Source organism: Argiope bruennichi, chromosome 1 (assembly GCF_947563725.1).
Source record: "Argiope bruennichi chromosome 1, qqArgBrue1.1, whole genome shotgun sequence".
NCBI classification, from domain to species: Eukaryota; Metazoa; Arthropoda; class Arachnida; order Araneae; family Araneidae; genus Argiope; species Argiope bruennichi.
The window spans coordinates 89,989,032-90,041,723 of record NC_079151.1 but is presented as its reverse complement, the minus strand read 5'-3'; the positions used below and the strand labels follow the sequence as shown (position 1 = coordinate 90,041,723).

The 52,692-nt window shown below is 28.1% G+C and overlaps 1 protein-coding gene across 1 annotated transcript; it reads left to right on the top strand.

Moving 5' to 3' along the window:
* Window positions 1-2,412: 2,412 nt before the first annotated feature.
* Window positions 2,413-47,123, top strand: LOC129967011 (serine proteinase stubble-like). The gene is made up of 8 exons (XM_056081645.1): window positions 2,413-2,595; window positions 33,323-33,477; window positions 35,141-35,311; window positions 38,115-38,191; window positions 39,992-40,092; window positions 41,799-42,067; window positions 43,415-43,572; window positions 45,048-47,123. Coding segments are annotated over exons 1-8 (1,092 nt in total). The 5' UTR covers window positions 2,413-2,593; the 3' UTR covers window positions 45,207-47,123.
* The last annotated feature ends 5,569 nt before the right edge of the window (window positions 47,124-52,692 follow it).

The window sequence follows — 52,692 nt, the reverse complement described above, 5'->3', positions numbered from 1 at the left end:
CCTTAGAATGCAATTACTGAATTCTTTATATCAAATAAAGTCTTTCATAGAACAATGCATCCCGCTACTTTTACATATTCTTAAAAAGCAAAGAATTCAATAAATTTTTTAAATGGCTAAAACCTTGAGATTATATATTAGTCATCAAGGACTTTAACAAGCAAGTGGGGGTGGTCTCCCTGAAACTTTCTCGCATATTCTCCAATTAAGTTCTTAATCCCCCCCTACATAAAATTGTGAACCTTGAGTAAGACTGGGAATGCCTTGTATGACATTGACGAAAGATAGTTCGAAATATAAATTTTTGATTTGAATCTAACCTTTTTACTGAATTTATCGCGTGAATATAAATTTTGAAACCCTTTCTCAAAACCAATTAGAACGAAAATTTGATACAAAACTAGAATTGTATTACTATACCGAATTTCATTGGTCTAAGTCATTGAGTTTACATACATCTGAGAGGACAAACCAATAGAAGTCCACTTTTTGACAAATTTGGTTAGAAATTTCAAACAAGAGTTACGAAATATACAACTTTTGCATGAATCTAGCACACTTACTAAATATCTGAGAATATGAATTTTGGACTCCTTTTTGCGAATCGACACCAAAATTTGATACATAATCTCATTGCAATCATAAGATAACATATTAAATTTAGTTGATTTAAGTTTTATGTTTATGAATTATTGTCTTTACATGTATGTTTAAATACAGACCGAGGATGGTCGACCGTTTTGACAGATTTGGTTCAAATTTGAAAAAAGCTTATATTTTGGATATTAAACCTATGTACCAATTTTTATTTATATAGCTCTCTACATTTTGTAATCGAATTTACTTTTACACAAATAGCCAGACTGATGTATTTTTCAGAATTGATTTTGTTCAAAACTTAATGCAAAATTAAAAATTTCATTTTTAGTTCATATACAAAATGTTGTCCGTCTGCTCAAAATGTGTATGAGTTAACGCGTTCACAAACCGAGAGAAATGATGACAAAAATGTGTTTTTCGAATTCATAGAGGTCTAACATGTGGAGATTCATCAAAATCTCGCGTTTGGATTTTTTTTTTCACATTTACAGTACAATATACGAGAAAATAAAAATAAAAAAAAATATTGCGATAAACTGTGGGGAAGATTAACGTGTGCATATTCTCAATGATTGTGTCTATTCTCTTTACAAACGCTTCCGATACTGCTGGGCATTCACAACACTGCATACGTAAATGCGCCATTCAGTGTATGTTGACAGTGAATTATCTTTACCCATCTATTATTTACCGCGTGAAATTAAAAGGAGTTGTATAGACACTTGAGAAAATTACGTTTTTGATAGGCATGTAAGAAGTTCAAATTTTTCAGTAACATTAAATTCTTTTTTCTGTAGCTTCTAATTCTTTTTGCTGTTAGCATTTCTAATAGTACTTGCCATGGGCAAACTCGCTGATGAAGTCAGCGATTTTAAGCCAAGGGAGAGTCTCTTATTTTTAGTAGCGCCAACTAGTTCCAAGAGTACGTCTTAGCTACTCAGGCATCACATTCGCTTGCACAACCCCTTTTTAGAGGGGGGCACATTCACACATCTCACAGATCGAACAGATGAAGAACCGGAACTCGAACCCAGACGCCCAGATCACTGGAAAGATGGGCTACTCCTATGCCAGGACGCCGGCTCTTATTCTTTTAAATAAAATAAATGATATCCTTTTTGACACTTTACAATAACTGTTTCAACAAACCTCTGTCAAAAAAGAATTTTTGCATTTCATCAAATGAAATTTTTATTATTTATTTCATCTGAAGTTTTCTTCAGTGTTTTCTGAAGTTTTCTACATACAATTTTAAACAAAATAAAATATATTAGATTTAATGTCATCGAGAAAAAAAGATTTGAAAATCCATATAATCTATAGTTTATTCACGTCAATTTATAATCAGTATGAAAATAGGCAAGCTATATCAAATTCAGAATCAATTAGTATGTTTTATATCGGCATAAATTTGCTATGTATCATCTCTCTTGTTTTCTCTTCATATATTTATCAAATACAGAGCGCATTAAATTTGCCATCCCAACTTACAAATTTCCATCTTGAATTTTTTATAGCTATATGCGATTCATCGCCATCGATAGTGAAAATAAGATCTCATTTTCTAGCGAATATCGTCCGCGTTAACAAGCCTCCCCCAATAGCCGTCTGAAGAACCAGCTAAAGGTAATGAGCACTTTGTTGACCCGTCTTGGCGATGAAAGTCCCAGATACACACTGCAAAGGAGAGGGGGGAGATACCACCCTAATCAGGAACAACCCACCTTTTCGTTCTACCTGACGTCACAGAGATGAAACACATCTTCTTAACCTACATCTGGGAGGCTCTTCCGCAGGTGGCCGCGTTTCAGTTCTTAAGTAGTTGAAGACGGATCCAGCCGTGCGTGTGTGCTTCTGTGTGCGCATTTCCAATGATCTTGTGAATGTATTCGTGAGGCTCATGGATTATCTTGACGACATCCAGCGGAGGCGAGGTGGGAATCGAGTCGAAAGTTGATGGACGCCGATACCTTTGGATACTTTCTTCAGGAGCATGTAAGTAGAAATTTTGTAGTCCATTGTTTTTTGAAATGTAATTCCAATGTTGAAAAAATAAGGTAAAATGAATGACAATAAGTATGCAGCAGATTTATAACAAACTCTTTTGAGCTGTAAGATCTTAGCAATTGATCGTAACTGACTTTTATTTAGCAAGACCTGAAGTTCTGAAATTAACTGTTTCGAAAAAAAAGACCTTAAATTTTAGACTTTATCTCTTTTTACAACAGCCAAATCTTAAATTTTGAAATCATATTACTCCTTTTATAGCAAGATTTTAAATTTTGACGGTAGCTCTGACTTTACCGCAACAAGACCTTAAATTTTGACAACAGCTATCATTTTACCGCAACAAGATCTTAAATTTTGACAACAGCTGTGTCTTTACCGCAACCAGATCTTAAGTTTCGGCAATAGCTATGTTTTTACCGAAACAAGATTTTCAATTTTGACTGTAGCTATGATTTTGCAGCAACAAGAACCTAAAATTTTAAAGTAAATTATAAAATATTTTTCATGTGGCAAGATTTTAAATTTTTAATGTAATCAATTGCTAATTTGATTGTTCTTAACTACAATTAATAGTTACATTTCATAGTAAATTCCGTTACTTGAAGAATTGTGTTTAGTACTTTCCTTTATCGAAATCCTTTGTTAGACTATAAATATCGGATGTTAATTTTTAAGCTACAAGATAAAATTTATTTCAATTTTTATGTGCGTATGTATTTCATATTTATACATTTTCACAATGGATGTAAGTGCAATTTAAATAAATATAATCCCCTTGATCCTTAACAGTTCTTCAGATAAATAAGCAATCGATCATAGGAAGTATTTGCCAACATTTTGAATACTACTTTTCAATTATATGTGAAAAAAAAAATAAATGATTCAATGTACAACGCTTTCTTAAAATTAGTATAATCTTTCCTAAAAGCTTTTCGTAATTGTTATTTCAAACGTTGTTTTTACCATTCTTTGCTGTGAGAAAGTGAATTTGTGATTTAGAAAACATTCTTCATTTAATTTTAATGCACTTTCACTTCTTGTTAGAATATTTCTTGTCAAAATTTCTTGATAGTATATATGTATATATATATCTTAATAATGGCAAATTCTATATTTAATAATAGATTTTAAAAGTTTTGCATTTATCATAAATATAAATATGTTACTAACAAGAACTGGCATATGCTATGTATTTCCACCAATTCTTTTAGTGTATGTACTAAGGTATGCCAATAAATAACAAACAATTTTTTTACACGAAAATAAAATATGCAGTGCATTATAGTATAAAAAAGAAATAAAAATATCACTAATTTAATACTTTTTGCATAATTGCATTCATGTTAAGGCACTTACCCCAACATTGGATCAATTCGAAAATTCCGACATCATAGAACGCCGTCGGCCCTTAAGAGGTCGTCGTCAGAATCAAACTTTTGACTAAGGAGGAACTTCTTCATGGAACTTAATAGATGTAAATCTGAAAGTGCCAAATCCTGCACTTTGTATGATTATTTCTCCAAAACTTCCCAACCGAGTCCTTGCAGTTTTGCACACGAAGACCAGTATTTTCAAACTCATTCAGCTCAAATTCAAATACTTCAATATGGATGACAGTTATGCCGAATAGTGATAAACTAATGATACCTTCATTTCGGTTTTGTATTTTATGCATTGCATTTTTTATTATTGTGTTCAACATTACGTGCGTAACTCTCTCATGTAATTATTAATTTATATAATTTTCTTGATATCTAAATCCATTAATAATCTAATAGCAATCTTTTTTTAAGGCTTTGAATAATGTAGTGAAATAGCGTAAAAAAATGGTGCAAAATTCTTCATAGAGAAAAGAAATTTTCAAGCAATAATTTATGCGCACAATAACAACATATATAATTTCCACTCCATTGTATGAGAAAGGAAGGCACTGTAGAAAGAGTAGTACCAATTTTTGTTCTGCGCAAGAGCAGTAACTAATGACATTCGTTCCGCTTTTTATTTGAGAAGAAACGAAGGATATATTTCCTTCCTCATTAATTTATTTTCATTTTTTGAATTTGATTTATACCATTAAAGCCTGTTTTTTTTTCAATGATTAGAAAAGCTTTTGTATAAAGATATAAATTTCAACTCTAATGAAATATATCCATTAAGGAAGCAAATTTCCTTTAAACTTCCTTTGCAAAAGCTTTTAAGCTATAAATTTCACCTCAAATGAATTATATATCCAATACAAGAGCAAATTTTCTTTGCTAAAGCTTTTGTATAAATATATAAATTTCAACTCTAATGAAATATATCCATTAAGGAAGCAAATTTCCTTTAATCTTCCTTTGCAAAAGCTTTTTAGCTATAAATTTCAACTCTAATGCAATATATTCAATACAGGGGCAAATTTTCTTTGCTAAAGCTTTTCTATAAAACTATAAATGTCAACTCTAATGAAATATATCCAGTAAAATAACAAATTTCCTTTGAAATTAAGCTTCTAATACAGAATTTTTTATAAGATTTTTATATATCCTTTTATTGCTTGATTTATTTGAGCTTGCCTACAAGCAACGGTTGATTTCATTTGAGCCACCTTAAAATAAAAGTCCAATGTCTTTTATTCAAGGAGTCCTTGTTTGACATCTAAATTAGTCTCCTAATGGTTCCTGTGCCATTTGACTTAAAGACTAGGTCAAGGTCAAGGTTAGAGATGGGGGTAACGGGGCAGCAAGCTGGGTACAAAATTACGATGGGGCCCAATGAGGTGTTTGGCAAGGTCTATTAAAATTCCGAAGACGTCCAAACTGAAACATTGAGTTCAGTCGTGTGAAATATATTTTGTATTAAAAGTGAGCTAATATTTATGCTACTAATGTTAAAATTGCGATTTAAAATAAATATGACTTCTACATTTTTATGAAGAATTTTAGCTATACAAACACTTTTTACTATATATATTTTAGTTGAAATAAATATGGCCTTTTGATTTTTATACTAAATTTTAATAATATTTTTAATCAAATGCATATGAATTAATTCTGCTAATGTAACTGTTTGTAATTATTGGATGTTCGATACGCATTTAAGAATTAATTTATTATTGTAAATAGCAGTTCAAAATAATGAAATATGATAATCGGCCAAAATCAGCAGTTCAAACCATCCTCAATTTTGCCTGTTTAAAAGGTATTTAAATATAGATTTAACTATAGAAATATCTAAGCAACATTGTTAAATTATAATCTCAAAATATTTGGGAAATTGTATTTTGTAAGGTTAAAAAATTTTGCGAATATATTAAATTTTTTCTATATTTTCTAACTTTAGATAAATTAGTTGTAAATAAGCTCTGCTATAGTAAATATACTTTGGCATTTATGTAAAACAGGTAATTATAAAATAAACATATTAAAAATTAAATGCCTTTTACAAAGGTTATGGAAATCATTTTCAAAGGAAATAGTTTCCACAAAAAATATAACTATAAATTAAATGACCTAAAAATGAAACTTGTTTTACAGAAGAGATGTTGATTACATTTGCAAAGTAAATAAAATTTTGTTGAAATTTTTCACTTCTGTTTTTCGTCTTTCGCCATTTGCAAACTCATTTGATCTTTCTGAAAACAAATTTCCTTTGCCCCTTATCATAAAAACAGAAGTTTCAAAATAAAGTTCAAGTTCAATATTTCGGTGCTAAACAGCATCCATACGGATTGTAAAACTCACCATGCAGCTTATTCAGAAGAACCCATTTCCGTAAACTTTTTGAGCTGAAAATAATTGAAGTCTAAAAATGTTTGTGACAAGCTTAACATTTTTTTTCCAATTTCCAATTAGTATGTCTGAATGTAATTTTCTCTCTTAAAATATATCTTCTTTCCCAGAATAGACTGAGATACCACATGAGGTCAAATCGTAACCGTTAGGAAACAAGAATTCAAAATTCTCAGCCAGAAGCAAAATATATTTAAATAAATTCTAATAGTAATTTTATGTCATGTAGTTGTGTTAACTGAATGTCATCTTTTGTTAACAGTTTCGTTCTACCAAAAACTTTTAATTTTTCAAAATATTAGAAATTATAATTTTTCAAGAAAATGCTGCTTTTATGAATTGTTCTTAATAATTCTCCCCTTATCAACTTAATGGAGATGATTTATTCATTTCAATCAATTTTGATGAGTTACATTTTATCAAATTGAATAAAAATATTATTTTATGTTTTCTTGACTAATAAAGAATATTTTGATTTATTAACTATGCACGACAAATGGCGAAGTCTGTATAGCTGTTGAGGCTGATTGTTATGCCAAGACTTTATATTATATCTCTAACAGTGGAGGTATGTGAGTGGGTTGGAGACAGATGATGACACGCCTAAGAATCATGAGTTTTCATATGAAATAAAAACTATCGAAATCGGTGAAGTAATTGGAGCTGGGGAACCGGTGCTTTTTTGTGAAACATATGGCAAACGTATCATAATGTTATGCAATAATGTTTTTTTTAATCACAAGAGCTTATTTCCTTCAAAATTAAAATGTAAATGCAGTTGCGCATGTAGCGACTCCATTAATTTACTAATATAATCATGATGTTGCGAAATATAAAAAAAAGTGAGCTTATATTTATCAAATAATCCCCCCAGGAGGGATGCACAATGTATGGCGATGAGAAGTGTTCTATTCAAAGGTTTGGTGCCTTCACTTCAAAGCTGGGTCATTCCTTTTATAAGAAGATCTGCATCGTGGTCGGTAATGATAATTAATATTGAACCTTCATTCCTTGCCTCGTACTATAGCTCTCACTGCCATTCAAAAAAATCCAAAGTATGGTTGTAACTTAGAAATTGTTATAAAGCTGTTTAAAAATATTTAATACATCTTAATTCTCCACTGTACTGCATATAGTAAACTCATGATCTCTCCTCCTTTTCATCTCCATTTTCAAGTTATTATAAGAGGGAGTTATTACTTTTTAAAAGAAAGAGCATAAAATGTATAAGAGCTATTGATAGAAATATTAATTAATGGAATGAAATAGACAATGCCTTTTATATCATTATTCATCAATCAATAATTTACCAAGTAACCTTCAATGAAACATTTCTAGGATTTCTTAGAATTTCTAATACTTCAGTTAAAATAACGGCATTATTCCTTTTCTGTAGCATAATTGCATAACCCCATGTTTTTTTTCTTTATGTAAAATTGTATTCTACTATAAATGATTATCACTATTAGAAGTTCAAAACATTTTTCGGCATTTCAATCCAGTTAAATTAATTTTAAATAACAGATTTCAGTTGCATTAAAGCAATTTCCTATGCTTCTTTGCAGCTTTATGTTTGCTGTAACAGCAATAAATATCATTCATGCCAACACATGACTAAACGGTATTCATTTTATATATATATATATATATATATATATATATATATATATATATATATATATATATATATATATATATATATATATATATATATATATATATATATATATATATATATATATATATATATATATATATATATATATATAACATTTCATGTGCTATTGCCCGCTGGATTCGAAAAGAAGGAATCATTTATCTGGATTACCAGACATTGCGTTGATTGATTTTTTTTTTTTTTTTTTTTTTTTTTTGGATTCCTTAACGAAATTCTGAAAGGATTTTTTAAATGATTTTGTACTAAAAACTTATGTGTCATTTGAATGATTTCAAACGATGAAAGTAATTAATTCATTGGTACTCAATAATTTGAAATCCGTAAGGTTTAAAGCTCATCAAAATCACTAGTTTTTCTCGGCTCTTTTATTAGAATGCAAAGAAATAAGAGAAAAAAAATTCTTCATTTTATACATAAAATATTTAGGACTAAAACGCGTGCTTCTCTCAATGTTAAAATTACATTTGGATATAATCAATCTGGACACGTGTAAAAAACTACCGTGATACAGTATATCATCATAGTTACCCATTATCTATTTATTTAAAATAATTATCAATTCAATGAATCAATTTCCAAGTCCCAAATAATTGTCCGATTTCGCCAATTTTTATTCGATATGAAAATCTATGACCGTTAGATATATCAACAAGGATTAGCTACCATCCTAGATTACGACAGAAATCGAACTATATAGCTATTCATTCTATAGTAAATTTTATCCATGTGGGGAAACTTGATTATCCCCAGAATCAATCACAATACCGATTTCGAAACTCTTCATTTCATATAAATGTTCATGATCTTTAGATATCCCATCAATGGTTTCCTACAATTACCAACTTCTATATACGAGAGGAATTGCAAAAGCATTATTTTATTGTATATTTTCTATTAAGAAAAGGCTTAACAGAGTCATGTCACTATGCCACTTTCATATATCTTTGCCACTTACCCATTACTAGTTTCAAGAGATATTGCAAGCTGAAACACTTACGAGACTCCAGCTTCAATAACCACAGCGATTTCGCTATGTATGTATTTCGCTGTAAAAAAAAAACGAAAATTATATTAAACGTTATATTAAAACGAAAATTAGTTTTCGTTTTAATATAACGTAATGAAAATAGTTTCATCTTCAAGGATCATTAATTACATATCGGAGTTTGCTATTTTTGTCTCCAGTTACATATGAAAGCTGGTATAATTTTAATTAAAATCGGCAATTAATGCATGAATGCATTAATTGCTTTTTCTAGTATAAATCTTAATATGCAACAATATAGCGACGAATAATGAATTTCTATAATATTTATGCGCATTTTTACTTAAGGTTATAAAAATTTGAATCATGCTGCGTTACACTTAAATTTATTTTGGTTGATAACGTATTGTAGTCATTCTAATCAACTTCATAAAAATTAAAATCAACTTAAATTATTTTTATTTTTTTGCCATCAAACAAATACATTTCTTAGATAATAATAAGATAATCTTTAGAATACCCTTTCAAAAGTAATAAAATAGAGTCATAATTTTTGAGAAACGAATTCCAGTGCAAATGTTGAAAATAAAAGGATACATTTCCAACTAAATTTCTTAAAAACAATTTATAGGCAAATTTTTTTATTTTATGTAAGCCACTGTGTAAAACTTGGATTGAATTCTTTGAATAATTTTATTCTTTAAAATCATTCATTTTCAACTGTCAGTGGCAAGTAAGGTGTAGAATCCTCGCGCTTCGGAAAATGAGCCGAAATAAGATGATAAGCAAAAAGAATGGCGAGATCTAAATTTTTCTTGCAGACGATCTTTTTTTATATAACTTTCGATTAGAAAGGTTTCTATTATGTTAACGCAACGTGAAGTGAGAGAATTCAATCATTTCAATTTTTAAGTGAATAATTTGTTTATCTTCTTATTTCTTCGATTTTAAGTGAAAATAAAATATGGCTGATTTAATTCCTATTCCATAGCTATTTATTAAATTGATTTTCTTTATTATCAGTTGGAAATTAAATAATTAATTATGCTCATTTTGACACTTTTTTTTTCTTTAGTCTGTATTTGGCAGTTCTTTAAATGCATAGGTTTTACCTTCATTTATGAATCCATTTCCCATTCCTTATACCAACATTCTCTCAGTTAAGCCCGCTGGTGTGATGCGGAAGTTTGTAGAGGGGGTGCTAGTTCAGATATTAACCTCGTCATCTGACCATGGTTCAGAATTACTGGATCCATCCCAAAATTGCCTTAATGTTGTTTTAAAAAGCAGCGTTAATATAACTAAACTGAACTCAGTTAATACTATAATTTAATACAATACAGTTTTATTTCATAAGTAACTTTTAATTTTCCAAGAGTTTATAAATAAAAAAAATATTAAAATAATTTATATTCATCATATTTTACACTAAACAAACAATACTAAAAAATCGGGGCCGCGGTGGCCTGGTGGTAAGGTCTCTGCTTCGGAACCGAAGGGTTTCAGGTTCGAGACCCGATTCCACCGAAGAACCCCCTTGTAAGGGGGTCTGTTGCACGTTAAATCCGTCCAGACCAAACGTCCTCCCGCTGGTGTGGTGTGGAGAGGGGGGGGATGTCGTCCTCGTCATCTGACAGCGGTTCAAAATCACGAGGTCCTTCCCAAAATAGCCCTAGTGTTGTCCTAAACGGGACGTTAATATAACTAAAAAATCTGGAATTACTCAGATTACAATAAATCAGAGCATAGCTCGGTGATCGTTGTACTCTTTCAAAATATCAAAAATAGATCGATTATGTGGGTTATAAACATAAACTAATGATTTTTTTAATAAAATCAATATTTAGAATTTTGAAATAGTGGTTTGCTTGAATTTTAAATTCGTTGAAAGATCAGCCCAGGTTACCAAATACGGTATAAAAACTTAACCCAAACTAAAGGCTTGAATGTCCCTAAAAAAATTTATTTGATGGCGTTATTCACTCCTTCACTGTTTGTTTTTTAATTTTTGAAAAAAACACATGGTTAACAAGACATTAATTTAAAATAAAAGGAATATAATACTTGATTAATGATGATTTATCTCATATGGTGAAATGATTTATTTCCTTTTTTATGTTTAAAAATCATCTTTACCTTATCAATTGATTGCTTTTTCTTAATCTCTTCTTAATTTAATTTGATATCTCTTCTTAATTTAATGCATAATGCAAGATTGAATGCATTATCAAATTAAATTTGAAGAATGCGTGCGTGTGTGTGTGTGTGTGTAAAACATTCTTTGAAGAAACAAGCTAACATTGAAGAAGCTAATTGCATTGACAAGCTAACATTAACTTTAACATAACTTTTTGAAATTTTAAACAAAATTTTAATTTACTAAAAATTTAGAGAAATTGTGGTGGCTTTCCGAAATAATTCACTAAACTGTTATTGTAAAAAACTGAAAAAATTAACTTTTACCGCACTTTAAAATTTAAGAAAATTCTCATTTTAATAATTCCAAATATTCGCTGAATTTAAGCATTTTTAATAAATAATTCATGTATATTTTTCTTCGATATGTTTCAGTATTAAAATAAAATTCAAATCATTTTCATTATTCCATCAAATAGTTAATTCTGCCTACAGTTGGAACTTTAATATACCGACTTCGGAACATAATTTATCTATAATAATTTGCATTAATTATCACTTTTTATTTTCTTTTTATTCTTTTTAATTCCTATTCTTATGAAAATTATCATTTATGGCATATGTGTGCTTTGATTTTGAATGCTTTTATGTATCAATTTTCAGAATATATTCTAAAATAAAATTTTATTTTTTGAATATTTTAATATTTTTGGAATTTAATTTATATTTGCCATTCCATGTCCATGAATGATATCACCATGACTTATTACAAGAAAATGTTTCTAAATTTTTTAAAATTAAAATTTTTCTTTCATTAGATTTTATATTTAATTTTTTTTAATGTAGAAATATCCTTTTTTTTTTTTTTTTTTGCATAGCTGTTTTAACTCTTAAATTAAGTCCGTTTTCATTTACGTAATGTACTTACGTTATTACATAATCACATACTTATGATCATTCACTGGCAAATTTCTAAAATAAATTAGATTGTGTTTATGAAAACTTCTTTTTGTGTAAAGAGACGTTGCTATAATCACTGTTGCTTAGCAACAAGCAAAAAAAAATGTGCCAGTTTTATAAAACTGTTAGTTATAAATGAATTTTATTTCTCTATTTGCTCTATTTGCCTTCTATTTTTGAGACGCTTCATTAACTAAATAAAAGTAAAATAGAATGTCCGAAATAAAATGAATTTTAAAAATAATTGCGAGACATATTAAGTTTTTTTACGTCTTTTTTATCTGTATCTTCTGACCCTTCATCATTTTCACAAAATTGCACAGTTTTCTTTTTCTTTTTTTTTTTCCTTTCTTTTTGTATGTAGCATCATTAACACAGAAAGCTACACTTTTTAAAATCATTAAACAAAATCTTAAAATTGGAATCCTTCTGAACTTCTACGGCTTGCATTATGGAATTTTGAAAAAGCCGCTTAAATTATTCCATTTTTCCAATTTCGAGATTAGCAGCTTTCAACAATTATGCCATCATCTGTTGAGTCCTAAATCGAAACTCGGCCATTTTTTGGAATTATTTAAAAATGAAAGAATAAATCCTAAAACATCTTTTTTTTTTCTTTTTTACTAAACATATTATGCTCTGAATATTTTGCCAAGGAATAATTTACTACTTTTCCTTCATTACGAGAAAGAGGTTAAAAATAATAGCAGTTAAGCGCTTAATACTTTTTGTGTGTGTTTGTATATTGTATGTGCATTCTCTCATCGAAGCAACTTTTTTAACTTCTTTTTATTGATGGTACCAAAACCTCCATCATACATCTTTATTTAATTATGGCATATTTATGTAAATGAATTTTTTTTAACACAGAAACAATTTGATTTATTTAATTTGAATTTATTATTGTATTAAATATGTAAAATCAGTCATTTGAAATCGGGTTAACTAAAATCTAGGTTAGAAAATTTACTAATAGTATTACACTGCGTGTCTTTCTGCAGTTGTATTTTACATATTTTCATATTTTTTTTTCTTCAAAAATTCTATTCTTTTTTTTTTATATTAATAAGTTTCATTGCTAAAATTGGTTTTAAATGCTTGTGCAATATTTTCTACATTTCTCTGAACAATATTTATAGGAAAATATTATTAGAAAGTTGATAATATTTTTCAGAATGAATTTGAAATATCACTTATAATTAACCCTGCATAATCTTTCTCTTATGTTATTATTCAATGTGTCCATTTTAATCACAGCCAAAATCTTTTTTATAAACCATTGTATTGTAAATAGGTGTATACTTGCATTTGAAAAATATGCTAATGCTCTAGAGAGTTAAATTTTATATTGATTTGAATCAATAAACGTACTGCTAAAAAATTTACGGTATTCAATTTTTTCTGATATCCTAGTAGCTATATTAAGTAAATTGTTCCTGAAAAAAATAATATTAAAAGAAATAGTTCGATACTTCTATGATTCAAACTGGTCATATTATACAGTTTTGAAAAATCATTGTTTAAACCGATTTTAAATTATTTAAACGATCGCTTCTAGTTAGATCCGCTACTCATTTCACTCTGATTCCTCGAGACGTCATTGGATCGGTTTAAGAAATTAAAATTTAAAGCTTTATAACTAGGTTAATTTTAATTGCAGAAGAGTAGATTTTTTTGTCTTAAAATATTATTGCTAGAAAAATATTTTTATTAAATATGACAAATATAAACGAGAACTACATGAAAGCTTTACAAGAGTTTAAAGGTAGATTTACAGAGTTCAATAACTACTATATAATTTTGTACTTCATTTAGAGTATGTTTTCCTATTGAAAATATCTGCCTAACTGTAAAAATTTAGAAATTTGCTATTGAGGTACGATTAACATATCATGTCAACTTCAAAGATTTGTATGATTTTTATATCAAATTATAGCATCTATGAAGAACTTCAATTTTATCTCCTTGGGATTTAAACATTTAATAATTCGACACAATGTATAAATTAAATTTTGAGAGTTTGTAGAAAAATTAAAATATTCTATTGAAAGCAGTATTTTATATTAAAATCATTATCTTTTATTTGATTGAAAAGGCTAAGATGATATCAATAAAATTTACTTTTTCTTCAATTTAGTGGAATTATAATTTTGTTTATATAGCATCTATGCAGGACATAATTTTTTATTAAATTAACATAATTAATAATAATCCAACACAATGTATGAATTAAATTTTGAGAGTTAATAGAAAAATTAAGATATTCCATTGAAAGAAGTATCTTATCCTCAAAACGTTATATTTTATGCGATTGGAAATGGCAAGATTCTATAAATAAAATTAACTTTTTCTTCAATATAGTGGCATTGTGAAGTTATGGATATAGCATCTATGAAGGAATTAATTTTTTACTTAATTAACGTAATTAATAAAAATGAATTAATTAATGTATTGAATTCAATATGAATGAATTGTATGAATGAATTCAAATGAATGAATTGTATGAATGAATTCAATTCAATGAATTGTATGAATGAATTCAATTGAATGAATTGTATGAATGAATTCAATTGAATGAATTGTATGAATGGATTCAATTGAATGAGTTGTATGAATGAATTCAATTGAATGAATTGTATGAATGAATTCAATTGAATGAATTGTATGATTGAATTCAATTGAATGAATTGTATGATTGAAATGAATTCAAAAATGAATTGTATGAATTCAATTTTGAAATCTAATAGAAAAATTATTGTGAACACGGTATTTATATCTCAAAACATTATCTTTTATTTGATTGAAAACGCCAAGATGCTAACAATGAAATTGACTTTTTCTTCAATATAGTCACATTATGAAATTATTTATATAGAAACATAAAAGCAATCATTATTAATCATCATTAGAAACATAATAGCAATCATTAAAGCAATTAATTATTTAAATGATTAATACTATTAATGTTTAAATTTAGCAATTAAATATTTAAATTTAAATGAAATTTTTTTGTGTGTCGTATACATTTTTCTCAAAAAAATAATAGTTTATAATATTGTTTTAAGAACAGTGCAACATCTATTTGGGTGGTATTAAAATTGCAGCTAAGCCACGCATCACTAACCAAGTCCGGCCGAAACACAATTTTTAGTTCTTGTGTTGTATCCTTATCATTTTTATTTACATACATTATGAAACCGCTTGTCTTAATCTTAACATGCTCCATTTCATAATGCAAAGACATCCGCTTGCAAATAGATTAATTTCCTGTCAGCAGATCGCGGGCAAAGGACACGTTATTATCCTAGAAACGCACTCAGTGGAATTTTATTTCATAAATGATTGGTTTCATATATAAAGTAAATCAACGGAAATTATGAATTTCATTTGAAGTTGCATGAAATGAATATTTAACGTAAAAAATAAAAGAAGGTATAAGCATTGCCGTTGACATAAATACTCAGTCAGTTAGACCTGCAGCTATTTGTGAGATTACGTACTTACAATTTGATTTAATGTATTTAAATGTCTTTTCAAAATTTAGCTTTATTTAATATTTGCATTAGATTCCAAAAGTTTGCTTCTTAAGGAAATAAGGGAAGGCCGCGATGGCCAGGTGGTAAAGCGTCGGCTTCGAAACCGGAAGGTTCCGGGTTTGAGACCCGATTTCACCGAAGAACAGTCGTGTAAGCGGGTGTGGTGCACGTTAAACGTCCTCCCGCTGGTGTGGCGTGGCGTGGAGAGTGGAGGCTGCCAGCTCAGGTGTCGTCCTCGTCATCTGACCGTGGTTGAAAATTACGAGGTCCATCCCAAAATAGCCCTCGTGTTGCTTTAAAACGGGACGTTAATAATAATAATTAAGGAAATAAGGACGCTTAGTATCATCAAAAGCCTTATTTACGAATTTTAGTTTCATAAATTAGGTGATATTTCAATGATTCTAGAAAAAAGTTATATAGGTTTGAAAAGATAAAAACTCTAAACAACAATAGTCCAGATTTTTGAATTTTTTATATATTTTTTTATAAATTTGGGTTTGTTTGATTAATTCTTTTAATTACATAAATAAAATTTCTACATTACCTTACTTATTAAAATTATGCATCTATTAAACCTCTTTTTATTTATTTCTGTATATTTAAGTTACTATTTGTAATGATAAATATTAGTCTTTCTGACTTTAAATAAAATTGTCAGTTTAGTTTCTCATTTTTTTTCTTAAAATTATTTATTTTAAGTTTAATTTTAATTACTTCTTAAAAATGTATATATTATTATTTATCTGTTATGACTTGGGATTGTGTTTCTTTTATGTTTGAACATAAAATTATCTAAGTAAAACACTTGGTGTTTTTAAAAACCGGAATAACAAAATGAACGTCATAAAACAGATTAAAGCCCTAACAATTATATTTTACTAAATATTAATATTATCTTTATATTCTATAATTATGAGAATTTTTACATTTTTCAAATCAGTTTTAGCAATAATTAATAATATTCTTAATCGTAATTGCGTTTCATGGCCTAGTGATCTTAGGCGGCTGCTTAGTCGAAAATGTTCCAGTGGAACTGTATATTTTTATGTTCTTTTATATTTTATGGCAATAAAACTTTTCATGATTTGTATTTTAAACATATCAAAATGAAAATAAATTCATTGTAATTATCGAAATTTTATTCACATAATTTGCTAATTTTTGAAAAAATTTTATTCTTATTTTTTAAAAGTACAGAATTTATCTCCATGTTAAGCTTAAGAGTTGTGGAATGAGCTTGCAGATTATCTCATTAAAAATGTTTTTTATTAAAAATCAAATAAGTTAAGGATGAAATTTTTTTGTACTGTTGTACTGTGAAATATCATGCTCTTTCTACATATTCTAAATTTTATGACAGATATAACTCCTATTTATAAAAACTCCCCTAAATGTATAACTCAAAATACACTGTCGAGAAAGTCGAGCTTTGTTATTAGATTCTGTCTAATAAAAAAAAAAATACTTGGAGTCTTATAACGATCTTCTTAAACAAATATGGATAAAATTATTTGAAAATTGAATATTTTAATCGATACGCTCTTTTTTAAATAATGTATATCAGCAAATCAGATTATACTTCATTTTTTTTTTAATTTTCATTGATTTCACTAAAAGATTTGACAGAAAAATTTCTTCCGAAAGTGGTTTACAATTTTTAATCAGTAAAAAAACTGTACCAGAAGTCAAAAGCAATTTTTATTGTATTTTCACAATGTTCGGCAACGTTGTTAACGAACGCAAATGTTTTCAACGTTGCCGTTAAACTTACCGACAATTAACGATACCGAAAATGCAAACATTTTACATCGTTATGCGTTTTCGGCATCGTTAGTTTTTTAAATGATTAAAAAAAAATATTTGTTTCTGGTTTTTCTTTTGTTATTTTCTCTAACAGTTATTTGATAAGTTAACCCTTTCTAGGGCCGTGGGAAGTATGCTTCCCACCAAATTTAACAATATTTGTATGAAATTATGTAGGTTGGCATAAGTTCTGACAAATTTTTTTAGAAAGACAGAAACTTAGATGCTTCAGTTTTTTATCTCACACAAATTGATGTGTCTTTATTTGTTACTTAATTATTAATTAACCAAATTAATTAATTCATCAAATTAAATTTATCTAATAAGTTAAGCCTAAAAATATTCTAAGTTAAGCCTAAAAATATTCTAAAGTTAAGCCTAAAACATTTTTTTTCAGGCCTAAAAACATTTTAATATAATATGACTGGAAAAAAATGGCCCTTTAAAGGGTTAAAGCACATGCGGAGTCATTGTTTTCCAATGCATTAATGCTTTATAAATGGATGTTGGTATGAAATAACAGGAAGGCAGTCTATTAAATTAATAATCGTTTAATCCTATGGCATCCCTTTTATACGGACTTCGGACCAAGATCATTAAAATCAATGTATAAAATCCCAGTCAATGTTTGAAATTTATGCCATTTTTGTACATTAAAAAAAAAGCATTTCCAAAGTAACATCATCATTGGTCAGAGGGTTTTTTTTCCATATCTTGGCTTAGAAATGTTTACCAATAAACTCTCATTATTATACAAATTAGCCAATTTTGAATTCCAATGCTGAATGAATTTCATTTATAATCCTTATATATTTTAAGAACATGTCCCCATTCAGCAAATAGAGGTATTGGGTTATTTAATCATTTTCAATTTAAAATTAAAGCTCAAATTTTAGATGAAAAGGACAGATAGACAGCATTAGCAAGTGTATAACATAATGAATAAAACTGGCTTGTAGTAATGACAACAAGGCATCTGAAATACTTCAAACTGTATATTTATCTAAATTTCAGATGTGAAAATCGTTTGCCGAGTGGAAAATTAAGGCTAAGGTATATATAAAAGAATCTGTTTAAAGTTTTCTCTCGAAATAATCAAAATATTCTAGCTGCCGAAGTAAATCCCTATAAAATAATTGTAAGTTAATTCATTTTAAATTGAGGAGTATAATAATTCAATAATCATGAATGAAGAGTAATAATCAGAGTTGTCAGTAGAATGAGGAGTAATGAGGAGTCTTCAATAATCATGAATGAAGAGTCATAATCAGTAGAATGAGGAGTAATGAGGAGTCTTCAATAATCATGAATGAAGAGTCATAATCAGTAGAATGAGGAGTAATGAGGAGTCTTCAATAATCATGAATGAAGAGTCATAATCAGTAGAATGAGGAGTAATGAGGAGTCTTCAATAATCATGAATGAAGAGTCATAATCAGTAGAATGAGGAGTAATGAGGAGTCTTCAATAATCATGAATGAAGAGTCATAATCAGTAGAATGAGGAGAAATGAGGAGTCTTCAATAATCATGAATGAAGAGTAATAATCAGTAGAATGAGGAGTAATGAGGAGTCTTCAATAATCATGAATGAGGAATCAAATTGAGGAGTATAATAATTCAATAATCATGAATATAATAATTCAATAATCATGAAATTCCAAGTCAAATCTTTGAATGATCTGTAAATTATTTACTTAAAGTATCCGACTAGGTTAAAAACAAGAATTTGGGTGAAATTTCGTATTTTTATTTATTTGTTTGTTTATTTTGTATTTATTTATTTATTTGTTGTTTCAAAAAATAGGTATGTTTTTGTTCCAAGTGATATCTTTATTTTCGCCTCTAAGTCAATTAGAAGCCAAGTTATAACAAACTACTTGACATGTAAGTGATGCTTACATATAAGCATTTATAAACTTCAAATGCATTTTCAGAAGAACGAGTTTTTTTCATAATTTTACTGTACAAATACTGTTATATCTCAAAAAATAATCAAAATATCTTAATGAAATTGTAACTATTTCTCGTTATGTTACGTAGAATGTAATGAACAATGGATTTGCTGTTGAATTCTCGGGAAGTGGATTTGTGATTGTTTAATATAAATATTGTTGAAAAATTCTAAAATTTCATAAATACATGCAAAAATTTTATTTTCGAATATAATTCTTAAATAATAGTTAGTTGCAATCTAAGATAAGCTACATATGTAATGTTACAAAGAAAAATGAAAAACTGTAACAATTTTTTATTTATAACAATCCTAATTTTTGTAAACAAATACTAAAATTTAAGCCAAAATAGGCTTTTTCTCCAAAATCAACATGTATACTTAAATGATTTCACTTTTATTCAACATTTTATCCTTATAGTAATAAAAAAACATGATATAAACATTAAAATATTTGGGTTTATTTATTTATTTTGAAAACTCTCTTCCAAACCTAGTTGGATATCTTAAGGTATTCCATAATATACTCTGTTCTTAATAACTATAGAATGCATTGTAACAATAATAGTTTATACAGTTGTTTTCTTTGCCTAATATACAGCGCAATTTTTTGCAGAAAAATAATAAATTATGCAATGTAAAAGGCAATGTTATTCTAATTCAGTTTGATATTTCATAAATATATTTATTTTCGATTCTAAATCATTTTAAAAGGCAAAAAAGAAACATCATCACATTGTTTATAATGCACTCCGAACCATTTTAGAAAACAATCCTCTTACCAATTCTATAAGCTTCTTAAAACTGAATACATATCATAGACGCATATTTGGATTTACTCTGCGACAAAATTTCAAACTAAATAAGAAAGAAAGAAAAAAAGCTGGATATCCTCCGATGTCTGTTACACATCGTTCTGCACTTAATCTTGAAACCCCATTGGGCGGAACTCTGACTCTGTAAAACGCGCTGGAGTGTGTCGTCGGCGTGTTTAGGATGAGCATTGAGGCCACTGGGTTTCTGGTGAAAAAAAGACACCCGAATCATTTCATAACTATCGATTCGAACTCTTTCGAAAACAAGCTAAGAATAAACGGGACATTCGATGTCAGTGTTTTCGTTTCGCTACGCCATATGTAACCAGAAGTGGAACTAAATAGAACGGTATTTTTTATATTGTTTTCTAAAGATTTACTCACTTCTGTTCAAAGTTTAACAAAGATTTTTTTTAAACTAATCGTTTGGTTTTTAGGTCTTCAATTAAATTAAATAAAACGTTCTCAAATAGCAAAAAATTCTAATTTCTTCTGTTTAAAGCTGAAACATAATGTTTTGAATTTTCAGTCCCAAATAAATAAAGACTTCTGTTCAAAGTTTAGCAAAGATTTTTTTTTTTAATTAATCGTTTGGTTTTCAGGTCTTCAATGAAATTAAATAGAACGTTCTAAAAAATGCTAATTTCTTCTGTTTAAAGCTGAAACATAATGTTTTGAATTTTCAGTCCCAAATAAATAAAGCTTCTTTTTTTTTTTTGTTGTTTTGTTGTTCTTAAAACAAAGAAACAAATGGATTTTTCCTCAATTAAAAAGTTTTTAAATTGAGCAAAAACCTTACATTTTGGCTCGGTTTTTGCTGTAATTGATAGAATGATTTTTATTTAATTAATAACATAGCTAGAATTTTTAATTCAATATATTGTTTGAATTTATATTTATTTAATTTGAATCAATGGTGTATCGCGTTGCAAATTTTCTTCATACTTATAAAGATTTTAACAAAAACATTTATATCATAACGATATAAGAAATGTTTAATATCGTTATGATGTAGGAAATATTTTTATTAAAATCTATATAAATAATAATTAAAAAGAATGTATCGTTGTTTACATAGGGATGTCATATTACATTGTATTCTATGAATGCTTTATTAAATCAATAAAACAACTCACAATTATAAATCTTATAATTTTTGCTCGTGCAATCAAAATTAGATTTTACTCACTCATTATAGTTTCTCTTCATTGATAAAAAATAGACTTTACTTCCATTATTACGTATACTTTTTACAGCAGTAGCTGATTAATTTTAAAATATTCGAAGGATGCTTTTATTTTGGCTAAAAAATGAGCTAAATGAAATAATTCTATACTTATAGATTTTAATAAATTGTGCATCAAGTTGAGATCTAATTTGCGGAATGAACTTTTTAAAAGCATTTATGGAATAAACTTTTAAGCATCAAATACAAAGTCTGCAATTTGTAAGTCAAGTACGAAAATCTACATTTTTATTTCATAAATCCAAATAAGCATAAATAAAATATGTCTATTTGAACAGAAGATCACCATAATTTATAATGGAAGTTGGAAGGCAACTTTTCACATTACACTAACATGAAGGCATTCGATCCAAACTACAGATCTGCGATACATCAATCTCATAAGTGGTTCATCCGTCTATTATAATACATTATCCATTGTGACCAACTATTTCATTGTGATCACCAAAGAGCTTTTAGATTTGAAGTAGCTAATTAAGTATTATTTATAAGAAAATGGTAATGAACGAAAGGTATGGATGATGACTGTTATGGACAATTTTCTTTTATATAAAATATAATTGTTACTTTAGATTTGATGATTTTTATTCGATGAGAAAGATCTTGAATAGAGATAATATCTAGGTAATGTCCTGGTTTATTTCCAATATTTTTTGACGTATCAATATTTGAGATGATTTCTATTCACTAAAAATTTTGTTTTAAATTAATTATTCTTAATAAAATTTACTCATGAAGTAATTTTGATACATTTTGTTATTTTAACGACACAGGATGATATGCATTTTAAGACTTTGCTTTAATTGTCAAGAAAACTAGATTTATAGCTTATATTATATTATATTATAGATAGCTAGATTATATTATAGATGATTTATAAGTAAAAAATATAGCAAAAAAATGTGAACATTTAATAAAAGTTATAACTTTTTTCATTTAAAAATAATTAAAATTAGACAAAATTTCCTCAACGTCTATTAATACTTTTGATACAAATACTAAATAGGTCACTACGTGATTGCAATAATATTATTCAAATAATTACTTGCTACATTATTACTTTTAATACAAACAATAAACATTATTATCAGTGACAGATTTCTGACTTAGGAGAGTAGGTCTATGGCCTCTTAAAAACTTTTTTTTAATTTACTAAAAAAGCAAATTTACAAAAATACAAATTCTATTAGTAACGAAATATTAATATTATTTTATCAAATATCAATCATCAGGTTACGATATATTTCTTTGCATTCAATTTGTTATAATATCATTTATAAAAACCGAACTTATGTTTCAATGAAATATTATACAAGTGTAGTTGCCGTAAAGTCTTGAATATAATAAATAAATTAAAATGAATCACTTTCATGCAATTGATATAGTAAAAAAGTATATAATTTTTACTGAATTACAGTGAATCGATTTATATTTAAATGAAAATAGAAATATCAATTTTTACATATTTTTGCTGTTGAAATCAAATCAATTGTAGATCTCAGAAATATCATCAATATTGCTTGTAACAAGGCATAAATAATCAAAACGAATAACATGCTTAATAATATTTTTACATTTTTTGATTATTCAACAAACTATTACATATTTTAATGAAATTTGATATATTATACAAGTGTAGTTGTCGCAAAGTCTTTATTTAGAAATATATAACCAAGAAAGTTATTCTGTTCTATAATCATGACAAATTTTAATGAAATTTGATATAGATACAGAAGCATATTATCAAAAAATTTATACCATATAAAGAAATGGTGAACTTAATCTTCTTAGATGCCAAATAAGCAAATTTATAAAAAATACAAATTTTATAAAATATATAAAACATTTAAATTAATACTAATTATAAAATAAAACATAAAATATAAGATATTAATATTAGTTATAAAATATTAATATTTTATCAAATATCATTGATAAAGTTTCCCATAAATTTCTTTGCATTCAATTTGTTATTATAGTCTTTATAGAGATCGAATTTTTCTTTCAATTATATTTTGAACAAACGTGGCTTCAATAAAGTGTTGAATAATAATTAATAAATATAGTTAATGAAATTCATTTTCGCAGTTAATACAATTAACATAATTAATTATCATGCGGATTATTAAAAATGTACTTGAATATTATTTGACCAGTTTATTAAAAGAAAAACCTCATAATATGTACTATCAAGAATTTTAAAATGTCTAAATCTGCCACTGATAATTGCAATTATATCATCCGAATAATAAAATAAAATATTTGTTTCAACTATTTCTTAATCTTAAATTATACTTAAAAAGGGTTGCTTAGTTCGAAAAATCTGCTCAATCTTTACAGTTTTCAGGAATTTTCATCTTTTGTGGTGAAAACTATACTGATCAAGTGATATAAAATTTCAGTGTTAAATGGCAAACACTAATATTATATCACTCATGTTTTCTGTTTTACCACAGAAATATTTTTCAGTATAGATGTTATTGCTCCTACAGAGTGTTGTTTATATCACAAATCAGAAGCCGAGTGAAAAAAAAATGGGGGTAAAAGACAGTTCTGGTTTCTTTTTCAAGTTCTCCCCAGCAGCATTCAAGTGACGGTTTGAACCCGAGTGCTCCGAATTCTTGCAGGAACTGCTATCATGACACTACGAGTTGTTTCGACACAACGAATGGCTTAGAGAGCCCACGGGCACAAAGCTCGCATCTTTTTCTTTTCACTCCTTCGGGCAGAACTAAACGCTTGGGTTGCATACTTTGTATAACTCTTTGAAGAGAGCATACTTCTTTCTTTTTCTTTTCTTCCTTTTTTTCTTTCCTTGTGGCGTGGTGACCTAGAAAAAAGTTTCCGATTCACTCAGGAGAAGAGGAAAGCTATTAGAGAAGCATCCATGCTGCCATTGTTTATCAGTGCTAGACACTTAATTATGATGATTCGGGTTGTGAGTTTTCATTTGTACTCTCCATCATAAGCAGCATGCATTAAGGTGCATCAGGTAATGCATCATACAGAAATGTTTTCGGTTTAGCGGACATGGGACAGTTTGACAGCTGAGCTTATTAAAAATTCTAAATGTGTCGGCAATTCGGGTGCGACGCTTCGTTGAAACAACAATTATTTTGGAAAAATATTTTAAAACCTCTTTGTTTATTTGAGAAATGAGATCAATGATTTAAACTTTGGAAATGTAAGTATTTGTTAGATCAGAAATATAAAATGTTCCAAAAATTGTATACAGATTATGTAAACAAATGATACTGCTTTGAAAATATAACTTTTTTTTAAGAAATTTTTAAAATCCCTGCCTTTGTTTGAAAAATGAGGCCGATTATATCCTAACAAATGCTATAAAATAAGAATTTGTTAGGAAAGATAAAATGATGCGAAAAATGTGTACAGACTTTTAAAAAAATTGTTACAAAAACAAATGGCGCTTCTTTGGAAATTAATCTTTTTTCCCGAAATATTTCCAAATATTTGTGGGTTTTTTTTTCTTTTGAGAAAGGAGATGATTTTTTCCACATATTCAAAACAAATATTTCTTAGAACAGAACAATAAAGTGTCCCACTAAATGTATACATATTTAAAAAGAGTAACTATTACATAAAGAAATGACTCTTCCACAAAATAACTTTATAGAGAAATATTTTCAAATCTCTGCTTTCCATATAATAGAAAAATAGATTGTTTGTTTGTTTGTTTCTTATGGCACTTGCCTGTGACAAGCCCGCTGTTACGAAGACAGCGATTTAAGCCTGAGGGGGACGTCTCTTATTTTTTATAGCAGCGCCAACTAGGGCCAAGAGTACGACTTTGCTACTCACGCATCACTCATTCGCTTGCACAACCCCTTTTTACAGGAGGGCACATTCACACATCTCACAGATAGAACAACAGAAGAACAACCATGCCCAAACCGGGACTCGAACCCGGGACGCCCAGATCACGGGGAAGACGCGCTACCCCTATGCCAGGACGCCGGCAGAAAAATAGATTATAATAGTATATAAAATAGATTATAACAGTATATATTTCCATATAATAGTATATAGATTTTAAAAAATAATAGTTAGAAATTGTAATGATAATATTACAATTTTTTTTTTATTTATGTGTTTATTTGAAAAATGAGATCCATTGTTTCCACTCATGCAGAAGAAATATTTGTTAGGGAAGAAGAACTAATTGTACCTGAAAAATTGTACCAGACTTCAAAAAAATGACTATTGCTATTAATCAACTATCGTATTATATTGAAATTTTTTCTAGCCTCTGTGTTTTAAAAATGAGATTGGTGGGTCCCAAAAAACCAAAACAACTATTAATGAGTGCAGAAATATATTGTATTTCATAAAATGTTAACAGTCTGTTATGCTCAAAATGCGATATCTATGTATTGTTTATGTTTCAAAAATGCGATATCTATGTACGCAAAATAAGCATATGTTTGTGTAGAAATACAAAGTGTCCCAAAACTGCATGCACAATTAAAAAAAATAAATGTGACATAAATGATGCTTCATTCAAAAATCTTTCTGGGCGAATTTTTTTTTAAATCTTTATGTTTGTTTCAACAATGATATCGATTGTTTCTATTTAAGTAAAACAAATATTTATTAAATAGAACTATAAATTGTTCCAATAAATATATACAGATTTTTTTTAAAATGTAACTCTTCCGAAACAAATGGCGCTTCCTTAAAACGTCTTTTTTGGGAGGAAATATTTTCATATATGCTTGAAACATGAAATCAACTATTTCCATATAAACGTATTATGAAAAATTAATCTATTATGAAAAATTTATAGGTTTTTATAGACATTATTTTAAACCATTATTTACTTTTTATGGACATTTATTTTTTGTAGACATTATTTGATGAATTATTTTAGTTTAGTTTAGTTATATTATTGTCCCATTTTAAAGCAACACTAGGGCTATTTTGGAAGAGACCTCGTAATTTCGAACCACAGTCAGATGACGAGGACGACACCGGAGCTGGCACCCTCCCCCCCCCCCTTCCTCTTCAAACTTCCACCCCACGCCAGCGGGGGACATGAATTTATTGTTAAACGGGTGCGCATAATATGAAAAGGACACATCTAAGTAAAGTCAAGAGCTGCTAAGTTACATTTATATTTGTTTGATGTAAATTAATCTAAATCTTCATATTTAAAAGACATATCTGTTTCGACTTATTTTGCTCCGAAAATGTGAAAGATCTTTTCCGTTAGTGACGAATATCACAAATCGGACAATAACAATATATTCTATAACGTAGAATATGGTAAAAATGTAGATATCGGGAATCTAATACAAAATTTAACAGCATTGCAAAACTTTGCTCTTAAAATATTTACAAATATTTTTTTTAAGTATTTTATCCACGAATAGCGAACATAGAGTTCGATCTAAGTTTGAAAATGAAGTTTACAACACGAAATTTTCAAAATTCTGCATAGAATTAATTGAAATTGATTTCGACTACAAGCTGAGGCATAGTTTGTAATATTTAACTACGAGTATTATTAACTTTCCAGACAAAAATTTGTTTAAGCTGAAAAGTTGTTTAATTTTTTTGTTTGATTAAATTATTTTTAATTTATTTTGTATCTTCATGAAATCAATGAACCAAAAAAATATAAACTTTTCTTTTGAGTTCTTATTTTATAGATTAACGTTTATTTGCATCTAACATAATTTAATTTAATGGAAAATCTAAACAAAGAAAGCCCTAAACACATATCATGTTCAAGAAAATGTTAATTATATTTTAAAGAAAACATTATTAAATGGGAAGTAAACTCAGATTTATATTACAAGATTTAAAAATATAAGAATGTGGAATCATTTTGACTTTAGAAATTTATAATTTACCATGTGTGTAATCATTGGTATTTGATATTATCTATCAATTTATAAAAATAATTTCCATGATTGTCTCTGAGCATAGTGAATTGATATGTATTGAAAGAAAAGTTGCATATTTTTTGTAGCAGAAACGAAAATTTGGACATTTGTTTTCGAAAATTTGGACATTTAGTTTCCAATAAACTAAAACATGATTTTATGAAATTTGGTGTGAATGTAGAAATATGTTAAAAAGAAAGTTTTACTCTGTAACAGCTTTCATAGCCCTAGAGGCTTTTCTAAACACAGAATGCGTGATAGATGGATAAATGAGGCATGCAAAATTTACCCTGGTGAATATATCTGGGACGCTTTTGAAAAGGAAATTTGCAATTCGTTGTCTGTATTAGAGAATCAATTACCAACTATAAAACGCATTGCCGCTGGAGTGGTACTGACTAAGTCCCAGAAGGACATCATATCAAGTGCACCAAAAAGAAAAACAATATATTTTTATTTTAAAATAGGTCTAGAATAATGTAACTATATTAAACCAACATAAAAATAAACACCTCTAAACTATTTTCACACGGGAATTACAAAAACTTATATGATTGTGATAAGAAAACGATATACGAGAAATATCAGCTATATACATTCCTTCATTAATCCTTTCCTTCTATAAAAATGTCAAGCTTTTAATGGGTTTTAATTAATTACCCTTTTCTTAATCTGAATTGTGCTCATTGTTAGCTTCTGCCATCACTCTCATGAAATCATCTCCTCAAAGTACCCCCTCAGGCAGAATTTTGTGTGGCTTCTTCTTGAATAGATACAGTGTAGCAGCTGAGGTCAGCTGCAATGAAATAAACGCACATTTCTAGCTGCAATGACCGCTAATTATGATTATCCGAAAAGCTCTGAATAGCTTGCGTGCTGTGAGGGTTTATGACACATGGTTCTCATCTCCTCCCAGCTAAAAACTGAAAACAAAATAATCCCTTTTTTTCTCTCTCTCTCTAATAAAATACGGCCCATTTTATTTCGGAGAAAGCGATTTTTTCCCCTTTTCTTTTTTCTCATTTAGTGAAAGGCCATATATGATTTTAAATTAAATAAGATAATCATTTGATTTATTAATCTAAAGACAGTAATTAGCGGCTTTGGCAGTTCTCGGGAGGGGGGAGGGTATACATTTTTTGCCTCTTCTTTCAATAACTGATCAATTTAGTTTATATTTTAACAAATTATTATATATAACAATATATATAACATATATTATTATAATTTTATATTATAACAATTATTCAGCGTATTAATCGTTCAATTAGTATCTTAAACTGAAAATAAAGAGCTAATTAAAGTAAATTATCATGTTAATTTCGTTTACTTATCTTCCCGTTTTAAAGCAACATTAGGGCTCATTTAGGAAGGATCTCATAATTTTGAACCGGTTCAGATGACTAGGATGACACCTGAGCTGGTATTCTCCCTTTCCAAGCTTCCACGCCACGCTAATGGGAGAACATTTGTCTCAGACGGATTTAGCGTGCATCAAAGCGTAATGTTACCTCTTACTGCCTATGAAGAATCTTATTCCACCCAATAGAAAGAAATAGAAAACCCATAATGTGACCTTACAGTTTTAAGATTTTATTAAGAAAGCAAATGAATAGAAGCATCGGAGGTATTTATTTCGAAATAAGATATAAATACTATTCCATTTTATAATAACTTCTTTACTTATTTAATGCACTTTTATATGGGCAACCATTACTTATAGGAAACACATTTTTAAACAAAGCTAGATTAATTTATTATATTCTCTGTGGCAATGACATTCCGGCACTTTTTTTTTTTTTTTTTGGATACGTAGTATATAGGAAAAAAGTATTGTAATCGCCAGAAAATTCGGACATGATATTTTGACGAGTCTCCTTGTTTCAGACCTACCTGAGTCCGAAAAAAAAATTGAAATTATGTTTGTCTCTCTATGAATACAATGAAAACGCTTTCGGCTAAAGGAATATCATATTTGGCATATGGTTTTAATGCTAAATTAATTGATACCTATCAAATTTTGGATGAAATTCATCTACAAGAAGTCTGATTGTGCAATTACAAATGAATATGATAACTGTTGTTCGGTAAATATCATAATCTAAATCTGTTAATAGACATTTAGCAGACGATTCCTTTTCAGACATTTTATAACCGCTACTACTTTTATTTTGTTAAAATATTATTAAAAAGTAAAAGCAAACGATTTTTTCTTTGATAAACATACTTTGTTAATATTATTTCGTTTATTTTTTGTATAATAGCTGATGATCAATTGTAATCCTTCTGGAATCTGGCAATGTTTGTAAGATGCGCTGTTAAGTTGAAAGAATAAACAATCCGATGGAATTCTAAATTGCTTGGAGTATTATTTAAGTTTTAAGAATTTAAGATACTCTGCAAGCTATAAGTTGAAGCTTAAGAAAACGGGTAGTTCTCTAGAAAGCATGCAAAAACTGCAAAACGAAGGATGAATAAAACTTAGTTCACAGATTTAACATCTAAACTGTAGGTCTACGTCAAATTTTGAACCAAATCTTAGATAGAGTTAAAATTATGTCGTTATATACTTTCGTATAACAAATATTTCGATCTTAAACTTACAGCTGTCAGCAGGTGTCGTCCTCGTCATCTGACCACGGTTCAAAATAACGAGGTCCGTCCCAAAATAGCCCTTGTAATGCTTCAAACGGGACGTTAATATAACTAAACTAAACTAAACTACAGCTGTCAGAAATGAGGTGTTAAGGATTGGATCTTTTGATGCATGATTAGAACTGAAATCTAGAGAATATTTGGAATTTTAAGAAATTTTGCCATTGAATAAGAATAATGTGCTTCCGGATAATGTATATTGATTAAGAATAATACACTTTTCTTAATATACTACAAATGGAAAACGCCAGTACAATCAAATCGCCCCGTTACCCAAAACATTATCCAAGTTTAGAGGCACTGAAATTCTCACATTCATAGTTTTAAGAATTTCATAGATTTAATGTTCATAGATTATTTCATAGAGTTAAAGTTCTTGAAGTAATATTATTCATAGATTTAAGAACTTGATTCATAGATTTAAGTTCATAGATTTAAAGAACTTGAACCACCAAAATTTTGCTACATTTCTAATAAAATTTGGGAGTTTATTCCATGAAGTAATATTATTTCGAAAAAGGTTTATTGGTCTGATAAGAGATGTGCAATGTCACTAATTATTGGTAAGAAATGTCATAAATTCAAAACATCATGAAATAAATTTTAAAAATTCTTTTTAAAAAAATTAAAGTTTTGTGGAGTGGCAACTACCTTTGGCTATATTGAACCAATCTTCAAATTAGGAATTTTTTTATAAAAAATAAAACCATTGAGAATTTAGTAAAATGACTATGCTTAAACAGATAAACGTGTTTTAAAAGCTATATAACATCAAGAGAAGAAAGAACAACAAATTGTCATAATATTTGATTAGTTTATATTTATGTGTACGACTGTAAGTAGTTACTTCCAAATATCTTCAAATATTTGTTTAGGTTTTTGTTGGTTTATTTCACATTTAGTGGAATATTCTTACAATAGAGAAGAAAACAAAATTCATGAAATGAGAGATATTTCAGTAACTGTTTATTGACTTTTAATCAAACTGAATTCTATATAGTTTTCAAACGCGTGCAAAAATAAAAAGCAAGATAATAAAACATTGGAAGTATATCTGCTAGATCAGTTGCGCTTGAAAGAATATTATTGTAAGTCTCTTTTTATCTTTAAATATTTAAAAGAAGAATAGCTGAGACTAAAATAAGATATAAAATGGGGTCTTGCCCAAGCTTTAAAGCTTTAGCTTTAAATCTTGACGTTTGCAATTCGTCAGAGGTCCTATTCATTCTCTTTTTTTATATATATAAATTGACAAATATATATTGTATACCATAAATCAAGCGTTTTCTGACCTAAGTTCCACCTGAATGATGTTTGAAATGTGCCATTGTTGTTTAATGCCTGTAAATCATTTCGAAGATTTCGATAACTCCATGATTTTGCTAACTTTTCAACTCTATCGAAAGAAAGTCAAAAGAAGTTATTGACTTCAACAATAATAAATCGTAAAAACAATGGTTTTATTTTAGTAGATGAACATCGTTTCAACATGCCAGTAAATGAGGGTATATTTTATTCCCTTCAAACTACTTTACTCGAAAATGGATGGCGTTTCATTTCAATTAACCATAAAAAAATTCATCTTAATTCCTTCTAGAAATTCTGTAAACCCACATTTCACAAAAGTCTGATAAACTTTTTTATCGATTTTAAAGCAGTTTTTAAATTATTTTCAAACATTTAAATATTTTTGCACCGAAATGTTTTTTTTAAGGTAAGTTCGGAGGAGATTTTTTTTTAAAAAATTAATGTTTATAGGGCGTTTTTTTGTATTAATATAAGTACAAAAGGATGAATAAAAGTGAAAATATTTAAATATATATCTAGCTTTTGAAGAAAAGACATATTTTGATGTAAATTTTAGCATTTATTTATAAAAGGATTCTGGAAAAAATAATTGTTATAGTTTTTTTTTTCCTTTGTAACATTACATGTGTAACATGTCTTAGAGTGTTACTATTATCTAAGAATTATATTCAAAAATGAAATTCTTGAGGGTAATATATGAAATTATCTATAAAATATTGGAATTTTTTCAGCATTATTTACATTAAACAATCATAAATCCACTTCTAGAGCATTCAACCACTTCTAGAGCACAGTTTTTCCTTTTCCTTTGTAACATAACATATGTAAAATGTCTTAGAGTGTTACTAACTATTATCTAAGAATTATATTCAAAAATGAAATTCTTGAGGGTAATATATGAAATTATCTATAAAATATTGGAATTTTTTCAACAATATTTACATTAAACAATCATAAATCCACTTCTAGAGCATTCAACAGCAAATCCATTGTTCATTACATTCTACTTAACATAATGAGAAATAATTACAATTTCATTAAGATATTTTGATTATTTTTTGAGATATGACAATACACGTACAGTAAAATTATGAAAAACTCATTCTTCAGAAAACGAATTTAAAGTTTTTAAATGCTTATAAAAAAAAGAATCACTTACATGTCAAAAATTTGCTATAACTTAGCTTCTAATTGGCATAGAGATAAAATAAAGATGTCATTGCAAACAAACACGTGACTTTTTTTTTTTTTTTTTTTTTTTGAAACTGCAAAAAAAATGAAAATGCGAATTTTCATCCAAACTGGTATTTCAATCGAGTCAGATACTTTTAGTAAATAATTTACTATGATTTTTATTAATTTACTTATGATTAATTTACTTATGAATTGGATACAATTAAACTTACGGATAACAGATACTTTTAAGTAAATAATTTTGCTGTTGAAGTCAAGTGTATGTTAGTGTTGTGCAGTATGCACGTGTGTACGATATGCATGTGTGTGAACGTGCAAAAAATATTTAAAAAGATAAGTAAGTAACAATTGCATATAATCCTATATAAATAATATGCATAAATCATAAAAGATAAAAACAACATTGTGTTTTTTACGTGATTCATCTAGGAGCATGCTGTGGCAGCAAAAAAACAAGTGAACAATGGTATGCAAGAAATGTTTTAATTTAAAACTTAACATCAGCACTTGTTGCAAGTTTTATAACAATTATCTGATCAACGATATAATTTTTAATAGCTTCCAAACCAAACAATCTGCTCACCTCTTATCGCGGTATTAATTACTGTAATGTCTATACAATGGAACAAAAGAATGAAGCAATTAATATCTTCTTATGATGATAATATTAAGGATCCGTTTTCTGCTATCTACTGCAGTTATTTCATTGTGATATGAATGTATTGTCCTTGATGAGTATTTAACATCCTTTTATCCTACAGGTTGCTCCTCTGTTTTCTCCTCCCTGTGGTATCCAGCCTAAGCTACAGCAGTCGTCGCATATCCCCTGTGCCCCTGGGGCCCTCGGAGGCGAGGGCCCCCACATTCGATACAAACATCGCTCTCAATCTTCTCAACTTCGCACAACAGCTGTTATGTATGTATTCTAGAAAAATTATTTTCTCATAAATTATAATGTCATTTTGAAGTTACATAAGAGCTTTTAGGGGACGGCTCTTGCAATTTTAAGATATGGTTAAATATTCAAAACAATACCACAGGTGAATCTTTCCCACCTTGTTCATCTATAAAATCGAATGTTAAAAATATAGGTCAAATTTCATTCACTTTAGTGCTATCATTTTCAAATACACATATAAAAATACAAAGACACTCTCTTGTTAAAGAATATCCTCCAAAGTCTTCTGCATACTTATAGTCTAGATATTAACAAGCAATTGATGTTAACAAGCAATATTATCTTCATTAAATTCTTGAAATCATGTTCCCCACCAAACACTCCCTTTTTTCCTTACTGTATCGTGTACAGTTGTTGTGCTATTATTTTTGTGTATCCTATGTCATCTTCAAAAATTTTTAATAAATCTTTGCACGCATATCCATTCAACTGGCAGGGAATCCTAGAGATTTCAAATTCGAAGGTATTCTGTGATGAAAAGAGAAAGTTTTAATGTTAGAAACCATATACCAATTTCATTTGTCAGATCCATGTATCTTTTTTACCCTTTATGTTGTTCACAAACAGACTAAAAAGACGGGATTTTAAAAATATTTTTTGACTACAGAAGGTTTAATTTTGAATTCTTGGGGAATGATCAAAATCTCGCTCTCTCTCTCAACATTTTCTGACGAATATAACACTTTTTGTATCTGAAGATCTTAACCGAAGCAAAAATTATTAGCTAAATAAAAATGTTTTCATGGTTAACTAAAATAATTATATTTTCTAAACATAAACTTGATGCTTTTGATTTGGAAGGAGGACGAGAACTAGATGAGAACTGGAACACCTATTATTTAAAGTTTGAACATATACACAGAGGAAATTAAGATTCTGAACTTCCCATGAAATTTCATGCTTTTATCTTTTAAAACCTGTTGCACTTTAAAGGAGTCTGAATGAACACTTGAAATTAATTTCAACTCAAAATATTCACTGCAGACTATCTCTTACACAACAGTTACAGAATCTTGCTCTCATTTCGGACATCATACAATTCGTCAAATTTCTGCATTGTCCATATCGCCGCGATAGTACCGAAGGCACTTAGTTTATTACAAAATGACCAACATTAAGACATTCACAGATTTCTTCCGATATGGATATGTTCCATCATTAGATGCGTGAAAAAAATTTTCATTTTAAAAAGTAAGAAAGTAATAAAATGTAGAATTTAAATGCAGTTTGGTAAAATTTAAATATTTTGGAATACTCAATCTTCTGAGAAGGCAACTTTAAATTTACTGCTGAAAGGTCGAGTAATAGTTTAAGATCAAATGCATTAAAATCAAGGCAGCATCTCTTAGCAAGTCAGGGTATTATAGATTGAGTCATAAATATTGAAAACCTCTGTGATTTTGAAAGAAACCTCGTTTTTAATTCATACCTGTTTTAATGGCGTGCTCAATACCACCATTAAATTCACATGCCTGAATTACCTTCAAAGGAACCGTTCTGTGATTTTATCGATTAAATGAATGCTGTTTTCAAGAATATTGCTCATAATGTGCATTGTAGACATGCCATTCTTAGATATTGTAATTATTATAAATAGAGGATTTGTGAAATTTAATTTCAGCTGCTCCTCGCACTTGCTTCTACCAGGGCAACAGCTACTCCTGCGGTCTGAGCATTGGCTGTTGGCTGCAGGGAAAGAGGTCCATGGACCTGTGCAGTGGAGGGGTGGTCTGGTCCTGCTGCGTGCCAAAGAATGCCGAACCCAACAAGGTGGCTATCGTCAAGTCAGCAAGTGAGAACCACTTACTCTTTCCAATTCTGTTTGAAGAATTAAAATTTAAGTGTTGAAATGTCAATGTCAAGAGAGCGGAATTATTTATACTTTTAAAAAGTCTGATTTCAATAAGAACAGCATGTTTTAAGAAAAAATTTTAACTAACCAGATTTTTTTTCAAAGATTTCAGAGATAAAAAAGGAAATATTTCCAATTAGTATTTGAATTTAAAAAGAAAAATTATAATAACAAATAAGAACAGAAATGTTTACTTAATATCATTTTACTTAAATATCATTTTTGCTTAGACTGAGTTAGGCTGATAAATGGAATTTCTTATTTTAATAAATTATAATATTCTTTAGATGTATAAAAATTGTTCCAAATTGATAATCAGGATTTTTTCTAAAATATCAATAAGTGTCAAATTGTTGTTTTCTTAGTTTTTTCTGCTTTTTTTCCTTCGATAATTATAATAAGTTCTTTGATGTGTTCTGTGTTCCTCGTTTGTATTACTTGTATTTATTTTTTTCAGGTCTATCTATTTAGTTCAGCAAACTAAAATATACCGTTTTTTTAATCTTAACATTAACCTTTTTTATATTTTTACTTATTTCATATTAATAACATTTTTGCACACTCAACAAATCATAAATAATTTTAAAACCATCCTAGCAAAGGGTGTATTACTGATAACATAACAGTTCGTAATTAAAATTCGAAGAAGCTTCTGACGAAATCTAACGTTGAATGGATTAGATATTGTTATCTTTTTTCTATCTACTGTCTTTAATGTGATACTTACTTTTTTTTATAAGAATTTAAATTCTTAGAAAAAATTAATAGCCTTCAGTAAGATAAGAGTTCGATATTTAGCTGAAACTATCAATAATTCATTCCGTTTAAGTTCTTCTTAACGAATTTCACGAAACATTTGATATAACAAGAGTTTTACCCGAAACTTTCCAATAAAATTTTATTTTATAAATTTTAAATCAATCATAAAAAATAATTTCAAATTATACTGAAGTGACAATATGAACCCTGACTGACCCAAAACCTGATGCATAGAAATGCAGTTGTCGAGAAATCATATAAATTAAATATGTTATCTTAAATAAAAGTCATTGCGGTTAATGTATGAATATATACATGTACGTTCCACTTCTCTTCCTAAACAATAGGGTTGAATTTAACCAAATTTTGAATCCTTTTTGTTGCAAAAGAGAAAAAAATATTGTCGACATTTGAAAATTCAAAAATTGATCAAACACTCAATTAATTAGAAACTAACCAAAATTTCACCTTTTTTCCATAATAACATTAAAGAAAATTTTTCCAATGGAAATATTTTTAAATCGCCTTAAAATTTTAAATTTTACCTTTTCAATGATATCGTTTTTATTTCTGCAGAATATTTCTTTCAAGTATTATTTAGTTTTAGTTTAATATAAGCCTCATTAAAATTCATGTTAACTTCGAAGTTTTCTGCCAGTACTTTTTAATTCTTTTTTTTTTTAATACCTATCTTTTTGCCAGATTTTCATTTATTCCAAAAACTAAACAATATCCAATGGCAAGCATAGGTCAATCGTTGAAATGGAGACAAGAACAAAGCCCTTGCTAGCAAACGGAACAAATATTCGATGACAATAGCTGCTCCAGGCTATGAGAAATTAACCAATATGTTTCTTTCTTTTTTACTTTTTTTTGTACTTAAAGTTTCGAGAAAATTAATTCGAAAAAAATAATGCAGTCATAAAATTAAAAATTTAATCTGTTTAAAGATATCAATTTAATTTTTGTGCAATTTTTTTTTGAATTGTTAATATTTCTTTAGAAAATTTAATTGATTTTAAAATAAAAAAAAAATATTTAGCTATTTCTTTTTTGCTAAAAAATACGTTAGGAATTTAAAGTATTCTATTATTATATCTATTATTTTTCAAATTTTTGTTTTCTTTCAATATCTATATTGCTAAGGGCCTATTATAATATTTTACTCAAAAGAAGCTTCTACATTAAAAATATTATACGTAAAAGAATTTTAATTCCGAATTAATGAACTAATTATATGAGTATTTTTCTTCTTATTGTTGTTTTAATGTCGCAAATGGAACAATGCTTATAAGGTTTTACTTTTTTCTGCATATGTTTACTCCATTTAGTGTTCAGTGTCGCAAGTGATAGATATATTATTACTATCAAAATTATTTTATATCTCCTGGAAAAAAGCCTGCCGATAAACTTCTTGGAAAATTCTAGCATTACGTATTATTTATAAAAAAGCTGAAACATTCTGCAACGATTGTTAGCTAGAATGTTTTTTTCTAGCATTACGTATTATTTATAAAACCGTTTAAACATTCTGCAACGATTGTTAGAAAGAATGTTTTTTTCTAGCATTACGTATTATTTATAAAACCGCTGAAACCTTCTGCAGCGATTGTTTGCAAGAATGTTTGTTTTCTTCCACTTTCTCGTACACTTTCGTTTTGTGGAGCGTCTTTTGTTCATAAAACTCATCGTAGTATATTGAATAGATTCGAGTACACATTTTGGACCTCTTTCCATTGATCGATTGGGCTCAAAAACTAATATAAAATAAATAAAATTGATTTCTCTTTGTATGGGTTAATGTTGGAAATATAAAACATACGAACTGACGAGCATATTATCATTTGCGTCGTGTTAACACGCAATTAATGAATGCAATTAATTAACACGCAACACGATTAATTCTTCCTTTAATGCATATATCATTTTCTATGCAAACGAATATGGATTGATATTACTTTAAAAATATACCTTTTCTATTAAGCTTGCGGAAAGACCTACATCAGAGATTCAAAAATAGTTGGAGGAGAAAACACAACATTTGGAAACCAACCTTGGCATGTAAGTTGGATCTTATCTTGTATTCGTGACAATTATGAATGTAATTATGCTATTATATTATTATGAATGGAATTATGTATTTTCAATTCTTATTCCTGATTCATTCGCATAATTTAATTTAATTTAAATGTTTCTTTAAAGAAAAATTCCTCCGTTCTTCGAATCAGAATTATAAACAATCTCTTCGCATTTAAAGAAAATCATAAATCTTTTACGCTGTTTCTAAATAAGTACTATGACAGCTTGCGAGCTTTCTAGTTACACGTTCATCTATTATTGACAGAAGTTGCTGCACGCATCATAAAATGCTCAATAAATGCCGAAAAATAATAAAATACTCAAAAAAATACAAAAGAGTTAATATGTAAAATAAAGTTATAGAATTTTGTTTCTTCAGGTTTGTGTGGAAACTAAAAGTTATGCAAGTTCGAAAGTCTACTGGATAATAAAGAAGCGTCCAAAAATTCTATATTAAAACAATATTTTTAATACTCTCCACGAGTGCAGAACTTGTGTAAGGAACTGTCTAAGGACGACTGTTGCCGCAATCTCGATACTGCTCCGGACATGAGATCAAACCATGAGACGAACTTACATTGATTCTAATTTTATAAAACTCAGTTCCAGGAAGCCAGTTAAAAATTTAAATGAAATCATCTTCCATTTTAATAACTGAATATCACGCTGAGTAATTGTTTTTTAGCATAAATTCAAAATTATTTCAATGTCTTTCTCATTTGTTATGACATAGGACTAAAACTTCCATATAAAAAGTGAAAAAGTGCTAAAAAATGATAATAATAAATGTGCAGATATTTTATTCGTTTGACTCTTAAACTAATCCAAGTCTTTTACATTATGAATGAAAACTTATTCAAAAACGGTTTTGGAAGTGGATGTATGACAGAAGAGAACAATATTAAATAAAAAAAAATTGTAGCAAGCTGGAAGGCAAAGGTCTTTTACATCTAAGTTACTATCTGGCAACATAAATTGTTGATGTCAAAATTAAGGCTTGAAAATCACTTTTCAGCCCCTAACTTCTAAGATATTGCAGATCGAAAAACCTTAAATGCAAAAGTAGTTCGTCTTAATAAGGCGCTAATTTGGCTAATTAAGTTTATTTTTCTAATTTCAATATTGAGAAAGTTATAGCGAAATGAAAATTTCTACCCTACCATTTCCACCTCCTTTGCGCTAAATGGACCATTTATGAACTCATCTGAGATTTTTACATTTCTAACAATATATTTCAAGCCACTTAAAATCCAAACAAAGTTACTCTATTATAAACTTTTGAACGAAGGGTGGTAAAGAACTGAAAAAATGTTCCCGAAGTCCTGTCATGAGAACCATTGCAATAAGAGTTTTCCTGTAGGAATTTACCTTAAAAAAAACTAATCAAAGACTGAAAGAGCATATAAAAATTCCCTAAATGAATGTCAATATATCAAATCAATTGCAAGTTCTAATTTATCCCCATTTTTAAATTTCATGCGTATTCTTATTCCTAAAATGCATATATCAGGAAATCGTAACATGTCATGCGATGGGTCTTATGTCTAGAAAACTTGCTATACCAACTCTTACTATCTATGCGTTTGCTACATTTTTAAATAAAGGCGCCAACAGCGCCAATTCCAAATTGTTAATTTATTTCTTCACAATCATTTTACAATCGCCACTTCCTAATAACTTGAGAATTTTCCTAGTTTCTTGAACTAACCTACCATTTCCTATAAACTCGGTCTCTATGCTAATAAAATTTCATCTTTTTTTTCTTTTTCGACTTCGTGACAGGTTGGGGTGATCAAGAGGGCGCTGATGTCTCAGAAGATCGCTTGCGGCGGAGCTCTGATCCATGAGAAGTGGGTCATCACAGCGGCGCACTGTGTTTACAAGTTAGTAAGCTCTTTGGTCATTATTTATACTCGCCATGAATTAAAAAAAAAATCTTTTACTGATGATCTTCCCCTAGTTTTCAAAGACCCACGAGTGTGACTTTGTGGTCATAGATTTATTTTTGGAGCAATTGTATCTCGTAAGAAATACTCAGTAGATCGAAAGGAATTTTATCTTCTAATCATATCTATTCTATCTGAATAACTAGTTGTTATATTATTTCGTCTGGTATGACATTCACATATTTAATGATAATATATATAAATTATTTTAAGAAAGGCGACAAGACACCATAGATTATCTGGGGTTATCCCGGATTTCACAATTTTTTAAGGACTGAAAAAAGTACTAAAGCTGTACCGTGTTCTGATTGTTTAAGTGTTCTGCGTTGTTCTGAATTTTCCTTTTAAATAAATAGCTCATTAATTAAAGATATAAATTAAATTTTATTTTTCAAATATTAAAGAAGAGCCTAATTTTAAATTCCCTTATGCTTACATATTAAAAATAAATTCGTAATCGGGATTAACTGGGAGATTCCAATTTTTGACTCTTTTTCTAGATTAAAAAAAAAATGTCCTGGAATTGAATTAAATTTTAGGGATTTTTATTTTTTAATTATCAGTTTATAATTCATTTAAAAGCGATTAAATATTCTTTATTTTTAAAAATATTATATTCGTTAAATTTTCCGATTTCTTAACGCAAAACATTATCTTCCTCACCTAACTATTGAAGATATAAAAAAAAATACTTTATTATAAAAAACATGCAATATATTATTTATATTTCTTTATCCCTCCATATTTTCTGTAATAGTTAATTATTTCATTATTACTGAATTTTTATTTTAATCATTTATTTATTTATATATTTTCTGCATTTTTCCGACACTCCCTATGCTTCTGAATTTTAAAATGGCCGATATTGAATTTCACGCAAATTCATCATTAAAATTCCAGGGAATCGAATGAAATAATTTTTAATTTTTAACTTTTCAAAACGAATAATAATCAGTTTTTTTCTCATCTAATTTATGCTATTGAAGATAGTTTCAAATTTGTCTGTGATATTTTATGGTCTCACTTCTACAAGTTGCAATTGCATGTACACAAAGACACTAGTATATACAGACACATTTCCCAAGATGTAAAAATGGGCTCCATAGTAAAAATTTACACATATTTTCTACTTACATAAAAAATTCGATAGAAGCAAAAATAGAAAAGGCTACGATTGTTACCCATGCATTTAAATGGATTTTTGTGAAATGAGATCTATTAATTATTCTAGTTTTAAAACTATTCTTTCCACGAAAATCTTTTCACCTATTTAAGACCATTGATGCATATTTTCAGATACCGAAAATATTAAAATTTTATTTTCTAGATCTTCCAAATTTGTTCCACTAAATAAAGGAAATTAATTTTATTTAAAGAGTTAGGTTATTTAAGTTTATATTATCCTTTTTTTCTCCTGTTCTCAAAAAAAAAAATTATTATTGAGTGAATACCTTTGCATTAAGGGGTTTTAATCAAATTCATAGAGCAATTTTTGCTATAAAAAGAAAACACAAAGATTTCCTCATATTCTTCAATATTAATAGCCACGTGAGTGTTTCTCTTAAATATTCACTAAATATAATAAATACTCTTAAATATTCACTTCTTCTCTTAAATATCACTTTCCCCTTTTCGTTTTTCAGAACCCCTGCAACGACACTGCGCGTGCGCGTAGGCGAATACAACATCCGAGAGAATTCAGAGCAATTTCCTCACGAAGAATACAGTGTAAAGCGCAAAGTAGTGAATGAGGACTACGAACCTGCCACCTACCGGCACGATATTGCATTACTAGAGCTCTCCCATCCGGTGGTATACAGAAAACACATTGTGCCCATTTGCCTACCAGAGAAACTGGATAACTTCACAGGACGGTTGGCAACTGTCACAGGGTGGGGGAGAACTAGTTATGGTAAGTATCTTCGTCATTCCCAGAATATTTATCACAATGAGCATTAAACTATCTCATGAAAATAATTTTCAAGATTATTCATCTCATGCCAGTTTGAGGGTAGATGGCCTTTGTGAATATGCAATAATATGCAACTATTACAATTATTTTTGACTGACTGTGCATTCAGATAGCAGCAATCGTTAATGCTAATCACAACAGTATTTTTTATTTCCATTATAACTCATACCCATTATCATGCCACATAATTTTTTAGATGAAAAGCAATGCATTATTTTAAAAAGTTTTAATTTTTCCTCTATATTAAAGATTTTTCTTTCAAGCGTTTCACATCACACTGTTTCAGTCTTTTATATAACCACAAAGAGTTGCATCTACATGCATTATTCTTGTAATATTTCAAATAATTACTGCCATAGATTTTAACCCATAAACACGAGATTGTTGACTTTATTCAGCATTCTTCCACATCGCTTGTTATTTAGGTATCTGAAAAGAAGAAGAAAATATTTTGAATTTTTATATTTATAAATATAAATATTTATGATCTATGCATTTAATATTGCTAATTTACAACTACATAATTCCTTAAGTGTTAAGAATTTATTTAAATATTATTTTTTGAAAATTTATAGCTAGAACTTATTATTGTATCTTTTGAAATAAATATCTCTGCCTTATAACAGAAAATGGATTTTAGCAAAGTATTTAATATTGAAAATAAATTCGAAAGCATAAAAGAATTTGTATATTTTGAGGGTATTATTAAATTTCCAAGTACTTGTATTTTGTCAATTTTTGAAAAATATAAACTATTAATTACCTCCTTTATTTATGATGCACAAATCACTGTTTAATACTTTAAGTAGTCAATAGATGGCAGCACGACATTTAATGTAATTGTGATCGTCATTTTTTTCTTTTGATATTAATGGAAGAATAGTAGTAATCATTTGACTTGTATTTTTAAGTTCCATATTAATATTAGTTTTAAAAAAAATAATGCTTTTTTACTTATAACACAGTAAAAAGTATATTCTAGGAACAATTTTAAACTTTTACTGGTTAATAACAGTCAAGATTACAATTTAGAAATTAAATATTCTGAAAATTAAATTTAGAGAAATTGCGCTTTATAAAATTCTAAAAATTAATATTAAACAGTCCATTTATTTAGAAAAAAATACACGCTGTTGGTTTTAGCCATATACTTGGCCAGATTATTTGTACACTCATTTCCCTATATTATCGGTTTCATAAATCCAAATATATTATTGTATATCCTATTTTATGAATGTTTATAACATATTAACAGATCATTTAATGAAATTACACCATTTTTTTCAGGTCGTAGAACACCTCCAAACATTCTTCAAAAGGTCAGTGTAGAAGTGATCGCAACTGACACCTGCCAAGAATGGCTTCAAATAGCAGGCAGAAAAGAAACCGTTTATCCCACCATGATTTGTGCTGGCTACAAAGAAGGCGGGAAAGATTCCTGTCAGGTAATAATTTCAAACGATTACTTTGTTTGATGCTTTCTTTAAATTCTTAAATGAAAAAGAAAAAATCTCTGAAACTTCTACACGTTTTGTAATGTTTATTTTAATATTGAAATTGTGTCATTTTCTGGTGCTATATAAAATATTAGAAAGTTTTCTTATTAGAAATGGAATCTTTTACGAATGCATTTGGATAATTAAAAAGCTTACATTCGATCTTCTCATACTCACTTCAAAAGTGAGGATGAAAAGCTTCCGGAATGGTGGTTGGTTCTCGCCATCCTGGTGGGTATAGAAAAAGATGGGGGTTGCTACCTCCCATCAATGACGGGACGTATTTCCCAAGGGAAAGGTTGTACCGCGGCCGATGATGGACCTTGGGACTCAACTATAGTTCCCGCCAGTGATTTTGTCGCGGCTGTCCGTCATTTAGATTTTTCTGTGTGCCTTTGGGCAGGTTGGAGTAGTTGGTTAAGGTTACATTCGATTCTCAAAATGAATTTAGAAGTTTTCATTTTGCTTTCAGTAATAGTTGTGCTCTTTCATAAAATAATATCAATGTGTCTTAATACGCTTGGATTTAACTTGACTTACTTTCTATTTACATGGATGGATTGGCATTGTTAATTTTCTAGTGATGAGCTAGTGTTTTGAATTTTATACAGTGAAACCTCTCTAAAGCGTCTTACTTCTGTTCCTTATAAACTTGGCAATGTAGAAAGTTTGGCTAGTTTGAAAGGTTTTATTTTTCGAAAAAAGAAAAAAAAGGTAGTTGCAAGTAAAAATTTCTTATTTCTGCATAAATATAGTAAGTATCTTAAGAAAAAAATACTTTTCGTAAAGATATTTTTTTAATCCAATTTATGTTTGCTGAAATATTTTATGATCTTTCAGAAATTTTTAACTTGCTTTTTTTAATTGAAAAAATAAAACCCTAATTGATTTGCTGATAATTATTATGAAACCGATAATATTATCAGAAATTTTATTCTAGAATCAACGATTTTGTTTATTTATATTATCCCACTATTGAACGATTTGGTTAACTTGTTTCGTTAATTTCCTATTATCAAACTGATACAAATTTTCAATCCACCTATGTAAATTTAAAAGTACGCTTATATTGAGCAAAGATTTTTAAAAAGCTACGCTTGAGCAAAGATTTTTTTAAAAAAACCACATGCCAGAGCCTACATTCTGGTATTAGTAAATGTAGCCGCTGATCTTAAGCAGTTGTAAAAGCCTCCTTTGGAGCCAAAAAAACTTTTTACTCAACATTTTCCCCCCTTCTATGTTTTTTGCACATTTTTGAAATTAATATTTTAAACTTATGGTATAAAATAGCTTAATAAATAATTATTTTACTAATTGTATTATCTAATGAACAGAAAGAACCCCCATTCACATAAACATATACAGAGAAAAATTTTAAATTTCTCTCCTCAACCTTACTGATTATCTCTTCTACTTCTTTCCAGGGCGATTCCGGTGGTCCCTTGACAATCAGAGAAGACGGTCGAACGACTCTCATAGGACTGGTTTCCTGGGGTGTCGGATGTGCTAGACCCAACCTACCTGGAGTTTATACTAAAATAACGGAATATCTGGACTGGATCCGTATTCATATGAAATCATAGCATTTAATTCCACGTCCTCGTCACATTTTTCTCCAAAGCATTAAGTTTGCATCAGACTATAATAATTTCATTTGTGATTAAATGCTGGAGACTTTCCTAGTCCAAGAAGGATAAAATTATACTTTGATGTATTAAGATAATCTTGTTCTTCATGGGCAAAGAAAATGTGAGCGTGGTCTTTCATACTGGCTGAAGTTAGCTGTAATGAGACTTTTGGCTCTGATATATCGTGTAATGGCATTTAAACTTTTAGACGTATTTTTATCATCATGTGAATTGTAAACAAGAACTTAATTAGGAAGTACACATATTCATTTGGCTAAAGAAAGCTGTTACCAAGAAAATAATAAAAAAAATAAATAGTCTGTCGTAATGAGTGCTGGATGGTGAAATCAATTTCTGAATCACGAACGCTTCATCTTTTAAAAACCGTTAAAACTGTTAACTGCCTTTAGTAAATTAATTCCTTTTACTCTGAGTCGGAATTGAATTTTTTCTAGTGATAATTTAAATTTAAAAAATATTTTGAGCTAAATTTCATTTTACGAAAAAAATAAGATGAGTAAATTATTATCAAACAAGTTTTTATTCATGTAAAAAATGAGTTTTTATCGTTTGCTTTATTCAATGAACGATAATATTTTCAGAATTATCTTTCATTTAATTTAATAGCGTGGAGAAGAAAAATCATGAAGGAATAAAAAAAGCTAAAAATTAGGTTAAAATAATTAAAAAATAAACATATTATAATTTTAATTAATAAAAGATCCGTTAAGTTAATTTTAAAATAAATAGTATGAATAGTTACAACAATTCAATCAGAATATTTTTCTGTATACTGTTAATGAAAAAAATGAAAAATTATAAACATTTCAAATTATTAAAATTATGTTACGAACAAAGTCTGTATTTCATCTTAGTTTTAATATTTTTAAAGAAATGTTACTTAAAAACAATAATTTTTATAAAATGATACTTTTCTACATTGAATAGTTTTATTAGCTTTAATTAAGAAATACTTTCATAAGAGAATATATGCTACCTTTTTTAGGTGCTTAAAGATTCATTCAAATTTATTTCTTTTAAAAATTAAGAATTTAACGTTTTACGAAGAAATTTCTTTTAAAAATCGTCAGAATGTAACAAAACCTTGACAAAAAATAACAGTCAAGATCTTGGTGGAGAATGTATTTAAAAAAAGACCCGCAGTCCAGTTAATCTCCAGTTAATGAAAATTAATAAAACTTTGCGAAAATAGCTTTGAAGTGTTTATAAAAATAACGTTTAGAAATCATCAAAATACTAAGAGCCATCATTTGTGATTAAGATGTATTTAAAAAGCACACAACTTGAAAACAGGACACTGTTGCATTCAGAATTCATTTTAGAACGCAGGTGCAATACTTCTGTTTTTCCTTCTCACATTGTTATCTGAATAAATACGTATAAACAAGACCATTCAAACTTTTGAATATCATATGACCAGTTTATATTTTCTATTGTAAATATATATATATAAATATTTGTTTTTATTCTTTGTTGTAGCTGTCTTGTAAATATTAAAATATTCGAAGCTAAGAACGTCAAAAACCGTTTGGTTTACTGAAAGAGTCATTGCCCTACTTTCAATGTGTAAACCTTCTTCAATAAGGCAATGAAATTAGCCTTGAATACTTCCGGAACGATTTTGTAGTAGTAGTATTTCCTCATCACAAGTCAAGTTGTAAAATATCAGCTTTTGCTTCGATTAAGATGCCAAATAAATCGTATTTAAGCTGGACTTAACTATGTATAAAATGAAATGGCTTTCTTAGCTCCATAAATGAAGATCGAAAAATTTTTGTGAATTTTATAAAAAGGCATAAATATTAATCATATAAGAAAGATTGTGAATAAAAAGATTTATGAACTTTTCTGCTTTGTTGTCTTTCTCTTATTTTATAATCTTAACTAAAATGTGAAAGTTTATAACGTCTTGTTAGTTTCCACAAGAAAAAAAGAAAATCGGAAAAGTTGTGTGGGCAAGTATTGACTATGTTTGGGATGAAGTTTTAAAAAAACATTCGAAAACAATTATATTTTTGAATATTTGCATAAAAGAGATTGCAAAAACATAAATGAAACCAAAATATACGAGTTGAGGGGCAAAATGTTTTTAAAAATTGGAAATAAGGGGGGGGGGGGGGGCAAAAAGAAGTATAAAGCAAAAATCTTCTAGTTTAAAGGTTTATCAAATGATTAGCTTAAAGTTTTGCAGATAGCTTAAGAAATATATCTCCTAATTCCTGGGCTAAAAAATAGATGTATTATCTATCCATTCTTTAAATAAAGAGATTCGACAGATAAATAACATAAAATTTTCAGTTTCTTTCACATTGTGAAGCACTAAAACAACTGTAAAATATTTATAAATTAATAGATTACTTATTCTCTAATTCAGGAACCGCAAAACATATTGAGATATTATTATATTAAATTTGAGCAAAAAATATGCTTTAGAGTTTAATTTATGAGGTTTTTCGTAAGAAAATTCTATCATATTCTATATTTCAGAAAATAGATATTTAAAGATGTAAAATAGAATTAAAAAGTATGCAAACATGGATATAAATATCACTATAACTTCTCAAACAACAGACTTGGAAATAAAATTATTACAGTTTTATAAAGAAACCTGTTTAAACATTAAAAAAGTTTTTAATAATAAAATTTTTAAATATTTAATTTTTTTTAAAAATTATAATTTTGCAAAAAAAAAAAGATCGATTTTTTAACGTAACCTTATTAAAATAGATTTTCTACGTGTTATTGAAATAAAATATATATCTAATCGGGCCACAATTAGAGTCAAAACCTTTTATAAAAATAACTCTCGAATGAAAATGAGAATTCTTAAACATTTGTTTTATGCCCTGCGTAAATAACGCACAAGTTTAAAAACAAAATAGTTTCTAAATTTCTCCAAATTTTGGTTTAGAAGTCATTACAACAGGCAAATGTTTGTAATCTTACTTATACACTTAGACGTTTACTAATATGCATTTAAATAGATTTTAGTTGATCACAATTATGCAATTAGGAGTCAATTTCTTTTTTATGGATTTCAGATTCGCTGTTGTAAGACAATACATTGAGTAACAGATTACTTAAACAGCAATAATTGATTTCAGAAAAAATGCAGTGTTCAAATATTCTTTGTTTTGCGAAATTAATTATTTCTCAAAATGAGTACTTTTAAACTGGTTCTTTATTACATAACTGTCATCAAACCAATGACCTCTACAATCTCTGTTAGGATAAGGATTGTAATGTTACCAATGCCTTCCATGTTATTATTTTCGCAATCATGTTACAAAGATTAGTTAGTGATAAAGATTAGTTCCAATATAATTGATAAGTGTTATCTAACAAAACTGGATCTCTACGAATTTTGCAATACTCGTACTATTTTCCTTTTGCTTTTTGAAGAAATACTTAGAAGGTATAGCTTCTAAGAAGTGGGAAAGAGCTATAGATTAGGAAGAAGTTACAGCTTCTTAGCTTATCAAATTTTACATCAGAAATTTAATGACAATTAAACACAACCAATAATCTTAGCATGCCAGTTGGTCCCCATTGGCAGAGTGACATTAATAATATCTAGGATAAAAATCCAATTTTAAAAAGTTTAGAAAAATTGAAAAATTTTAAGATTTTTTTCTCTTTATCTTAAATATACTTACATTCATCTCATTTTTTTATAATACAAAATTGTATAAAGTATCTTCTATAAGCTCATTCATGAAATATGAAATCTATAAAAAAATAAGATTAAAACAGGCCATTTTACATTCATTTAAATATTTTTTTCGTACTACTTGTACTATCAAGATTTATGTGATGTATCATTAGCAAAACATAGTTCATAGCCGATTCAAAATTTACATCATATTAAAAAGTAATCATTAGATTTATAATGAAAATCTGAGAAATTTGATATCGCACCAGCAGTTCGTTTGGAAAAAACAATCAATCCTATGCTATCTCAATATGTCTGCAATTTCTCATTGAAATAACATTACAGCCAATGGATTTATGCACTTGCAAGCCTATGAAATTCTTATCATGACACCCCATTATTAGTAAATATCTTAATTTAATTCACATTTCAATCAGAGATGAATTCAATATTTTTTAGTTTTAGGCTTAAAAAAGATAAATTGGTTAAATTAACCAATTTATCTTCCACATTCAATTTTTGACTAAATTAGCAGATTAATTATATATTTTAGATCAATTTTTTTATTGTGTGTGAGAGAGTTTATTTGTTTGTTTATTTTCACATAGGACAGAGTTGTATCCACATTTTTATACATTATTATTACTCAAGCATACGTTCGTTGCTTTTAAATACTGAATAATCAAGTAAGTGTAATGAAACAGTTAGGAACCTTATCAATTATATTTGCAAAAAGATATTATTATTCTAATATTTTATAATTCAAGGAATTTCCTTTTTTTTTCTCCAGATTTACTGTTTATTTGTAGCATTTTTATTCGACCATTTCCCCTTATGCCCAGAGCCTAAAATCTAGTCTACACATTCGTACTGATGTTATAGGATTGTTTATAGACGCTCGTTCTGTTATAATAAAATTAGGTCATAGAAGAAACACGGTCCAAAATTTTCTACTGATAAACAAACTTTGAAGAATTCAAATGCGTCAGCATCAGATGCTCTGTTTTGAAATTCAGAAACATCTATACCCTTTCAAGGCTGTCTGACAGCAATCTCATTAAGTAATTGGACAGTCATCAAAACGGATTGTTAATTACGTCCCAGTTGGACGTAGCGAGCTCAGATCGTTAACTGCATCGTTTGATCGCATCAGACCTATCATTATCAGCTACTATTTGAGTTCCGACTGACATCCGTGTAATGTGAGGATGTTGTTTTGTTTTAATTCAAAACAAGTTTGGCGAAAATAAGATTCAAGGAATTTCAACCAATGGAAATACGATCTCTATTTAAAGTAATGAAATTCTTGTGCCATTTCTAAAGTTCTAACTGAAAGGCTGTCTTTTCAAATTATATCTTCTATTTTAGAAAATATACAATTAAAAAAAATTATAAATACATCTAAAACACCAAAATAGAAGTATGGAAAATAAAAAGCAAAAACACTAAATAAATGCTTCAATAAATTTATTTGTGCCAGTTGTAACAAAAACTCAAATCGAAAATGAAAATATTTTTTTAAAAAAAAGTTAATTAGTTAAGAAGTTGAATTAGTTAAGAAAAATAATAAAAATGGTAATCCTTTTCTGAAAGCACAATGCTACAAACCACGAAATACTTCAACAAAAAAGTCCGTTTTATATTTCATTAGCCTTAATTATTCACATCCAGAAGCAAAAATACAAATTATGTTGATCTGAATAACTATTTAAATAATCTTTATTTTTGTCATCTGTGTTTTCATAATATTATTTCGATATCGTTTTTTTCGATATCGTTTCAAGTTCACAAATTCATAATCTTGTTATTGAAAATTCCAAATCCACTTGATGTATACAGCGAAAAGTCTAAGAAGGCTCAGTAATGGATAACGTCGTTTTATTCTACACGAAACATAAGTAATAAAGCATAAATGACGAACAAAATAGTGGCATAGCAGCAGCAAATCATAAAACAACCTCAACAGCAAACTGCGCTTAGATAATAATACTTGCTGTAGATCAAAATTCCAAAGAAAAACTCTCGAATCGACTTTTTACAGCTCCCGTGACAAGGCATCGATAGTTATAGATCAAACTCCAAGACTCGAGTTCGAATGAAGCTATCGTGGTGATTCTCGAATATTCTGAGTCCTCCATTTTTATGGCTAAATTCGTCGCCAAATGGTCTCCACAATCGGGAATCATTGGCATGGAACCCATTCAATATTTTTGGAACTATCTGTAAAACCTTCTTCCTTATCAGAAAATAAACTATTCAAAGAAGCAATATTCGTAATAACGCAAGATACTCTCTTTCGATTTAAAACAAAAGTAAACAAGCACGTTTTGAAAACGAAATATTCTGAGAAACTTAAATTATTTACTTTTGAATTAAGGATATCTTAAATACTGACTGAAAAATTATAAAGATCATTGAGTGCTTCAAAAATGAATGACCTTTGAGAGCTATTTACAATGAATGGAATGGCAAAAATTTCACCCATCAATCATTTCAAAATAAATTTTGATCTTAAAATTTTACTGTTGTATAAAAATTCCAAAATATTAATAAATAATAATATGTTCCAAAATATTAAGGGGAAAATGTTAAAATTGCGATTAATTTTTGATTCATAAAGCGCACTATATAAAATTTTAAGAAATATTTTTAGTAAAGTAATTACCTCCCAAATTCACTAAAGATATAATGATCTGCCCTGTAAAGCATTTTGAAAGTAGTTACTTCATGAGTCGTGAAAAGAAATACTTATCAAGAAATTTTTTTTAATTAATTTCTTTAAAAAATTCACCAAAATATCAACGCTTTTTTTTATAACTTTATAACTTATTATTCAACAAATTTCCTTTTACATCGCTTTGAAATATAAGAAAAATTAGCTTTCAGTGATACGAATTTTATTTTCAAATAACTTTTCTTTACTTTAAACAAAACAAAAGCAATTAATCATTTTTAAATTCATTTTACAATAATTTGTTTTTATTATTTTGGTTACTGTATTTATACTCGGTGCGATGACATTAATTCCTCTGCATACAATGACTAGTCTGACCGCGTATCGAATTATTGAAATTTTAGTTCTAAATCTTCAATTAAGTGAAGTATTGAATAATTTAAAGCGCAAATATCACTTTGAAATTTTCCGATATCCCAAATGCACCTTAAAATATTACAAAAAGTAAAATAACTGTAAATGTCCCAAATAAAATGAGTTATCTAATTTAGAAGTTAATTCGTATGCCAAGAGATTAAACATATTTTTTTTGTGCGCGTTATCTCTTTTATATAAATAGAAGTGAATTGTAAAAAATCACGTAAAGGTAGGCGAAACAAATCTAAAACATTATCTTGTTACAATATTGAGAACTATAGGTTCAAATTCCCTCTAAATTTTGTTTTCTGATCAATGATTCGCACAATATATAAAGTGTATTTTCTTAAGAAAAATTTAAAGATTTAAAAAAAAAAAAAAAGACTAATATATTCAAAAGTTTCCAAATTTAAAATATGAGTAGGCATACATTACTACCACAAATGAAAACACTGCTAAGATATTTATATTTTAAAAGCTGTAAAGGTAGTCTTTTATTTTTAATTGTATATATGTCATGATCTGATTCTTCTCTATTAAAAGAAAAACTTGCTAAACAAATTTTTCTCATCAATCACAAAATGATGATATTTTACCATTTGAGTTTGTTTCCGCTTTTAAGTTGCAGTTTTATCAACAGGATCTTTTTTTAATTATTTTTTTTATCCTACATATCA

Excerpts from the sequence above, each read along its gene's own strand:
- LOC129967011 (XM_056081645.1), top strand. Across the intron at positions 38,192-39,991 it reads TTGGAAACCAACCTTGGCAT|GTTGGGGTGATCAAGAGGGC; the intron begins GTAAGTTGGATC and ends ACTTCGTGACAG. Across the intron at positions 43,573-45,047 it reads GCGGGAAAGATTCCTGTCAG|GGCGATTCCGGTGGTCCCTT; the intron begins GTAATAATTTCA and ends ACTTCTTTCCAG.